The sequence below is a fragment of the Typopeltis vanoorti genome, chromosome 6 (assembly GCF_054136105.1).
Source record: "Typopeltis vanoorti isolate ZY-2024b chromosome 6, IOZ_Tvanoo_1.0, whole genome shotgun sequence".
Taxonomy (NCBI): Eukaryota; Metazoa; Arthropoda; class Arachnida; order Uropygi; family Thelyphonidae; genus Typopeltis; species Typopeltis vanoorti.
Genome location: NC_143554.1, coordinates 143,463,721 through 143,535,809, shown reverse-complemented (window position 1 = coordinate 143,535,809; position 72,089 = coordinate 143,463,721). Strand labels below are relative to the sequence as shown.

Genomic DNA, 72,089 nt, shown 5'->3' with positions numbered 1-72,089 from the left:
AGCCAAACCTCAGTTAGAACTTCTTTGGCTAAAAGCTCTGATGATGGCAGGAGAGTAACAACAATAGCCAAGCCCCATTTAGAAATTCATTGGCTACAGCATTGCCATCCATTACCCTCCAAGGGTATTGGATTGAATGAATCAATCACCGCATCTTACGGTCGATTGATCCTCAAGGGTCGTATTACTTATTCCTTATAAGGACTGGCTTAAATAATGACTATACATAATAAATAACGGAAAAACTCACGTAGAAATATTATTTTTTTGGTATAATTTTCGCATGTGTGTCACAGGCATCTTCAGTACAATTAGGCACAAAAATTAAACACTAACTGACAATTCCAAAAAGCGCCACCTAAGTAGCTGGTGTAAGATAACTAAAAAGGTCAATAACTTTCCTAAAAAAAAAAAAAAAAAAAATTAATACAATAAAACGTTAGGAAAGATTAGCTGATTTGTAAAGTACTATCTCCCATAAAGGGGATAGACGTAAGCCGTCGGATCTGTTTAAGTTAGGAGAATGAAGTAGAGTTTCACATGCTTCTTTATAAAGGCGTTCCATGAGAAACTGACTTTTCTGAAGAACTCTTGTCTTTCTCCAATGAACTCTGTGTCTAGTGAAGATGGCATGTTCTGCAAGTCCAGACTTTTCAGGTTTAAAGTATTCAATATAAGATTGGTGTTCTTCTAGCCGAATGGAGGCAGATCTTCCCGTTTGTCCGAAATAACATAATCCACAAGCGCACAGAATCTGGTAGACACCTGGATGATTAAGATGTGGAAGCTTGTCCTTTGGAGGAGCGAGAAAGGTGAAGATTTTTCTAAACGGTCGAAAGGCAACAAAAATATTCAGTGGTTTTAAAATTTTTGCTATACGTTCACTGATGCCTTGTATATAAGGGATGGTAATGCGCGTTATTTCCTCTGTGTTTGAAGAGGGAGACATATTAAATCTACTCAAAGTTCTTTTTATGAAGCAATTCTTATAGCCATTAGATAGAAAGGAAGAAGTTATATATCGTATTTCTTTCTGTAAAAGATCGTCTGTAGAACAAAAGGAGTGGGCCCAATGAACCAGTCTTTTAATAGTTCCTGCCTTTTGACTGGGATGGTAATGAGATTCCGCATGGATATAATGGCCTGTATGAGTCTTCTTTCTATAAACTGAGAAATGTAGGTTACCATCTGGTTGGCAAAGAATTAGAAGATCTAAAAAGGCTAACTGCTTATTTGATTCTACTTCTAGGGTAAACTTGATCCTAGGATGAAATGCGTTTAACTTATTGAGAAACTGTTGAAACTTTTACTACTGTAATGCGCATATCTTCGAGTTCTTACTTAAAGGTTTTCAATGATTCTCGTGACAAGCTGAAACGCAAATTTGAATCACTAGTCAGCTTACCTAGATCCAGTAATAATACTATTGATATAGATAAAGTAGTCATATATGTTTCCGGACGTCCACTAACAGACTGTGAACGTTTTGTTTTATCAAAAGGATATGATTTTGCTGTTACGCCGAATAAGGTGCCTATTATGGATTTTTTTCATAACATAGACAGGGGTATTCGATCCTTATCCCAAAAAACAGCCAACAGATTACGTTTTGAATGTGCACAAATTCTTTTTCATGCCAAGCCTCCTCGTCCTAATCTTTCTTACTCTGAATTTAAAGCATTGAAATCACTGAAGAATAACAATAATTTAATAATTACGAAAGCTGATAAGGGGAAGGCTGTAGTGATTCAAGATAGGAAGGAATATGAGAGAAAAATGTCTCTTTTACTTCGCGACTATTCAACTTATAGGCCTCTTACATCGGATCCTACCCGGAGTCAATTGAAGAGACTTAATTCTCTTATAGATAATGTATCTACATGGAATGAAGATCAAAAGAAAAAACTTAAAACCTTCTTCGGTCGTCCACCACGATTGTATGGTCTTCCAAAAGTTCATAAACCAGGCATTCCGTTAAGACCAGTCGTAGATTGTATAGGTTGCCCAACTGACAAAATCTGAAAATTTTTATCTAATTTACTCTCCTCTTCAACTAGAAGAACTGATACTTATATAAAAAATACTTTGGATTTCAAAAATAAAATTTCAGATCTTCATTTGGACGTTTCTGATATCATGATCAGTTTAGATGTTGTTTCTTTATTTACAAATAAAAACTACAAAAACTAAAAATCACCACTTTGTAGTGATTTTTATTTTGCTTTCAATGTTCTCACGCCTGAATAAGTCGGTTTTCCGACGAAACATGTTGTGGGTTAAATAAATTAATTGTTTGTCTAATTGTCGGATTTCAGTCAGTATAAAAAAATATGAACATATCGTCATACCGAGTAAATACAACAGATTATCATATAAGGTTTATATATATATATATATATACCCCGAGTGGTGGCTGAGATAAGAATAGCTCCACTTCAGGCCATGCATGTCGTATGAGGCGACAAAATGGGTACCCAGAGAGGGTAATGGATGGCACTGATGTAGCCAATGAAGTTCCAACAGAGACTCCGCTATTGCTGTTACCCTCCTGCCATGATCAGAGCTCATAGCTCAATAACACTCTATCCTTACATTGTCCTCTACAGATAAAGAGGAATATGAAAAGCATTCTTGCTTCGACAATCTAGCCAATATATACATATATATATATATCTTGTCATCTTTTAACTCTCGGTTATTAGTCATTAAAACTTTTTAATAATATTTCCAACCGAGTAAAATATAATTTTGTACTTGTAATTGCGAATCGCTTGCAGTATATATGTTATTTACGCAAGTTATTCAAAAAGGCTGAGTTCCGTTATTGATTTTTGATAATGCTAATTCTTCAAGAGTTTTTCCATTGTTTGGTAATTCTGGATGCACTTTGTTCTCTCTGGCAGAGAACACACTGTCTCCAGTGTGTTCAAGATTAAATTAATTAAATTAGATCTAGTGGAATTTTTTTTTGGCAGAGGGGGGGGGGCTACCTTTATTTTGATAACCTATACTTTGGAATATAAACTTAAAAAGTGAGACAATGTGTTTTTACATGAATTTGATGAAAAATACTATCCATTTATAATAGTTTATCCCATTGTAATCTAAACAGAATATGAAATGAATACCAGACATGTAGAAATGCCTTGGGAACATTCAAAGAAAACACCAAACTTAATAATAATGGTAAGTGTTTTTGCTGGATTTCTGAATCCAACATGAAGATGTTGGCACATAGTGTTAGTAGTGCATAATTCTCACAGATTCACACGGGTAAATACAAATGCGTGAAAATGTGTCTCTGATATAAAAAAATGATATATAACAAAAATAATAAAATACAGAATCCCGCAAGGGTCTGTACTAGGACCCATCCTATTTTCTATATATGTTAATGATTTATACAAATATAAACTTTTTGGCAAAATGATATCCTTCGCCGACGACACGACGTTAATTTACACCGAAACGACCCTTGAAGATCTAAAAAATCGGATTAATATGTTAAAACTAAGTAAAGTTCGCCCACCGTTTGTAGGTCCCTGCTTCGCGTCTTTCCAAGAATAGTCGATTCATGCTGAAGGGGAGAAAGAAATGAAGGACGTCCGAATTGGTCGCCAACACGCGAAATTACGTGTTTTATAGGTCACATTTTCCAACTGTTATACAAGCAACATAGTTAATTTTCCGACCGGTAATAATAAACAACTCATCCCACAATACGGACTGATTACCCTATCATCGGAATGGGTTCTCCTTTTTTCTGAGATGCGCAGAAGTGTCGAGGAACCTCTAATCGGTGGGCGAACTATAAATGGTTTAGCAATAATGAACGTAAACATTAATACCGATAAAACGAGATATATTTACTTCATTTTAACAGATAAGCTAGACCACGATATAATCATAAAATGGCATGAAAGGAAATGTAATGACATCCTAAATTAAAACTGGAGCTTTATCAACAGAAAAAAAAAATCAGTCTAATATTTGCGCCTCCATATCGATAGCAATTTGAAGTGGAACTCCCACACCACTTTCTTAACAAATAAGTTTAGGTTCATAATTAATAGAATATATATTATGTTAAAAAATTTGTAAATGTAGCATTCTTAAGATGCTTGTACTATTCCTTGGTAAATTCCTCACTGCAATTTGGGCATCACCTGTTGGGTTGGAGATTATTACAACAATCTGCTTCCACTAATAAGAATACAAAACAGAATTATTAGAGCCATAACCACTACTGACTTCGCACATTCAACCAAGGATCTGTTTGGTATTCATAAATTCTACCACTACAGAAACTATATCTCTATGATTATCTATTATACGTAAAAAGTAACGCTGAAAGTTTCTTGGTATATAATGTAGACTATGGATTACACTGCGGCGGAATATGCAGGTAGTACCCAAGGTAAATAAAGAAATTTTTCATAAATCCTTCGAATACCTAGCGACAAGCAGCTACAATAAACTCAAAAATGAAATCAAATCTATAACCTCAGCTTACGAATTCAGATAAAGACTGAGAGACTGCCTCATGGGACTAAACAATGTTGACAATTATTTTAAACGTATAGTATAAGAGATCATTATAGCTCACGTATCATATCCAATTATGGTACCAGTATACTAACTAGTTCGTTCACTCAGGAGACTAATATATTAACATGTACATCAAATCAAATCGTGTAAGGTGAGCCCTCATAGATACGGTCACTGGACTCGCAGTGGCTATTTCGAACCAATTTAATTCTCTAGTAACCAGTATGGCTACGGCCCTTGGTTACACATAAATAAACAAACTAACTTACTTTATCACTAAAATCAGTAACTTATTATGAACTACGAAAACTACTCGAAATGTATTTTACTCTATTCGTTATATATAAGGAAGCATTTATTAATAAATAACCAAAAAGAAGTGTAATTACCAACAGAAAATGATAGTAATACTTGAATTGTATTGTATAATAATATTGTACATTGAATTACAAAACTTGAATTGTATAATATAAATATCTTGTATATGTGGTGGGAATGATAATAAACTGTTAAAATATATTATTGCCAACAGCAATATCTTCACCATGGTTCAATACAAAAGATCTCACAGAGTATTTGAAATAAAAAGTTATTACTGTTCTGTTTAAGCAGGATGAAATGAATACTATGAGTACAGTCATCCCTCAACTTACGTCCGGGTTCCGTTCCATCCGGCAGGGCGTAAGTAGGGTCGGACGTAAGTCGATGTACTAAATCAACAGAGTTATAGGGGTTAGGGACTTAATCCTAATTAGTATACTGCCATTTTAATTTTTAAACCTTTTTATAAGACTGTGCTGTGTGTTACTGCCACTACAAAAGAGGAGAATAATCATCTAAATCTTCCTCCATAATCACATCTTCATTACCTTCCCTGTGTGAATGATCTGTGGCTCTTCTAGTGTAACCTTGGTTTTATTTGATGAAAATGTCCAATGTGTTTTGCTTATTTCTCTTCTTCTTTTCATGATAAATTTGTTTATATCAAGCAAACGCATCACGTACTTTTGTTTCTATTATTACGTAGCGTGCAACATTGGGGTGCATGTCTTCAGCCATTTTGAGAACATCGCTAACTGCAAAGAACATTTCTGCAAGACGCTTCAGTGTATATTGTTTAAGTACCTCTTCCTGTCTCTCTTTTCCCTTTCCTTTTCTCGTTTTTCCTCTTCTACAACAGTTGTTCCTCCAATTCGATCAATCCTTCGTTGGTCAACTCTCTTCGGGGGGGGGGGGGGGGCTTTCTATGAGTTGAATAATGTCGTCATCATTCACTTCGAGACTCAGATTGCTTGCTAGCTCACTATTACAAACTTCCAAGATCATGTACAAACATTTTTAACGTCTTTTTCCATATGCCACTCATACATTGAGAGGTCACTTCATCCCAAGCCACAGCAATAGTTTTAATAGCATGAATTTAAATATTGAATGTTTTCCAGAATTACATGAGAGTCTGGTCATTTCCTTCAGTGGTAGAAATGGCTTGTGAAAAAGTTCTCCGTAGATAATAAGTCTTAAACACTGCAAGAACTCCGGATCAATGAAGTAGTGTTTGGAGGGAGAAACATGGTAATTTGGAAAAATTTGGAAGATCCGTGGATTCTCACTGTGCCATATCACAAATGATTTCAGTTTATATCCAGCCACATTACCCACAACATAATCGTAATACGGGTATTAAGAGATTTAAAATACGTATAGATTTTTGTGGATGAATGACCGCTCGGGCATTTTTTTCCTAAACAAGGACGTCTCATCCATATTAAATATTTGCTGGGGCAAATAATTTTCCTCCGTAATAATTTTATCCAATTTTTCTACAAACTCCTTGGCAGCCTTTTAATCACTTGCAGATTCCCATACATTTTCACATTATGAGTGCAAAATGCTGCTTGAATCTCATGAACCAACCGGAAGAAGCGTTGAATTGGTAGTCATAATCGGGCCCTGCTTTCTCCTTCAACAAGAGAAGGAAGAGTCTTAGTGCCTTAGCGGTTATGGTCACAGTGCTAAGGGGCAATCGCTTTCGGTTCAGGTCCTCTATGCATGATGCAAGTAGCTTCTCTATATCCCGGATAGAACGTTGTCTTTGTTTCGTCACTCTCGTCGATTTAATGGAACCAGATCCTTACCCAGCCTCGACGATTTTATCTTCATTTTTCAAAATGGTCGTCACTGTAGAATGAGACCATCCGAAGTCATGTGTGATCATATTGACGGGCTTACCAGCTTCATGTTGTTTTATAACTTACAACTTTGTTTCAAGATCAATTGCTCGCCTATTTTTCTGTGATTCTTCACTAAGCTTTTTAATTGGGTGTGCTGGGGCCATGTTGCACAAAATATCGCGTATATATTTAACGATAAATACACAACTAACCCATTTTTCAAACACAAATTCAACAGAGGAACGGTTGAAGACACGTGCTGACTTCCGAGGGAGGTTGCCGCTGAAATCGCTTTTGCCACTGTGCATGCTTTATCTTACGTACACTTGAGTCTTGTTCGAAAGTATAGCCGAAAATGTTATTTATTCCCATATGGGATCACGGACGTATCTTCGAAAGGACGTAAGTCGAGGGATGACTTATGTTGAAAAGAAAATTATTTAAAAAAAATTTAAAAAGAATCAAAGTCATACAGCTTTGATTAGTGAACTATGAAATATACAAATGTTATTCAAGAAAATAAAATGAAAGTATTTGAAAACAAGGAATTAAGCATGGAGAATGAGTAGCAAACTCTGAAAACCTTGACTGGTCCTTGAAAACTTTGGCATATTATCATAAATGTTTGAAATAGTTACTTTGAAAGACTCTGAAATTGGGACGGTGCTTTATTCCGTAGTCTTCTATTGTTGCCAACATCGCGCGGATGCGAAATATCTTTATATAGGCCTTTCATCTGAAGGTGAGGTAGTTGATCTTAGACGTAAAATAAAAAAGATCAGCTAACGCCTCTTATTCAATTATAGGGAGTAGCCGATGCCATTTTAGCCCTATCTAATGTTTGGAGACTGAGTGGGCAGTTCAGTCTCCACTGGTATCCAATCAGAGATAGCGGGCCCAAGGCTATCACTAATTAAGCGGAACGCAGTGAAGAGAGAGAGAGAGAGAGATGGCTCAACAAGTGTCGCCATGTAGTGGTTCCTAACACAATATATTTATTGTTTCACAATAGTGTCGGTTCTGCGGTCGATTTTCTTGAGTTTACGGGACGAAAAACCCAAGTTAACGGGAGAGAAAAACCGCTTGCCGGAGATCGACTAACTCGGGAACCGGTCGAAAAAAGGCTTAGAAAAATTTCCTAAAGTCGTCGACTAGATTCGAAATAAAGTCATCTTTCGTGCGTTCAAGTGCTGGGGGTGTGTAAACGCCACATCCACTTAATAGGCGCTGTCTTAGACTTAATCTGAAAGAAATCAAATTTCATGCTGAACTCGGATTTTTCATCCCACAAAACAGGCAAACTAGCCTGAAGAAAACACGCTGTTGAAAACACAATACACTCGCCTCAAACGTTAATAGTTTCTGTTGTATTTCAAAACAACCAACCACCACATTCTGTGCGTTTTATTTATTTATTTATTATTATTATTATTATTATTATTATTATTATTATTATTATTATTATTATTATTATTATTATTATTATCTGAGTTGGCCTTCAGTCAGATTTCCATCAGCTGATAAGTTTGACTACAACTGATTCTGAGTGATGCAAATATTTTAAGCATCATAATTAAACAGGCACTAAAATTGCATCCTCTGATAACAACTATTTAAGTCCCGAAGTTTTTCTCCAAGTATCATTGAGAGTATACAGATATACCGCCGCTTCCAGGGTGTATTGATTGACTTATACATTAGTATCATGCCCTATAACAGGAGATATATCATCTGTTGGATTGTATGTGAATACATCTACCTTTGTGTTTTGTTCGTCAGAGAAAAATTGATCGAAATAGTTCAATAACAACAGCTTTCATGATGACAAGTTCTGTCACTACAAAGAGACTACTGTTGTCAGAGCAACACTATGACGTCACCTAGAGAATATGTAATTCGAACACATGATTTTAAACCTGCTCTACACGTTTCGTTGTAAATATTTTCAAAAGTGATCTGACATGCGAATGTAATGATGTAACGACATGCAAACAGAGCGTATGCAAATGACGTAGATTGAATATTAATAACCAACGAATTTTATATAAGATAGACGTAAGTAGATAAGTTCAGTTTTACTGAAGTCGTCAACAACTTTAGTCCCCATCCATATCTCTACTCCCCACGCACAACTGACAGTTAGAGAAAACGATACAAAAAGGCAAAGTCACCCTATTTGCGAGAGCTGGTTTATTTCACCATAATTAGACATAATAAACCCAATGTCCTGTTATCGCCAAGTAAACTCATTATATTTATAGAAAATGAGCCATAGTTAAATAAATTTATCCCCCTAAATTTTAGATGGTTTGCATTTATTCTTTATTTCGTTTCATGTTCACTGTAATTCCGGTCCTTTCACTCAGTAAGCTATACTTTTACAGACTTGCTTTGTAATACTACATCGCATAAAAGAGTCATCTGTTTTCCTTGCATCAGACGACTTTTATCTACCAATCATTTTGCAGTTTTGTGAATGGTTTTCATTGGTCTCTCATACAAGTATATCGTGAACGTTGATTTGAAAAGTAAAACTATATAAATTTAGTTTTTCATCTTCGCAATATGTAGTACTGAAAAAAAAGTTTTTGTATTAATATTAAAATTTGTTGTGAAAGTTTTCTGATCTCCTCAATTAGTGCTAATTTGGTTACGACTGTTTTGAACATGCCTACGGATCGCAAAGAGAACATGAGTTTTAATATAGTGACATTTAAGACATTTAAGAAATGAGAAAAAATACACCTTAATTTTAAAAATAAAATATGTTAAAGATGATTACAGTTTAGAATAATTATAATAAAAAAGGAACGTTTTTTTAAAAAATGTGAAACTTGGAGTTAGTTTAGGACACCATTTTCTTTTATGTATACGAAAGTATGGGTATCTTGAATGAGATAACCATTAATTCTGGAATTTCAAAAAAGATGACTTACGAGAAAAAGTCCATTTCAGGTCTTCCAGGGTAACAAATCGAAATGCTGTAGCCAATGAAGGTTTAACTGAGGTTCGGCTATTCGGCTATTGCCGTTAACCAGCCATGACTAGAGCTTTTAGCTCAATAACACCCCATCCACATAGATTTTCTTCATTCAGATGACGGGATAAAGCGTCAAGGACTCAGTCCATCGCCCAGTTCTTTTAAGAACTTTAAGATTTCATTAATTCTTCTGGTAGATCGATTTGATCTACGGGATATTTACATTGGGCTCTAGGACCCATTTCTCAAACTTTATTCTGGCAGAGTTATTGCCTCCCCTCAGACATGTCAAAACCCCTAAATGAAAGCATATTCGAAGAAGTTTACAGAGAATTTCTAAGTTTAGGAAACCTATTGAGCGAAAACTGGCCAGGTAAAGTAAAGCTCTTAGACACATTCTCCCTACAGCAGTCACAGAGGATAGGATGGATGATTTAAATGATGGAATTATGTTGACTGAACTAGAATTAAGACACTCCACGAATATAGAGGATGCTGCATCACTAGATAATACTCCGCAGTATTTGGAAACCAACACAGAATTCCAAACGGTCAAAAAGAAAAGGAAAATCTCCTCTGCTGCAGATACACCCAAAACAGCGGAGATAGAACTAGATAATGAAATTAAAGAAGAGGTACCCCCAGTCATCCTAAGGGCCAAGGAGCACTGGACGTCCGTTGCATCAGCACTGAAATCTATCTTCAGATATAACCTTCATAAAAGCCACAAAAACAGAAGTAGGTATATGCATACAGCCTAAAACGTCATCAGACTACAGAAAAATAACCAAACTTCTAGACAACAACAACATGCCATACCACACTTTTGCACTCAACAGTGAGAAAAATGTAAAAGTAGTATTAAGGGGAGTTACTGAAACATTACAAATAGAAGACCTCACTGCAGACCTCCAATTTAAGGGATTTAGCCCAATTAAAGTCAGCCGAATGCGGAGAGCTGATAAAACACCGTATTCCCTAATTCTGGTGGAAATAAGCAAAGGCCAAAAAGATATATACAATCTCCAAACCATCTGTGATCTAATCATAAAAGTTGAGGCACTGAAACATAAATCAACTACAACCCAATGTGACAGATGCCAGAAAATGTGGCATGCACAACGATGCTGCAAGGCTCAATTTCGTTGCGTGAAATGTGGTGGCAAACATGCATCAAATGAATGCCATAAACCCCGCAGACTTCCAGCAATGTGTGCAAACTGCGGAGGACCACACCCTGCAAACTATAGGAGCTGTATAGCATTTCTCCAAAAGCAAAAGATACAACTCAAAAACAGTAAACCTCTTCAAGAACGCATGTCCTCCCATCAACCCATAGTCTCCACAACGGATGGAAGATCGTATGCTGAAGTTACAAGATCAACCTTCCAAAAAGACCCAAAACCAAATCAGTCACAGCAAACCAACAAACCTATCCTACTGAACATAACAAGCCACTTAGGTGAAATGCTTGCTGAACTCGTTACAAATTGTTTCATGGAACGCGAATGGTTTATCTATCAAATTACAGGAGCTGCAGGAGTTTGCAGCAGAAACCCATGCAGACATCATCCTCATAAATGAAACACATCTTCGTCCAAGTGACAAAATCAGAATCAACGGTTATAGCACTTACCGTACAGAGAAATGCTTTGCTAGAGGTGGAGGCACTGCCATCTTTGTGAAAAGAAACATAAAACATAATTCAATTGCCGAACCCCAAACAGAACACATGGAAACTACAGGAATAGAAATACATATGGAAAACACAAGAAGCATTACGATGTATGCAGTCTACATCCCCCCAAATAAAAAACTCCTTGAATCTGACTTAGATGTGATACCAGATACAGGCAGAGCAGTGATTATAGCCGGAGATTTTAATGCCAAACATTCAGTCTGGAATACCAGAAACTCAAATATTAACGGAAGAATACTCAACTCTTACACCACTTCAAGAAATATAACAGTAATAGGGCCCACTGAACCCACACATTACGGAGCAAACCGGACGTCCTGATGTACTAGATATAGCTATATTAAAAAACATAGCGCACAGCAATTAGATACAAGCAATCAACGACTTAAGTTCTAAACATAACCCCATCATATTACAACTAGGCACCATACAAGATATAACGTAAAACACCACCACATTTATAAATTGGAAACAACTTCCCTCAGCCTGCCAGAAAACCTTGGTCCAATACAGCATATCACAACTGCCGAAGATGTGGAAAAAACAATGAAAACTCTTGAAAAACAACTACTGACAGCTATAAAACAGGTAACAAATATAACCAAATGTGCACCATCAAATAAACTCCCAGAGGATATAAAACGTCTTACCCAAGAGAAAAACAGTTTAAGAAGACAATATCAGAGAACAATGGACCCAGCGAATAAACAACGGTCAATAGAGCAACAAGCCAGTTCGATACGCCCTAAAGGACCACCGTAACGAACCCACAGAGGATCAATCAATATGGAAAATGATGAAATCACTCCGTTCAAAGCGTTTTACATTTCCTCCAATCCAAGGTGATTCTAATGTTATCTATAACGACGAAGAAAAAGCTGAAGCATTTGCTGACAGCTTAGAAAAACAAGGCAGCCCCAATTATATCAATACAGGTATAAATTTCATCAGTAAAATTCACACCCAAGCGCGTAAAATAACTCAAAATGCCTACTCCAATTCAATAATAAATCCTTGTCACCAACAGAAATATATGAGATTTTAAGAAAACTAAATAACAAAAAGGCTTCGGGTCCAGATGGAATAACAAACAAGGTACTCAAGTACTTCCCCGCAAAGGGGTTATGCATCTGGTAGCCATCATTAATGCCATCCTCCGGCTAAATTATTTCCCAGAGCGATGGAAAATTGCCGACGTGTTCGTACTTCCCAAACCTGGAAAAAATACACAGTTTCCTGAAAATTACAGCCTTCTTTCATGCATAGGTAAAATAGCCGAACGTGCTATTCTCACACGGGTTAAAGAAGCAACAGATATCAACCGTATCATTCAAGATGAACAATTCGGCTTTAGGAAATATCATTCCACAACGCTACAAATTTATAGAGTTATCGAACATATAACCCAAGGGTATGAATGGCAGCAACACTCTAGCGCAGTTTTCCTGGACATCACGCAGGCATTTTATAGAGTGTAGCATCACGGACTAATTTTTAAATTGCACGAAGTTGGTATTCCATTACCACTAGTTCTACTTATCAAATGATATCTAAATAACAGAAAATGTAAAATAAAACTCAACGGTATCAGATCCACAGAGAGGAGAATCACGGTCGGAGTCCCTCAAGGCTCTCTGCTATCTCCCCTACTCTTCTCCATATACATGGCAGATCTCCCCAAACTGTCCCCAGCTATCACCGCTCTATATGCCGATGACACAATCATTATAGCCAGATCCCTCCGTCCACACCTGGCCACAATCAAGCTGCAGAAAGCAATCAATGAATTTGAGGATTGGTACACCAAGTGGCGTATCGCAATTAATCCAAACAAAAGCTCTTCAGTACTTTTCACCAGATGTAAAGCAGAACCGAATACAAGCATACAAATGTCTGGTAAAATCATCCCTTGGCGCAATTCTACCAAATATCTGGAAGTTCATCTTGATAGACGTCTAAACTTCAAGTCATATATGGATAGTGTCGCACACTAAGGCAAGTCAGACCATAGCACAGCTATATCCACTTTTGAATAGTAACCGTTTCCTAAGCATAAGCAACAAAATCCTCCTTTTCAAATCGATAATCAGACCGCAACTAACTTACGCCTCTCCAACCTGAGGTCACAGGACTAAACGCAACATCAACAGCCTTCAGATAATACAGAATAAATGCCTAAGAATGGCATTTAATGCCCCATGGTTCGTCAGAAACACCCAGTTACATCAAGAAGCCAATGTTCCAGATATTAAGCCCTACATGACAGGCATTGCGGAGAAATTCTTCACAATCATGGATGATCACCCAAATCAGCTAGTTCGACAGGCAGCAGAATACAAGCCCTCAGATCGTTTCAAACATAAAAAACCGAAATCCTCCATCTCAAGAGAAAGCTGATACAGCCTCAATTCTCACAATGAGCGGGTAAATTACCCACAATAATCTCATCACCCACAATCTAAAATCCAGATGAAGGGATAAAGAGTCATGGACTCAGTTCATCAAACAATTAAGTTCAAAGTTTTAAGTTAATTAATTATTGAGCATTTGAGATAGATTCTCTGCTGAAATATGAGATTGAGTATTGAGATTGAGAGGTGATTTTTTTTATCTCGAGTTTGAGGTAAGAGTGAGTGGAGATCGTTGATTGTGAAGATTGGCTGGACACCTCCACCAGCAACATTAAAAAACTACACGTTATTCAAAATAAGTGTCTCCGTATGATTTTTGGTGCTCCGTGGTTTGTCAGAAATGCTCTCCTCCATCGAGATGCTAACATACCGGATATACCCAAGTTACTTCGTGGGACTGCCTTTACATACTTCGCTCAGGCGGCTATTCACCCCAATCACCACACTCAGGAGTCATCCAACTACGATGAAAACGACAGATGGAAACACAAGCACCCGAAGGCAGCTCTGCTCATCGGTACAGGCACTCTCACACGACCCTAAATTAGGTGAGCGAACGAACCAGTCGCCGAACTATAAATATAAATATATTTATATTATATAATTATAATTAAATATAATCAAATTATAAAAATTATCATAAAATAACGAAAAAAGTCAGTAAATGTTACAAGAAGATATAAAAAAAGTATTTCTGATATAACCCGCATTTCGTATTCTTTTTTGAGGATTATCTAAGAAAAGTGCTTCTATTGCCACCTAGTTCATAAATTACATCATTAGGTTCTATATTCCTTTAAGAACAGCCAACAAACAAAAATTCTAATAGTTATAGTTCGCCCACCGTTTGCAGGTCCCTGCTTCGCGTCTTTCCAAGAATAATCGATTCATGCTGAAGGGGAGAAAGAAATGAAGGACGTCCGAATTGGTCGCCAACACGCGAAATCACGTGCTTTATAGGTAAAATTTTCCAACTGTTATACAAGCAACATAGTTAACTACAATAATCATAAAAGAGAAGTTAATTTTCTGACCGGTAATAATAAACAACTGATCCCACAATACGGACAGATTACCCTATTATCGAAATGGAATCTCCTTTTTCTGAGATGCGCAGAAGTGTCGAAGGATCTCTATTCGGTGGGCGAACTATACTGCATTACTTTTCTGTAGAACATAAATATAAACATTGCTCGCGGAGTAATAATCAAGCGAAGGATAGTGACAAGGTATTGTGTTTGTTCGCGGTTGTTGGCAGTAAAGAATAACATCTGAAAAAAGTACATGCCAATTTCTTTAAATCTAAAATAATGTACGTTGAAATTTTTCTTTTTTGTTTTCATTTTCACGAAAAAAAAAAACATATTTTAATCTTTTACTTTTGGTCTTAATCGAAGATATTACACAGCTGTGTGACGTGTGCGCTTCGCTTTGTTAACATCCGGTTTACTACTACAATGTCTACTCCAGAGAGATGTGATCAATATACTTTTATGCGATCCCAACTGTATATTGGCCTATTGAGCAGTGACGTCATAATTCTGTCCACACGGTAACGCACACTGGAATATAATTTTTATGAGTTATAATATTGTATAAAATAAATAACAAAATACAAGTTCATTATATTTACATTCCTTGGAAAAATGAACATGCCGGTTATAATTTTTCAAATTAAAAAATCACAAGAGAACTACTTCTCAGAGGTGGAAGAATACATCCAACTACAAACACAAGGTTATTGTATTTCACTCGTGCATGAATACAGTTACAAACACGACATCGGAGATGAAAGCATCTGAAAATACAAAGAATTTCTACATACGTTTCCATATCCCAACGTTGTAATTTTCCAGTCGAATGAACAAGCAGTGCTCTGCAGTTATGAACTTCTACATGTCAGCCATGAACAGCTAATGTTTATTGACATGCACGAATAAATAAAATCCGGAATTTTCTGAATTAAGAATAACTTTGAAAAAAAAAAAATCTTTTTTGCGTCCTTCATGGTCCATCGTATGGTCACTGAAATTATACTTGCTCTATGGTCAATTTTTTTTTTAATCGGGAATTAAAAACCCAAGGTTACCGAAGAAGAAATCGTACACCCCATCTTCCTTTAGTATATATTTCGAAGTTAGTTTTAGGAACACCTCGTAAATTCAGTTAACTGATTTATTTAAAAATGAAGGACTTTATATTTAAATATTTAGAAATGAAGGACGTTACATAATATAATATAATATAATATAATATAATATAATATAATATCACTGATAAATGATATTCAAAATGCATTATCATAACACTAACACTTCTGGCTTGATGGGTGAAGCAAAATTGCTTTTCATATTCCCCTTTGTCTTGTAATGAAAGAACTTTGAATGGAGTGTTTGTGAGCTGTATGCTCGCCCATTGAGGGCAGTGAAGTTAGTTGTGTTCAGCTGAAATTAAGATAGACTTTGATCTTTTATATTTGATAATTTCTGCATTATATTCCGAGGCTTCCTTGATTAACGGGTGTGGATGGTTACTTGTCTTGGTAAAGAACTTCTCAGCTAGATTTAGGAGAAAGGAAGAGATATAAGGGATATTAACTCCTCTATAGATCTGGGTGTTTCTTATAAACCAAGGGGTATCCAGAATCATCCACAGGCACTTATTCTGTAATCTCTGAAGTTTTAGCATTTTTGAATTCGCGGTATTGCTCCACGCTAGGGATGCGTAAGTGATCACCGGTCGAATTACCATCTTGTAAATTGTTAATTTTGTTTGCGTGTCCAGTTTACTTTGTCTGTTGATCATAGGGTAGAGTTGTGCTAAGACTTTGGATGCCTTTGAGGTAATGTAACTAATATGATTGCTGAATAGGAGTTTACTGTCCAGAATCACTCCAAGATATTTAACTTCAGTCTGCCATGGAATCTTTACTCCCAATAAATAAATATCCTCCATGGTGTGGATTTTCTTTCTAGTAAACAATATAGCTGAGCTTTTCTGGGGGTTCACTTGGATCCTCCAGTCTGCCATCCACTTTTCTAAAATGTGTATGCTGGTTTGGAGTCTTTTAGTCGTCAGTTTAGGGCTTAGTGATCTTGCCATCAGTGCAGTATCATCTGCATATAATGCAGTGAAGGTTGTTCTTGGGTTCAGAGGGATGTCCGCTACATAGTTTGAGAACAGGAGAGGTGCCAGAAGAGATCCCTGAGGTACGGCTGCTGAAAATCTGCGTCTGGTCGAAATCGTCTCGCCGGCCCTGACATGCATATATCTGTCTTTCAGGTAAGAATGTATTATTTTTATTAACTTGACTGGCAAGTTAAATATTATCAATTTGTAAAGAAGGCCTTCATGCCATACTTTATCAAACCCCTTCTCTGCGTCGATGAAGATGGCAGCTGTGTTGAGTTTCCAGTTAAAGCCTTTAGTAATGATTTCTACCAGCTGGTGCAATTATTGAGCTGTACTATGGGCCTTACGGAAGCCGAACTGTTCATTACGCAAAATTCCAAACTTATCTGTTTCTGCTTGAAGTCTTGAGAGGATCAATTTCTCTGTCACCTTTCCGAAGCTGGACAATACGCTTATGGGTCTGTAGCTTTCAGGAAGGTGAGGATTTTTTCCTGGCTTCTTCAGTGGCATGATGGTGGCTGTTTTCCATGAAGTAGGGAAATGATGGAATCTAAAGATGACGTTTCTCCCATCTAAACAGAAAAAAACTCCAGGACCGGATGGTCCTGGAGTTTTTTTCTGTTTAGATGGGAGATGATATTTATCATTTCTGCCGGATTTGATATGTTCGGAGTTAACAGTGTTCTGACTTAAGGTTGTCCTAACATGACGATGAATCTTGTACATAAGGTGGATATTTAGATTTGTATGCGATGGATTGCACGGAGATTCTAGGTTATCTACTAGTGCTTCGACTTTCTCTTTATCTTTGTGAACTGTCCCTTTCTTGGTTTGAATAGGGGGTATGAGTTGCTTTTTGGTGGGGTTTGCTCTTAAGAATTTACATACAGAATGATCTTCAGTATCGATGTTAGCCAATTTGGTTTCCCATTGATGGTTTCTGTGTTTTTGAAGAGCTTCCCGGACCTGCCTGTTTAGATTGTTCAATACTGTTTTATCTATCTGGTATCTATCCGGTACCACCAAACGTATCCCTGAATAAATCATGGATTTCTTCAGGGATACGGTTGGTGGTTGGTTGGAAGACAGTGGATTGTCTTACTGATTCTATTGCTTTCTGAATTTGTATGGTAAAGTTATTAATTGCTGTGTCAATCTCTTCCTTTTTACTGATATTTGGCACAGGACCAATATGATCGGGAAGAACCTTGGATAACTTGTCCCATGGTATGAATGTGTGCAGAGGAGAGAATTGATCTGATGAACCTAGATTAAGCGCTATGGGACTGTGGGAAGAAGATAATTCGTTAACTGATTCCAATTTGATTTGGTATCTTAAATTTTTAAAGATGACAATGTCTAGTACATCCGAGTTACCTGAAGGGCTGAAGGGGGTGGGCTCGGCAGGCCGGCCACAATAACAGAATTGAGCATTGCAAAATTGAAAAGTATGTGGCCTTTGGTGTTAGTTGATGAGCTGTACCAAGCTGTGTGTTTTGAGTTGAGATCTCCTGCTATTATTATGGAGTCTTTCGGACTAAGTATGGATTCCAGATCTGTTGTCAGCAGAGGAATGCTTGGAGGGTTATAAGCAGCATAGATCTTGAGACTCGCAGCATAGAAGGTATGTACCTCCACACCGGTCACCTCCAGGTTTACTCTTTTGGACTTGTCTATTGTATTATGATTCAAATAACTCTTAATATATATGGCTGTGCCTCAACCTCTTGTGCCAATTCTGTTGTTTCTGTCCATAGAGTACCCGCGAATTTTTGGGTTATTAGCTGGTCTTGGGTGTGTTTCACCAATTAAGATGATATCAGCACTGAGACGGTTGCAAATTCTGAAGTTCCAAAACCTTGTTCATCAAGCCATTTGCATTCCATGCGATTATCTTAAGAGCTTTTGGTTCGAATTTATTACTCATGACAGATGGCTGTTATAATGTTTTGAGTGCCTTGCAGGAATCGCTTTCTGGAAGACGTTGAGGGGCATGTCTTGCTATATTCCTGCAGCATAGTGACAAGTGAGGCTGTTAATATGAATGTTATGTTGGAGCTTTCTAGCTCGAGAGATGTAGGAGGCTTAGTTCTTGCAGCCTCAGCATATGTTTTGGTCATGGTTGTTCCTCCTGTGAGGTTGAAGGCGAGGTGTTTTGGAGGACGATTCGTTTGGTTGCTTCAAACGTTGTTACGTGGAGTAGCAAGATTGACTTTTGTTGATCCTCGATTTTTGGATTCGAAAGGCATCCCTTGTAGTTGGCGGGGTGAGGTCCCTTGCAGTTTGCACAGCATGCTGGAGTTGTGCGTGGTTAGTGCATGTGATGTTATGGTGTCCCTCGCCGCACTTCAAGCACCTGAAGGTTGCCTTACATAATTTTTGGTCATGAGCAAACCTTTGACATCTATGACACTGACATGCAGATACTCTTTTCCTAAGAGTCTCAGTTGCAATCTTGAGTCCCCATGCTACAGTCATTTCATAGATCTGCTTTTGTGTGTTGCTTATTTCCACCAGCACCCAAAGGCATTGGTCGTTTATCAGATCTGAGCATTCTGCTCACTTTTACTGTGGACAGGCCCTATCTGGAGAGATCAGTGCTCACATCTTCAGGAGTGATACGTTCAGCTATCCCACGTTGAACAACCTTCAGGTTCTTTTCGCTGGGCAAAGTGAAGGTGTGATATGGGACGTTAGCATTGTCCATAAATCTGGTTATCTGTCTGTAATCTGAGACAGTAGTGAGTTGTATTTTAACTCCCTCATCTGAGGTTTTGGCCCATGAGAATGAAATGTTTTGTTCTCTGAGGGCTGATGAGACAAAGATCCATTTTTTCTTATCCCTTAATATGACTGGTGGTATCTTTTCTTTAGGACCATTGAGTGTTTCTATCCCTGTTGTTTTGGGTTCTTCCACATTCGTGGAGATTTTTCTCTTCTTCTTGACATTTGGAACTCTGCATCTGTTTCCAAGGTATGATAACTGCTGTCTTTGGATGTAGCATCTTCCATACTTGGGGATTTTGCAAAATCTGATTGCGTCAGAGTTATGGGCTCTTCGCTTATGTCATCTATTGTCCTCTGTGACTGCTGTGGGTGGGAATGTGCCAAAGAGCTTGACTTTTCCTGGCCAATTATCACTCAGCAGCTTTCCTAGTCTGAGGAATTCAATGTATACTTCCTCGAATTTGGTGTCATTCAGAAGTTTTGCCATTTCAATAATTTAAAATGTGTTAAGACACAGATGGATAAATATTAGAGGTTTCTCTGGTGTCCCGAGCAGGTAAAGATAATCCTGTGGCCTTTTGAGTGTCCACTAGCAAATCCGGTAGACACTCTTAGATGTCTACTTAAATGTGAATAAAATAAAATAGCAATAAAATGTCACTATAAGAAACAATGGCGATACTAGCGGCAGTAGGTCTAGCGTATCACCCTTGTAATTACAAATGACTTACCTGGATAAACCACTATGGAAAATAAAGTGCCTGTTTATGGTAGCAAGCAATTAACTACTATTACTAATGAATAAGCATAAATCGCTAAAAAACACATCAATGAAATTCACAATTCACCATCAATAATACACGAAACGAAATCTAATTTAACTCTTAATAACTCACAATAAGTTAGAACTTATGAGCCATTCAGAATGCAAACCTTGATAAGCACTCTTATTACTATTGATAGGAAACATAAATTAGTGTAATAATAACATGGAAGATTAAAAAATAACTTTTCAAAGAAAATTAAAACAGATTAATGTCTTAAGTTATTATTTAAATTTTCTAATGATTTATTGAAATTATTACTTTAGCTTTAAGAGCAGAGAATGATAGTAGAAAAGGCGACAATTCAGATTATTGTGAAGTTTGTAAGCATATCAAATGGGCCAGTAAAAATAAATTAATAATTGGAGACTTCAATTTGCTCAAATTATTTGGGGATTCTGTAATAGCTGTCATGCTCACAGTATGCATTTTCCTCACGATCTTTTTTTGTTTGTTTGTTTCTTACACTTTTTTTCCTACTTGATAATAATATCTGGAGTTATGATTACGAAATCCCAGGATACTTGGAAGATAATGGGCGCTTAAGTGCCTACTAGAGCCACATGTGATGATACGTTGCTGTAAATTATCAGGGAATAGGATTCCGAACAGTATACTGAATTTATTGGAGTTACGCGTCTATAGGCTACAGTGGCGGCTCATGGCTTGAAATCGTGGGGTACTAACTTTCGAAATATACATACACACTGTAAGTACAGTGTATACGTGTTTGGATAAAATATCAAAATTATGGTAAAAATTTAAAAAAAAAATTAAACATGAAAAAATATTGTTTATTATCGATAAAATCATACAGTTTGGTATAATTCAAAATTACTAAAAATTATTATAACAAATGTTATGTCATTAATTGTAATGTCCAAATATTTAAAGAGAAGGAGTAAATAAACACGATAAGCACTACGAACACTCTACAACTGGCGCAAACTGCATATACACAACAGTGAAACTGAGCGATGGACAGTGCAGCATTACGCTAAAAGCACCCATCTCACTATGACGTGCATATGCTTGCCGGAGTAGCAATATACCACTGTGGTAAACATAGTACCGCTAGCATCCATTTGCCCTCCCAAGTGCTACAAGATGGATTTTTATTATTCTTTTTTTTTTTTTTTTTTTTTTTTTACAAAATAAGATAATTGTATGGAATTGCTGATGGCAAAATTAAATATTACAAGCAAATATAAATAAATTAATAAATATATTTATATATCGAGAAAAACTTGGGGTGCTGCAGTTCCGCAGTATCAATGCATGAGCCACCCCTGATAGGCTAATAGAACTGCGGTGTTTTCAGGGTTGATAGTGATGAGAAGCAGTGTTGTAATTCGAGGACGGCAGATTCAAGCTTAGTGATCTAGTTTCTTGCACTGTGATATCAGCATAGAGAGTGGTGATAGCTGAAGGCATTTAATGGTGGAGAAGATTAGGATCGATAAGAAGTCGCCGTCGTGTGGGATTCCTTCTATGATCCCCTCTCTCTCTCTCTCTTTCTCTCTCTCTCTCTCTCTCTCTCTCTCTCTCTCTCACTCACTCACTCGCTCTGAAGATCTAGTTTGTCGCTCCAAACATAAGATTATCTCCGTATGATCAGTGCTTTCGGAAATTTTAGGCTTTGAATAATTTATAGTCGGTCATAATGCCAAATCTTGTGAGTCTTTAGCAATATCTAAGCAAACTGGACCGGAGTGTTGCTTCCAGTCAAAGCTAATGTGTTCGACAACTCAGTAAATCTGAGTCAATGTGTCGTTGTGTCCCTCTCAGAAACCAAACTGCTTGTCCAGAATATTTCATATATTTATCACTGCCTTTTCTAGACGCGAGATAACTCGCCCAAAGATCTTTCATAGACATGAGAACAGGCTGATGTGGTGATACATTCTGCAATTTCTGTGGAAATTGCCATTTTTCCACCGTTAGGAATTAAAAAAACGCGTTAGGAATTAAAAAAACGACAGCAAGTTTCCAGCGTGAAAAATAACGAAGTTACATTATTTCATTCATGATTACAGCTATGTACATAATGTCTTTGTTAAGAAGACGTAATTAAACCTTTAAAAATTCTTTCTGGTGGTGGCTCTTTCTTGCAATTCAGTTTTTGGAAATTCACATGAATCACATCTGACCAGCCTCATCGGTTTTCTGTTCTTGACGCTGGTCTGATGTGATTTTCATGTCTGCTCACTTGGATGTATATATATATATATTATCAATGCAGTTCAGATCAACATACTATGCAATTAGGACCGCAATGTTTCTAATTAATTGACGAAAGAAAGCCTTAGCTTTTCCACATCATTGAACATGAACAGTTCGCCCTCCGCTGATTGACAAGAAAGTTTGCGATCCCTGAGCCTTCATTTTCCCTGTGGATTGGTTTTTGGTGAGAAACAATTGGAGTTTTCTCTCACATTGTCGGTCCTAAAGTGCTTGAACAAAAAATAATCGGTGTTGAGATGAATTTCTTCCGATCGATACACGCCATAGTTTTCTAATCGTAACGTCTTTTACACATACCAGCCATTTAATTAAAAAACTTTATGCAGACGCACATAAACATCACTTACGCAGGTTATATGTAAATTATATGGTCATGCTTCACCACGTGTTCTAGGCAACCACTTAAAAATGGTCCTGGTCAATCGTCAATAGTGTTTATCACAATTGGAAAAACAAAGGATCATTCGGAGTTCAGTAAATGCTTATTTTGAAAAATAACAGGGAAAAAAATAACTCACATTGCTTGTCTAAGAAGCGTAACTGTGATCCTAAGATGTCTGTCAGGAATGAGATCGCCCTCATTTGAGTAAGCTTTCACGAGGAAACAGAATGTGTCCGGCAATGGACCAATGCATTTAATGAAGGCTGTTCCCGACCCACACCTCACCGAACTATGTACAGAGAATGGTAGAGAATCGGTACTGGCAGTCGAATGCCTGTACAGAAACCACTGCTTCTGCAATGAAAGGGAAAGCTCGACTACACTGGCATCAGGAACACCACGACTGGACATTAGAAGACTAGAGAAATGTAATTCCAACGAGTAACGGCACACGTACTGAATGTAGGCAGAGGGTTTGGCGCGAATCCGATGAAGCAATGAACATAACTTGCGTTGTAAACACAAATCAAGGTTTTGCAGATGGTATGGGACATCGTTTGATGTAAGGTACGGATTCCCTGATATTACGGGAAGTTTGGGTGTCCTGGATATCTGAATATTATTGCCGATCAAGTCCATCCTGCAATGTTCACTTTTTATCCAACAGGTGACGGTTGTTTCTTGGACAACAATACTATCCATTACGGAATAATAGTTTTAGCAGTGGTTCAGCGAGCATGATAGCGACTTCCACCATCTTCCCTTACCAGCATAAAGCCCGGATCTGAACCACATTGATAATGTATGGACATGTTAGAAAAATCAGATCCGGGAGCAAAGTTCTCTTCCGTCAAATTTGAGATAGATAAAGGACTGTCTTCTGTAGTCCTGGTATGTTTTTGACGAAGATGAAATCCAACACCTTGTGGAATCTATGCCAAACTGCATATTTGCTGTAATTCAAGTTAAAGAAGATCCTACAAGATATTCAATAATAGCTCTAATTTAGTGTCCGGTATGTGTTGTTTCTGTTTGTTGAGGTCATGATTGGAATTTCTTTGATGGCCGTCAGAAGTTAGTTCCTCTTAATAATGGATATGTGATCTACAGTAGCGCTGTAGTGCTAGGCTTAACGTGCAGCAGATGTATGACAGGATTGTGATCGGAGCTAATCCTCTTTGTGGAATGTATTTGGTAATTGTATGCTACATTCTGAAGCAAAGCAACATCTGAATCACCTCAGAGACCACTGGCAATTAGAATTAGTTGATGGGACACCCATGTCCACCATATCCATAATCCATAATATCAGTAAATTCCCTTATCGAAACTATAGGTAAGATAGATAGAAATAACTAAATGTTAAAGTCTATAGAAAAATTTCCATTTAAAGAAGATTCCAATCTCAGATCCGAAATATTATATATTTATATAATATTATACTATTTCTAGAGATTGCATCCTCAAATTCAGATGAATCAGCTTGTTTCTGTATATTGACAATTTGGGTAACTGACGATTTCGAGTAGAAAGCAGTTACACATTCAAATTTTCGAATCGTGTGCGTGGGAGCACTCAACAGGATAAAAACCAAGAGGCTGCGCTAAGCAAACTGCGTATTTTTCCGGAAGGAAAAATACTGCTGCTAACGCCGGTTTTTCATCCCACAAAACATGTAATGCAACCAGATAACGCATACCATTAACAGACATAAGAGACTAATCTCATAGCTTTGGTTGCTTCTATTGCAATTTTAAACGAAAATAAATAGAACCTGTATGATGGAGTAGTTAGAACAACCGCTGTTCAACCAATAGGTCGCTGGCTCGAATCCCACTGTGAACATATTCGAGATGATATTCATCGCCCAGTGTGAGACCATGGTCTTGCTTATTGGAGCCTGAAGTGGCTTGAAAAAGTTCCGTCTGGTATCTAGATTAGGGTTTCTAGAGTAGCTAAAAAATAAATTAAAAATACGAAAAATATGTAAAATTAATAGACAAAAAATCCTGTAGCCCACCTCGACTTTGGTATATATATATATATATATATATATATACTCGTTATGAATATATATACTCATAACGTGAGACGGATAAACTATTTATGTTATTATTATTATTATTATTATTATTATTTCAGTTGAATTCTCTTAACCATCCTGAATTAAACAGGTGGTAATTATGTACATGGTTTAGATCTAAAATTCCCTGAAATTTTATTTCGATCTAAATTTTTTATCTGAAACTTAACTTTAAATAAAATCTAATTTGTAATATTTTTAGTATAATAATTTAAAAAGCAAACTGCGTTGAGTTTATTTAAAATATATTAAAGTACCATTTTGCACCTTATGTACAAAGACTAAAAGAAATTATCTTTGAGACGTGTTTGCATTTACCCGTGTGGTGGCCGGGATAAGAATAGCCCCAATGTAGCTCATGTGTGTCGTACGAGGCGACTAAAATGGGTACCTTGGGTGGGTAATCGATGGCAATGCTGTAGCCAATATAGTTCTAACGTAGGCTCGGCTATTGCTGTTACCCTCCTGCCATGATCAGAGCTTTATTTATATAGCTCAATAACACCTTATCCTTCGCCCCTTTAAGAGAAATATCCTTATCCATATCCTTATAAGGATAAGGACGTGTTTGTGTGAAATTATCGTTTCCATCGTGCACATTTTGAAGCAGGTTGTCAATAACCTGAACCTTTCTTGCTATAGAAAGAATACATTGTTAGATATATGCATATACTTTGACAAAATGCTCATCTCGTATTAATTTTGTGCATAAGTTCTGTTCAATATTTAGGCAGTTCTTATGCATAACGTCTTTTTATCCACTCTCTGCTATCATAATCATTTTTAATTTGACCGATGTGACGATTGAAATCTACAGTTTTGATCATATGATAAAATAATACTTTTTTTAGCTTACACGTTTTATTTGATTTATTTTATAATTTCATATATTTCATTTATTATATAAAAATAATAAAATTATATATATTTGTTACTACCCTTGATGTATATGTAATTTGTTAAACTGTCTAAACCCATTATGTTACACTAGATTTAATTATTTTACTAAAATATTTCCCTCATTTTCGTGTGTGTGTGTTTGTGAACATTTCTCATCATTATGTTTTAGAACAACGTTTCCCAGATTTTTTCTGCGACAGAAAACTTCACAAATCCTGAAATTTTCAAGGAACACCTTGGTTATTTTGTAATGTATTAATAATTAATTATAGCATAATCATAAAGAGTATTAGTACACTTACACATTAGTACACTGTATGTATACGGTGTGACATGATGACAAATATAAAATTACATTTAAATCAGTTATCAATCATTGAACCAAATTGAGCCAACATCATTAAATTAATTTGTGCTGGTTTTCATTGACGTATCCCATTCTGATCACCAAAAAGTTTTAATATTATTATAAGTACTTACGAGTGAATGTAGACTTTTTCTCGTGAGTGCTGGTAGTTATCCCCTCCTTTTGTACATCCTGGAGACAGCTTTGTAGGTTGGAGGTGGATGAATCACTGTCTGTTGGGTCACAAACACCTTCAATAAGAGATTTCTTAACACCAAATTTAAACAAAGTCCCTTATTCATATTACAATTTAAATCTGTAGGCCTATTATTCTTATAAAATCACTGCACAACTGCTTCAAAATAAGCACTTTCACCCTACAATCAGTGGCGTAGCTAAAGCTTTTGCCAGGGATGGTCCCTGACTTTGCCCAGCCCCCTCCCCCCTCAATACACTCCAAGTTTATTTTTGAAGTAAAACTTGAATTCCAAAATGTTAATTCTAAATTTTTCTTGCTTTTCTGTTAGCAAAATCGTCGATGACATTGTGAAAGTCTATTTCATCACTCAGTTGCTGTTCTATAGACAGTATGGCAAGATTTCTTAAACACAAACTGCATTTTTTAAACGCCCCCTCTAGCTACGCCCCTGCCTACAGTGCAAACTTGCGAACAAAGTATTCAGTATTACTAGGTTTGAGAACCGGTACCTTGATCTTCAGTTTCAGTGGAAAAATTTTCTTTATACTTACTGCAGATTGGTCACTAACATTTGCAACACAGATGTTAATTCTTTCAGTTTTGAGAACAGAGGATACGCCGCCCATTGTTGTAATCGGCTTGCAGACAATTTTTATGACCGGTCATAAACAGCGGTATTCCGTTTCCCGAATTAATTCCATGTTCAAAAATGCACGGCTTGGTCACTGATATCACGGAACACTTATTCATTTTCCGTCGAACACAATAACCCTGTTTTAGAGTAAAAATAATACTGAGAATCAGTATAAAGTCGATGTGTAGAAGTAACAAAGTGTAAGATAGTAAAAAAGTAGAAGCCTCAGTCTTCCAGATTTAGCAAAGTAGGTCACATTGTCATGGACTGTTGGATTTTATTCTCCTAAAAGTAGCCTTAGGAGTCCTTTCGAACTAAGTTCTGGTGAGATGGATTCTCCCAAATTATTTTTGATGTTCTTGAAGACCTCCTCTTCGTTGATTCCCAAGTTAGGAGTACCATGACCAAGGGGTGGGGGACAGTAAATTTATTTGCAGTTCAACTGTCTTTCATCTGCCTTTCAACACTTGATCGATAGCAGTGGCGGATTACCCATTAAGGCAATGAGGCACGTGCCTAGGGGGCCTCAAGCTTTGGAGGCCCCAAGCCAAGACATTTTCCTATAGTGTTTTAAAATAGATGAATGTTTTCAGTAAACATCATAAAAATCTTGATTATTTTAAGCGAAAATTTTTTTAAAACAATTATTACGTTTTAATAGGTATTTTGAACAGCGCGCACCATCTACGCTTTAAACAATGCCGCAATACCAATGTCGGCGCTAGTTGACAAGCTTCGTATTTTGTATTTTGAACAGCGCGCACTATCTACGTTTTAAATTAAACTGCATTACCAACGTCGGCGCACGGCGCTGTTGACAGCTTCGAGGTCACGAAAACTGATTGCATTGCTGAGATAGGAAGTTTCGCCTGGTTGCTCCTTAACTTCACTTGTTATTGAATCATGTAAGAGTGAGGTGTTTGTTTCAAAAATAACTTTTTAGTGTGACTTTCGTGTTTTCATTATTTGAGTGTAGTGCAAGTAAAAAAAACTTCGTAAAATTGTAAAAAAAAACTGATAAAAAATTAAAAAAAAAAAAAAATAAATAAATAAAAATGTTATTATTTATCATCCTTTAACCCTTTAACAGGCAGAAAAATCCAGAAGTTCAAAAAATTCAAAAGTACAAAATTTCATTTATTTGCAACCTAACTTTAATATTTTTTTTTATTCTTTTTATTATTGTTATTATTTTTTGGGGTCCCCAAATATAATTTGCCTAGAGGCCCCAACTATCCTTAATCCGCCACTGATCGATAGGATTATGGTTAATTTGCAAATTACTCGAATACGATTTATAATAACAACATTTTTTTAAGAAAAAATGTTCTCTGATTAGTGAAAGTAAATTTATATCAATATGCAAATTCTGTATACAGTTTGGAATACTTCCAACAATTCTTTTCTTCACACAGTACTTTAAAATTGAAGTATTGTATTCGGTTACGCTTTAAAAGTGAATAGAAATCATGCAGTACCAACAGCTTTCGTGGTCACGAGTATTGTCACTGCCAAGGACATACGTTGCTAAAGCAACAAAATGACGTCACTTGGAGCAACATAGATCTGACATTATAGCTTTATATGAGCTCTATAAGCTTGTAAAGTTCTTCAGCAGTGATCGGATACTCGAAGACCCATAATCAAAAGTGTTTGATTAGACATAAAATCATCGTAATTTTTGAAGATCGAGGTAAGCTAACATTTTCTCGTGTTTTTCTGTGCATGATAAAGTCTTGTATGATATACATGTAAATTTTATTTTAGTAGTCTTAGTACGCTTTAAGAGGAAAACAATGCGTTACGTATTGCGTTTCCATAACTACGAAACAATAACAAACAAGCCATTGAGACTATCGCTCCTAGTATCTCAAGTTCGTGTCTAGACTCTCCTCATAGATAGAAGCAGTGGCGCACTCAGAATTTAATCTGTGGAGGGGGCCGAGCACTCAACATTTAATCTCGGCTGGAAGAGTTGAGTAGAGGATTTGAGAATACACACTACGCATTGCATACGAGCTATGACTGAGTATCTGTAGTGATCGCCCAATACATGATACCCGTGATCTCCTCTGGCCAGGGCCCATTGGGTGCCAATGGACATAACCATTCCCAATCAAAGAAATGAATCTAAATGCTTAATGTATAAAATTAAAGTAGGCATTGGTTAGCTCTTGTTTAACTTCTTCTAGCGAAGCAGGTGTTTCAGATTTTAGAAATATTATCCACGTTTCATTGTGGACAATTTTAAATCAAGTTGAACAAATTTTAGCACTTAAATTAAATAAACGTATTGTATATGAAATCACACGAAATTTTACACCACAATGTCATCTAACTTATTATTCTCGTGAAATCAACTTTTCAATCTTTCATAATTAGGATGGTACTTCTAAATGATGAAATCATTCAGAACGCTTTGGTTTCTTTTTGCAATTATAAACTTGCCGCCATAAAACTTTGCCAACAATGTAATTATCATTACATTGTTGGATAAAACAATGTAATGGATAAAACAAATTAAAAGAAAACGAGCCAGAGGCTATTTTACTGGGTAAAATAGCCTCTTGGCTCGTTATCGTAGTAATAACAATATATTAGTACACCAGTTTAGCAATTCGTTAGTAGAGGTATATGTAAGTTCGGTTCACTTAAAACCTTGATATTCCAGGTCTACCTACTCACTGATAAGACCTCAATAAGGGAAACCGGTCTTGGTAGTGACCCCTCCTCATAACGTAAAACAATAATACATCTCTTAGGAGCTACGTTTTACATTGTGAGAGAATATTCAGGATAGTGAAGGAGTTTGCTCCACCTTTGCTACGAGTTGCCCTGGTGTTGTACTTACCCAAGTGATTACTTACACTTGGGCTCGCCGATAGTTTTTCGGCAGGAAACTCTAGGACTTCGATGGATTTCGATACGAGATTCGTACCCGGCTGTAGAATAATACGGGATTTACCATCTCCCTTAAACTCAAATTAAAAGAAGTTTAGTTAGAGCACTTTCTATATCGATCAAGCTAGAAAAAGCGCGCTCTGTCATTGGCTATCGGCGGAAACGTCTTACCCAACAAAATAACCGAATTCAACTAGAATTTCTCCATTCCATAACTACCTTCCCCCCACAAGATATATATATATATATATATATATATATATATATATATGAAAGAATGACCATTAACTCAGTTAGCGTACATATTTTTACAAAAGAATTGAATGACTAGAACCAAGATTTAAGTAAAAAGGTTTTAATATAAAAACGCGACTAGTTTAGGCTTGTAATAGCCTTCATCAGGTGACATTATAAAAGAAAGAAAAAACACTAAAACACTGAAGCTTAAATAAACTATGAACATCATAGAGAGTCTCTATACATAACTGACACTAAATCGTTGTGGTTGTATTTAAAGCTGTTCTTTCGTTAGTTGTATTGTTGGAAAAGTGCGTGCTAGTAGCATCTCATGAGCGCCAGTACATGATTACAGCTGAATGACACTCTGGGAGGTTGTAGCTCAAGTTATTATTTAGATGAACAGGACTGAAGATGATTTCTCTAGATTCCACTATTTTTCTCTCTAGTTCATCATTGCAACGGAAGATGTTAGTAGATTTTTCCCAGCAGACTTTGTGACTTTGGTTTTCATCATTAGGATTAGCCGAGAAAAGGATATCACTTGATGATGCACTGGCTCGCTGTCTCTTGTAAGTAATGTCCCTCATGTGTTCTTCCATACGCAATTCGACAGATTTGTCTGTCTGCCCAAAATAAGGAATATCACAATCACACAATATTTTATATACACCAGGGTATTTGAGTGGATGATTACAAGGTTTTGGGTGCCTTATTAAGAAACGGATCTTTGGAAGTGGAGTGAACAAGGTTCTGATATTGTATTTTCTTAGAACTTTTGCTAATTTATGTGAAACTGTACTTATGTAAGGCATAGATATATTGCCTTTGAATCTATTTGTTTCTTCTGAGTGATGTCTAGAAGGATTAAGAAGGAATTTTTCAATGATTCTCTTGGAATATATATATATATATATATATATATATATATATATATATATATCATATATAATATATATCATATATATATATATATCGACTCAAATACCGTAGTATATATAAAATATTGTGTGATTGTGATATTCCTTGTTTTGGGCAGACAGACAGACAAATCTGTCGAATTGCGTATGGAAGAACACATGAGGGACATTACTTACAAGAGACAGCGAGCCAGTGCATTATCAAGTCATATCCTTTTCTCGGCTAATAATAATGATGAAAACCAGTCACAAAGTGGGCTGGGAAAAATCTACTAACATCTTTCGTTGCAATGATGAACTAGAGAGAAAAATCGTGCAATCTATAGAAATCATCTTCAATCCTGTTCATCTAAATAATAACTTGAGCTACAACCTCCCAGATGCGTTTGTTTAAGGTTCATGAAGAAGGCTTTTTCAGAGGAGAGATGTTGACGGATTAAAAGAAGAGAATGAGAAGATATATATAATAAGAAGGGTCAGTGTATATGCAGTTGCTCTGAAAAGAAAAGGATGTTCAGACTGCTGGTCTTATTTTAACGGGTGTTTGGATGCGTGAGGACTATATAGTTTATCAAATTAAACATCCGTAATGGAAAGCTCTGGAAATGTTAAAGTGAAAGTACGTTTCTCCGAACTTTTCCATGGTACATGACAATGGAAATGTCAGAACATTTAGCAAATGTCAATAATTACCTTTGAAATTCATTACCTACACGTTCGTGCCATTCATTTTAAAGAAGTGTTCGTTTCAATTCAGTTGTTTATCATTTACAGTTAGATATTTAATCAACAACAAATTACATAGAAATCATAAATTTATAATAGTCGTTCTATTAGCTTATTTGCATAAAAATATACTGAAAATTTTAACAAGTTCGAAAATTTTAAAGCAGTAAAGAGTCCGCTATAACCATTTTTTTATCCTACCAACTAATCATATGTCATTCAGGAAAGTAAAGCTTGATGTGAGTAACTGAGTTGATAACATATCCGTTTTCCATTAGTAGGGTCTGATTTTTTTTTTTTTTGACTAGATAGGTGAAGCAAGAATGCTCTTCATATTCCCCGTTATCTGTAGAAGAAAATTTATGGATGGGGTAATATAGAGCTTTAGCCTCTGATCATGGCAGAAGAGTAACAGTAATAGCCGAGTCTCAGTTAAAACTTCATTGGCTACAGCATTGCCAACCAATACCATCCCTGGGTACCCATTTTAGTCGCCTAGTACGACATGCATGGGCTACAGTGGGACCATTCCTATCCCGACCACCACAGTAGGCTCTTTTTTTGGGGGGGGCAATAATTGAGTTCTTGACTCTTTATCCTTTCATCTGATTGAAGAAAATCTGTGTGGATGGGGTGTTATTGAGCTAAAAGCTCTAGTCATGGATTGGTAACGGCAATAGCCGAGCCTCAGTTAAAACTTCATTGGCTACAGCATTGCCATCCGTTACCCTGGATGGCAGCTTACAATCTCCCGCCCCTCACAGTAGGCTCTCGCAAATCAGTAAAACGTTACTGTCTATAAGGGTGAAACAAAATGCTTTTATAATCCCTGCTATCTGACAAGTTTACTGTGTAGGGGAAAGTTTATGAGATAAGTCCTCTGCCCGAGTGGGTGCGATTTATAGATCCTTGTTAGGAACCAGGATGACCTTAGGTCTCCTGTATTTGATGAAATCCGATTCATCATAGTTTGCTACTTGTTGAACTAGTTCATTTGGATGTGAACACATGTTGAGAAGAACTTTATACTGCTAAAGATTGCAGAAAAAAGTAGATATAAGGGATATTTGTGTCCCGATGAAATGGAACATCTCTGATGTACAATGGCGTATTTAAATGCATACATAGGCATTTGTTTTGCACTCTCTGCAGGTTGAGGATATTTGTGCTTGAAGTATGGGTCCAGGCTTGGGACGCATAAGTACAGTAGGCTCTGATTTCAAAACGTAATATATTAAGGATGCTTATAATAGTTCTTAGATGGTAGGAAATTTTATAGCCAATATGTAAATACTATCCAAATTATTGGAGGTCTAATGTAGCATTAACAATATAATATTTTTATTATTAGAAGAGTGTTTGCAAATTATATGGCACTTTAATTTACCAAATGAACTGAGAAGTGTTGTAAGTGTCCAACTTTTCTAAAATGTTATTATTCTAAAACAATACTTCACTTATAAATTAAATTTTTTCCAATTATTAATTAATTAATGATTAATTTTTTTTCATATTGATATCAACAACGTTAACAAATTCAAACTAAAGTTTTGAGTACAGTATGTAAACATATTATATAATGCATCATCGTTTTGTGCATATACAGGGGAAGTGTTCAAACACGTGACAATTGACAAAGCACACACACGACACACCCAATCTCAGCTATTGCTTTTACTGGTGACAAATGATGATTGTTCCTTTGATATGACAATGATGACATTTCTGCTTCCTGACCAATCGGTAAATTAGTAAATAAATAAATTATAAATATAAATAAAAGATTAGTAAATAAATGTTTAGGCAATATATCGAAGAAAAATAAAGCAATTAATTTCTTCATCAATAGAAATGCGTTGAGTTTGTTGGCCGGCGAAGAATCTAGGGATGGGAAGTTTATCATAAATCTTTTGTAGAAAGGGATTGGTTAGAAGCTTTTTATTTCAGTAGCTCTTCTTCGTCATAATATACAATGCGTAATTATTCAGATTTCTGGTGTGAAGAAGAATGGAAGTATCTGATAAGGGATTGGTTTCTTATTGTTGGAGATGCTGTGTCTAAAAATTAAAAAAGAAATCGTTCTCATGGTTCTATACTAAGAAAACCTCATCTATATACGTTTTTCATATCTTATATTTAAGAGGATATGTTTGTAAGGTTTTTTGTTTCTCAAATGCTTTCATGAACAAATTTTACTAGAACGGGGGGGAAGGAGAATGTTTTTTTGGAGAGTTTATCTTGTAGTAATATAGGAAGTCTTCATTCGCAACGTTGGTAAATAAACTGAATTTATAGTTAATAAATTAAAGACTTAATTCGGTATGTTAATGAAGTAAATAATTGTTTAATATCCGATATGTTTCACTGACTAATATTTGTCGCATTTTCAGGGATACACTGGTAAGCAATGGAAAGTAACAAGAACTAGGAAACTAACCGACAAGTTTAAAAATTATATAAAGTTATCACTGTGCGTGATACAATACGCGTGTCGTAAGTTTTATTTGTTGAGATATTTGTTGTAATTTTCATGAAAGTTCATTTATTTTTGGTTAAATGATCTAATAAGAGTTTTCCATATATCTGGTAGAATTAGGCCTTGATTCTTATTTAAGTTACCTGTTGAACGGGCGACTGTAGCCGCTTCTTTGAATGTTCTGGAATGGAAAGTTCTGGAAAGTTCTCTTCTATGTAGGGTATATCACTCGTATCCCATTCAATATTATGGTTGGTAGAGGCGAAGTGGGAAGAAAGGCCTGATATATCTTGTCTGTTATTCCTTACATAGCTTATGTGTCCTTTCTTTCTTGTTTCAAAACTTTTAGATGTCTCCGATGTAATTGATGCCGCATGAACAGGGTATGCTGTAAACTCCAGAGTAATTGTAATAAGGATGGCTATCTTTCTGGTATCTTATGAACTTTTGAACGGTCTCCATAGGTTTGAAGGATACTCTGACATTAGATGGTTTAGAAGAAGAGCTAATGTTTTGGATATGGTACTAACAAATGGAATTGTTAAAGAGCTGATGTATTGGGTTTCATCTCGTTGTCTTTGTGGTATGTCATTAAAGAGAATCTTGTTGATGAGTCTTGTAGGGTAGCCATTTAGGGATAGATCTCTGGATATTTTCATTAATTCTACTTATAAGTTGCCAAGGTCTGTGGTACACTGTATAGCTCTTTATTAAGCATATAGATAAAGCTGAGTTTCTGGGATATGTGGTGAGACGAGTCGAAATGGAGGTAGCGTCCAATGTTGGTAGGTTTTCTATATACCGATATAGAAATAAATATATTTAGTATCGGTTTAAATGTATTAAATAAATTTAAATTTATTTCTATAAATAAAAATTAATGAATTTTTAAATTTATAAATTTATAGTTTTTTAAATTTATTTCTATATACCGATATAGAAATAAATTTAAAAAAAAATCCTAAATGCTATATTTGGAAATCACATTATTTTAAACATCGAATTCGATGAATCCAATGCGATATAGTAGCTACCAAAAACGTTTAGTAAGCCACGTTGGTATTATATTCATTACAAACATACATCAAAATAAATGCAGCATCATTATTTTTGTGCCTAACAAGGAAGTGACAAACATAAGTGGTGACATATCATAGTTATGTACACAAAACATGATCTCAGCTGTTGTTAATAATGGTGAAAATTGTTGCATCTTTAATATAGTGTACAGGATGACACTTCTACTCCTCGACATTTGCGCCTTGAACTTGATTAAACATCATGCAGTTAGTAAATGTTATATAAATATTGTTAAATATAATAAATAAACATAACTGTCTATTTAATATTTATGTCGAAAGAAGAATAGATCACACACAGAATATATTTTCAAGGTACATCTTTCAAGTAGCCGAAATATTCATGGGGTATCAAAAGCCTGGAAAATGTATATTTTTTTTTATCAAAAGAAAATACATTATTGATTATAAGAATAGTAAACGAAATAATCTTAAGATTGGAGTTGAATCAGATGTCGATTAAAAATGCATGAAAAATACATTTGTACACTGTTCCAACACTCCCGAGTTTCAGCCGATTGTAGGGGAGTTCAGTTAAAATAATATATACATAGAAATAATTTATTACGCATACTGGTGTGTGTGTGTGTGTGTGTGTGTGTGTGTGTGTGTGTGTGTGTGTGTGTGTGTGTGTGTGTGTGTGTGTGTGTGTGTGTGTGTGTGTGTGTGTGCGCGCGCGCGTGCGAGTTGCACACGCTAACACAAAGAGTTTTGTTTTAAAGTGGATATAAGACAGGTGATTGTCATAAACTACAAAGGCTGCGTGCAGCTATACATATCATACGACAAGCTACATGATAGAGAATTAGTATATGGATATTTGTAAGGGAGCTGTGACTAACTGAGTTCCCAGAGACAGCAGAATTAATTCAGAGACGTGAAATGGATAAATAAAATTGTAAAGCTCAAGCTACATAAGAAAGAAATTATTAAGGAAACTACATCGTATAAAATGTGAGGTGTATTGATATAAGAAGCACAAAGTACAGTCCAGGAGAATTTCAGGCACAAAAGAAGCGCGCTGAACGAATAAATGGATTCCCAGAGAAGTTTTATCACTAGATAAAGGAAATATGGTAAGATAATCTTAGTAATAAACGACTGCAGGAAATCGAATGGTATGGAAATAGCTGCGTTATTTAGTAAACATTTTGGTAAAGTATATATTGCTGACAGACCTAATAGTTCTTAGGACTGAGATAAATCAAGTTGAAAATAACTAGGTGAAAGAGGAAGAGGTCAAAATATGGCAAGAGCTTGATGCATACAGCAGTGGGTTTCGATGGGACATCGGAACCTGTGCTAGAAAATCAGCTATGCTCGTACACTAATGGTGTTAATTGGAACTCAACAGTAACACGATTTTTGATGGGCTAAAGATAAAAGGAAGACCAGTACATAAGTGTTGAACTGAGTGTTGCAGCCAGATATAAACGTATCTGTATTTCTCGAGTAATTATTAACGTATTAGCGAGGCTATTGAGAAATCGTATCCAGACGTGGGTAGACAATTTTATTACTTTATACAGGACAACATTGACTTCATTAGTGGCAGGTCTTGTTTTATCAATCTACTCAGCTTACGTTTAGCAAGTTTAGCAATAGAGTGACGTCGGAATATAATTACTGGATTTAATATAGCTTCTTTTAGATTTTTCAAAACATTTGAACCGAATTCTACACAGGAAGTTATTATGCATACTTAGGATATGCAAACTAGGTTTTTAATCGATTTCAGAGCGACTATCTGACAGATATGGCGATATGGAAGAGTGATGTATGGAGGAGCTGAGTCTTATAAAATGAGGTTGATCAGTTCGGTACCACAGGGTTCTGTATTTGGACTGTCCCATTGTGAATGTACTTGGATAATGCAAATTTGGCTCGTGTCTAAGGGATATATATAATACAGAATCCTTGTAGCCTGAGGTGAACAGATTGATTCCGTTGAGAAAGGTTAACAACAAAGAAAAACTTGAATCATATCTAGCTTGCGGAACTTTGCATATGAACACAGACTGAAGGAGTGTGATCTTCAATGTTTGAGAAATAGAAAGAGATCATCATCATCATAATTTTCCTGATACTAAATTCCTTTAAGATTATTCGTGTTTCAATGAAATATATTTTAAACTTCTCTCAAATTGCGTTTGCTTCAAAGGGGTTCGACGGTCTTACTAAAATTTCAAAACGGTGTGTTGAAAGTTTCGGAAACACTGAAGTAGAGGGAAGAGACAATGAGCTACCAATTATTTCCCTCCATTTGTTTAGATCTTATTTTAGCAAAATTATAGCTCCCATAGCTTAATAAATGTTTTTCTGTGAACATCCTGATATTCTTTCAAGCTGGAAGATTTTGATTTTGGACATCCTTATTCCAGTGCAACATCTTAATTCAATGTTCATACTTCGGACTTTTATCTACAACTCTCAGGAAGTAAAAGATTATATGCAATATTTTATTTATAAAAATGTATATAACAAATGAAGTTTACAGATTGGGATGCATTTATAGATATATGTCTCAATTACAAAGTATAATGTTACTATAATATATTCAATTAGCAACTTCTGTGAACGATTATTTTTCAGTTAGTTTTACTTCATTTTTATAAATAGAAGGAAACATTCTATTAAAATATGGAGTGTTTATTTGCAGCATTTACAGCTGTTGATATAATGGCTTCTGACTTTTCTACGCTACTGGACTGTTTAGAAGTGAATGATAAATCGATATCCCTCATTCAGGAATGTTCCAAGTGCCAAAAGAAACGTATCAGGGTATGGCAGACTGAATGTGGACACGTGCTGTGCAAAACCTGCGTAGAAATAAAAGATGACAATTACGTCTGTCCTTCTTGTCCGATCAACGTTAGTAAAAGCAAAGATCAGGTTAGTGGATAAGGTTGAGCATAATTTATTTTAAAACATTTCTTTTGTGATCATTACATTGTCTTTGTGCATGCTATTTAATTAGATGTAGTAATTCAAAAAGCAATACAGGTGACAATACATAAATCTAATATCATAAATCATGTTTGTTGGCCGCGTGGTTAGCCTACCCATTCTCCAGCTACCCAGCGCCCTGATTATTGCAGGTCTGAAGTGAATGTTTGGTCTCTGGAGCAATGTTTCCGGACTGTGTAAAAAATAAATTTAAAAGTACACAGGTGTATAACTGAACAAATAGAAAAAGAAATCCTTAGCCCACTGACTACAAAATCCATTACAGGTTACCAATTACCCTTTTGTGGGTATAAGCAACAACACACACACACACACACACACAGACACACACACACACACACAGACACACACACACACACACACACACACACACACACACACACACACACACACACACACACACACACACACACACACACACAATGATCAAGAAGCAGATATAAAAAGTCGGAGATACTTAAGTAGACAGTTGTTAAAATATTCTGAAATGTTTGCTAGAATTAAGAATGTTTATTTGTTTATGGTAAAATACACCATAATTAAAAGATTGACACAGTTTCATAAGATGATAATTCTCTGTCTCCTTCTTTCTTGTTTATACATGCATTTGGTTTTATTATAGGCCTTCAAGGCTCTGGAAATCCAGGTGGACTCTGATAAAGTCAATCTACTCAATGTCAAATGCCTCTACAGTGACAGTGGATGCACAGTAGAACTTCCTGTACAGAATATCAAGGCAATTATATCTTGTCATTTTTTTCACAGTTTAGTAGAATTTCATTATAATTATAAAGAATAGGACATAACAACATAAACGAGAAATTTGTTTCATGTGTATATATGCTTATATAAAAATGTTTTTGTTTTTTTAATTATCTATAGCATCACATTGAGTCTTGTACGTGTGCTACAATAGACTGTCCTCAAGATTGTAAGACTAAGATATGTAGAAAGGATTTACTGGATCATTTGATGAATAAATGTCCTGGGATTGTCGGAACATGTGAACACTGTAAGATGGAATTTTCCGCGAAAGAATTTGATGTAAGTAGTTGCTATCGACTTATTTTAGAAGAATAAAATGTAAGGAAGATTGCATGGTGACTGCTTTTTTTTTTAATAAATTTGACCGTATAATTCAGAATACGCCATATTTGCATATGTTTGAGAAGTCTGACTTACATTCTCTTGGCGTTCATTTTGCACTAGACCTACATCACAACAACATCGTTTTCTTTCTTCAGTAAGCTGAGTGTGAACACAAACGCACTTACAGGAATATGCATACATAAAATGTTTCAGTATACAGAATATGCATTATTGAAATGTATCAATTGTTTACAATGAATTTCTGGTATAACTACAATTAATTTGGCTTACTAATTATATGAAATTTCTTGTTAATTGGTTGAAGTATTGTATTTCCTATCCCAATATTCCATCTTTACTTAGATAAACTGTTTCTTCAGCTCATGCAGATTACATATACTTGTGATCATTACCGACGTGTTGTGTGACATCGTTACTATAAAGCGTAATTGCTGTTTTATGGGAAGATATATATGTTTGGTAGTCATTTGAATGAGATAATGCTGTGCATATTGAATGACTTTGTAAGTGGATTTTGGCAAACTTAGCCCTGATGAATTATATCAAGCGCTATTTTATTCAGTATGTGTTGAAGAACAAAGTATTATTTTATTTATTTTCGTTTATATTTAAGAGAACATCACATGCAAAAATAAGTGAGTCAAATACTGAGAAAGTACAAATAAGATGGAGCACATAACAACGTTGTGTGCTCCATCTTGGTAACCGTAGCAATTGCAACTATAGTCTAAGTTTTCCTTTTAACTCCTGGAGTACAATTGCAATTATCATCGACAATAATGTCAAAGAATGAAAACTTTGCAATAGTGATGTATCCGTTATGCAAATGATCCCGCAGAAGAACATCCGCGGGAATTTTGAAATGAAACTACTCAAAAAAGTTAAATTGGATAAAATATTATTTAAAAAAATTTCTTTAAAAAGAGAAGATTTGTGATTAAATACTAATCTAAAAACATTGTAATCACATTACAAGAATAACATGAGATGGTTTTCTGCTTAAAACTAATTAGATCTAAGTGGGTATGTCTTTATACGTGTTGTGCTAACTATTCCAGATTCATAAAGATCAATGCGAGTACAAGAAAGTTATTTGTAAATATTGCAAGAAACCAAATATTCTGCAAAAAGAGGTAAGAAATATTAATCTGGTATTTTACTAGTTTAATTGTTTTACTAGTTAATTGTAGAGAAACTAGTTAATAGTTTCTGAAAGCGCAATTGCGTTTATTAGAATTATTAATTTTATTAATTTTAGCCATTAATTAAATTTTAATCATAACTTATATTTAATTCGATCAAATCATTATTTTTTAAATTAAGAACTAAGAAGTATAAGTTTGAGTGTTGAGTATTAAGTTTGAGCATAACTAAGAAGTACATAAGTTAATCGCAACTCACATTTTATATTTTATGTGAATACTTGCATATTAAGACAGGGAATTGGTTATATACACAATAAAAATATTCCATTAGGATAACATAGGGATGTGTAACACTCAACAAATCTCATTAATCTGAATTTTATTCAGTACGATTCCACTAAACATATTTGAAGGCTGTTCCTTATATGAAAATAATTTGTGTAAGGAAAAAACGATAAAAATAACTATTTAAAAAAATATATATATTTATCTAAATTATAGTTTTAAATTTAAAGAAAAGTTTGAAGAATATTTTAAATAATCCAATAAATTATTTAAAATGCTAATAAACAAATTATTATCCGAAATGAGTACTATAGAAATAAAATCGAGACGTTTATTCAAGTATTGCTGAATGAAAAGAAAATTGTGAATAGTTGCAAATGTGTCTAGAAGATCATGCAATTTTGAATCAGTGCTCTTACCAAAACAGTTCCGAGTCTTGCAGAAGTGCCGGGAAGGCTACAACTGCACAGTAAGCGTTTTTTTTTTTTTTTTTTTTTGAGGTCCACATTGACAGATCAGCAGCCAAACGAAACAACGTTTGAGGAAGTATACCGGGAATTTATCAGACTAGGCGAACTACTCAACAAAAATTGGCCAGGAAAAGTAAAACTTTATGCTACGTTTCCCCCGGCAAGTGTCACAGACGTTGACGCCGAGAATATGGAAGATCAGTCAGAATCGGCAAACCCCACTGTTTCAGATTTTCAAGAAGACCGCGTACGTAAAAAGCGGAGAACAACAGATGAACCACTCAAAGACTACACAATGGAACAAGATGGTCAAATTTTGAACTCCACTGCTTCTCCCAAAGAAAGTGTACATCCGATTATATTAAGAGAAAAGCAGAGATGGACAACTTTAAGATCAACAATGTCCAACCTACACATTGGCTATGTAAAGGCCAAAAATGTGGATGAAGAAATCCTACAACGGTGATAAACTACAGGCGACTAACAAAAGGAATGGACAATAGAGGTATACAATATCATACCTTTTCGCTCAGTTCAGAGAAAAATTTAAAAGTGGTCCTCCTTGGCGTCGTTGAAGACATTGATACAGAAGATATAGCTGCTGATTTTTATTTACAGGATCTACCTCCAGTTAAGGTCAGCAGAATGTACAGATCCAACAAAACCCAGACGCCGTTAGTCCTCGTAGAGATCCATAACATCAATAAAAATATCTACAACTTGAAAACAATCTGCGGGCTCATTGTCACACCAGAGCCACTCCGAAAAAGGGCATCTTCTGGGCAATGCCACAGGTGTCAAAAGTTTGGCCATGCTCAGAAATTATGTAAAGCTGAATTTAAATATTTGAAATGTAGGAACAGCTACCCAACCAATATCTGTACAAAGCCGAAAACAACCCCTGCTAAATGTGCCACTTGTCGTGGTCCTCATCCTGACAACTACAAGGGATGCATTCAGCACCCAAAAAATAGACGGATGGAATCAGCCAAACAGTCCTCTTCCTCCAGTACAAGAACAACAGAGGCCTCTGCACCACAGCCGGAGGCTCAGCGTCCACAGTCGGAGACCTTCAAAGACAGAGGGAACCAAAAGCAAACAAGAAGTTATGCTGACGTGACCCTTACAAACAAATCAGCACCTACAAACCTAACAGCTGATATTACAGCCTCTCTAGCCAACATGCTACAAGACTTCAGCTTGTCAACCCCCTTCAGCAACCTCCACTAAAAGATTTCTACGTGAAACACAGGCCATCCTCACAGCGCTAATTGGCGAGTAGAAACAAACTTATTCCAGTCTCTTTGCAGATCATTGCATGGAATGCAAATGGCCTAAGAAACAAAATTCTGGAGCTTCACTAACAGGTATCAACCAGATGTTATATTAATCAGTGAATCATATCTAAGACCTTCAGATAACCCTAAAATAAGGGGTTACCGCCTATACAGAAATGACAGATTGGTCGACAGAGGCGGCATCACTACCATCTTCATTAAGAATTATACCAAGCACAATTCTGTGAACAACCCTTCAACCAATAATCTTCATATCAAGGGCGTGGAGGTGTTCACCAGCTCGGTTAGACTGAAAATCTACTCTACTTAAAACCCACCCCTAAAAACTCTACTACACTGTGACCTAAATGGCATATTATGCATTAGAGAACCCACCATTATAGCCGGGGGTCTGAACTCCACGCTGCATGGAATTGCAGATCCACCAACAAGAACTATTGCATGCTTTCCAACTTCATAGGAATAAACAATGCTGTTGTGGCAGGCTCCACAGAACCAACTTACCTTAGCACGTTTGGTACTGCGGACATCCTGGATATAGCTATCCTGCTGGATATTAATCTTCAACACTGCCTAAAATCAATAAATGAGTTGTCATCTGATCACAACCCAATGCTACTTCAGATAGGAAGACAAAAATACCTGTCTCCTCCCGTCACTCCTATATATCGTGTCGGAAGTGCTCAGGGATAATATTGGCCCTGTTCCTCACATATGTACAAAAGAAAACGTAAAATCTGCAGTTACAAGCCTCAGGGGAAAAAACAGAGTCAGGAAAAGATTTCGTAACACCCGTGCGCCACAAGATAAAACAAAAGATAAAATAAAAGTTAGCCTGTATCTCAGCTACTGATCACTCTGTATGGAGACTACTAAGAAATATTAAAAACAAAGGCAAATCCTTCCCCCAATACTCTCTGACCAGGGCCTTGTACACACCGATGCAGACAAGGCGGAGGCCATGGCAAAAAATTTGGAAGAGCAGTGCAAACCTTCATATGAAAATCTAGAATTCAATCACATATATAAAACTCACAGACAGGTCAGACACTCAAACAAACTTCCTGATACGGTTACTGACTACATTGCACCCGCATCACCTGGTGAAATATATAATATTGTTAAAAATTTAAAGAACAAAAAAACTCTTAGACTAGACGGCATTTCACACAGGGTGATCAAGCTGTTGCCTCGAAAAGCTGTAGTGCACCTGGCCATTATAATAAATGCAATCTTAAGATTTCACTATTTTCCTTCTACCTGGAAACTGGCTGATGTAATCACTATACATAAGCCAGGCAAGGACCCACACCTAACTCAAAATTATCGTCCAATCAGTTTTATCTCCAACCTGGGTAAGGTTGCCGAGAAGGTCATCCTCTCACGACTCCAAGCCTCAGTAAATGACCTAAACATCCATCTTAAAGAACAGTTCGGTTTTCGGCAACACCATAGTACCACCCAGCAAATCCACAGAATTGTGGAATATATCACCACCAGATACAACTGGCGTCAATACACGGGAGCTGTTTATCTTGATCTATCCAAAGCATTTGACAAAATATGGCACTTCGGACTGCTACACAAACTTATCTCAGCCGGTATCTCATTACCAATGGTACATTTAATCAGATTATATCTTCAAAACAGAACCATGCAGGTTAAATCAATAGTTCTAACCTCATCTCAGCGCCTTATCTTGGCCGGAGTATCACAGGGATCCATACTGGCTCCATTGCTGTTCTCTATCTACATGTCAGGTATCCTGCACAACCCAATGTCATCCATCATGGCCCTATATGCGGATGGCACAGCATTGTTAGCCACATCTCTCCGACCAAACGACCAAACTTACTAGAAAGCTTGAAGGAAACGTTCTAAAATTCAAGAGATGGTTCTTCGAATGGAGTCTAGAAGTGAACCCACAGAAAAGCTCAGCCATTCTCTTCACGAAAAGGTCGATATCACCTGTAGGAGACGTTTTACTATTCAGTACTAAAATCCCTTGACAGACAGAAACAAAATATCTTGGCGTCGTCCTCGACAAAACATTAACGTTTAACCAACACATCAAGTCTGTGTGTGTGCAAAGGCATGTAAACCCATCGTCCAGATCTACCTCTTAATTAACAGGAACAGTAAGTTAAACGTCAGAATCAAATTGCTTTTTTACCATCTGATGATTCGTCCTATACTCACTTACGCCTTTCCAGCCTGGAGCCAAACCTGCACTACAAACTGCAACGTGTGCAAGTGCTTGCGAATGATTCTACACGCCCATGGTTCGCCAGAAACAATCAACTTCATCGAGATACAAATGTTCCTTATATTTGCTCTGTCCTACAGTCTTTAGCAGCAAAGTTCTTCCTAAAGACATCCATACACCCTAACGATCTGGTTCAGCAAGCTGTTGCATACGAGGCAATAGATATATTCAAATACAAAAGACCAAAAGCCATTTTAATTACCTGTAGCGATGCATAATCTCCGTGCCCATTCAGGGCGAGCATATTGCTCATAAAACTTTACCCTCACTGCAGCCGTAACAGATAGAAGGAATACGAAAAGCTTATTGCTTCACCCCTAAAGTCATTAATGCCATTTGTCATTTCAAGTATTCTTATTTTATATTAATTCTGTGTACGCAATTTTTTCTAGCACTGATTTCTCATGTACTTTGTTTTTTTCTACTTTTGGCTCTCATCGAAAGTGTTTAAAGCACTTCTGTATTTTCGGTGTTTAGTATGGAAATGATTGGTTAAATCACGTTCCTCAAAGAAGAAGTCAATATTTGCTTTAAAATGCATTTAAGACTAATGAGCTTTCGTATAATCATTCAGAGAATCCCAACTTTGTGTAGTTGAAAAGCGAATATTTTTCTTTTTCTAATAAAATTAACTCTAAAGTGAACAGATGAATTCAATTCTTAAAACTGTTATTATATCATTTTAAATTCTCTTGAGGTTTTGTGCACATTATGTCATACAATATGATATCGAATGATAAATTTTAAGAACATTTATTTGAAGTATTTATATTACAGGTTAAGAGATTTATCATCTGAATTTGTATTTTTAATAGCTGGAATCTCATTACGAACAATGCAAAGGAATGAAAGTAGAATGCAAATTCCATGACCTTGGATGTTCTTTTAAGGTATATATTATGATTTCCTCTCTACTAATTGCTAATCTTTACATTTAGGAATCCGATGGCTGATCAAGAAAAAAAAATCCGGAATGAAATGTTTTTATTTGCGAGAAATATCATAGGATTATGCTTGGTTAGTGTTGAAAGTGAGTGGGCTATCCTGACCTAATTAAAGAATGGTGCAAAGCCATGTCACCTCAAAATGTGTCACATGAATAAGAGTAGGGTTGAGTACAGCGTTCTATCATCAGAGTAACCTATTTAAGGCCAGCAAATGATATGATGGTCCTTTTGTGTATAGGCACATAGGATGGGGAATTGAACTGAATCCTATGCGCCTATACACAGTGACCACTGGCGAAGAAATCCTAAAAGAAACAAGCATCCACCATAACTCGCAGTGAACGATCAGGGCGAACCCTGCCCACAGAGTCATAGAAAGTCGGTTAGGCTTCAATTGGGGCAGAAGAAACTAAAGCTGTGAAGCGCGAATGTTGTTTCTGTTGATTGCATTTGTTATTTTCACCGACAGTATTGTTTTGTAATACGAAAGGTTCCCAGGAAGGTTGATAGTTTAATGGTAGACTTTTACCACTTTTTTTAAAAGAGATTTTAAAAGTATGTGCAGACAGATATGATATAAAATTGATGCTCGTTCTGGAGCACATCTTTTAAGTGCAGTCCCAAAACATCTCTACTTAGGTGTGTTTGGAATATGTAGTCATATTCAGTTGCCATATCGTCGATGTCTTTGAAGTGTCTCCCATGTTGGAGCTCGCCGATTAGGGGCCATATCTGATGTGTACATCGAATGGAGAAAGCTACACTTGACCGAGGATTTCTGGACACCCAGGCATGTACAGAAACCAAGTGACATAAACTATAGGTATGGTACATGAATCAGGGGCAGAAGGCATATCTCTTGAGAGCCCGTGTAGAAGTATTATGAAGATACCGACATTTTGCCTTGGACTAGTTATTTATGATCAACTACACCCAAAACAAACAAACAAAAAAAGAAGCAATCTGAATTTCCTTGATATTCGACCGGACTTATCTTTCTTAAATATACTTGATTGATTCAATATTATTCTCAAAATACTTGTTGAAAAATTTCATACGCTAATCTGCTCGTCGTATGACATTTTATGCAGAAGCACAAGTTCAGTCAAAACGTACTCAACCTACTAACTTATTTTCAGGCAGAATATGTTGCCAAATATCCTAGATATTCTTCTCTAGATACTGACAATATTGTTCTAAAAAACATTCTGTCCAGGACAGTTTTTTGATCAGCCCATGTACATACTTCTTTAAATTTTACCCAATTTAACAAAACATTCTTATCAATTCAATTGAATAGGGGACGCTAAAAGAGATGAAAGTGCACGAAAAATCCCTCGATCAACATCCAGATGTGTTGCTGTTCCTCATCAAGAAACAAGATGACCTCCAGAAAGTGAGTGACAATCTTAATTTGAATTGATCAAACTTTATATAATTTGAAATAAAAAAATTTAAAAGAAAAAAAAAAAGGTGACACGATTTATTTTCATTTAAACTTTTCTCCAGTGAAGCAAAGAATTAATAATTATACGTTTTTATCTCCTTCTTCTTTTGACACTCTTTTGCTTCCACAAACCTAGTCGCTTATTCTCCACAAACTACTGTATATTTTACGATTTTACCTGTTTTATACAGTACTATTTTCTGGAATCATTGCTTAAGAAATTACCTAGTGGTTGTTAAATAAATCACAGAGACGGATATTTATTAGGAGTGAGGTGCAACAATGGATCAATGCTAAATATTTGATATTTAGTATTAAGGTGATTCTAGTAACGTTCACAGGGTCGGTTGTTGCCTTGGGCTTACTGGGAATATGTTTTGCAGTACTATGATGAGAAATAACTGGAAAATATTTGGATAACAAAATCACTTCAAATATTTAAAGTCAGAAGGTTCTATTTACTGAAATGTAAAGATTTTGATGGAAAAAATAATTTTTTAAAATTCCAAGATGTTAATGCTTCATGAAAAAAATGATGTGCACAGCGAGAAATGCAACATTAGCATATGTTGCAAAAATATCATTTTTTATAACAGTAAGTTTTTCACTGTAGAAAGAATTTCACTTATAACAGGAGGCACCGAAGAAAGAATTTTGTTCTGCCAAAAGAGATGAACAAACGAACAAATATTCCAGGTGTCTAATCAGTGGAAAAATAACTCATTTTGTTTATCTAAAGGCGTAACTGTAGTCCTGAGACAATCTGTAGAACGAGAACGCAGTTATCTGAGAAGGCTTGTACGAACAAACAGAACTTCCTGTGTGCTGCAATTTACCGAAGCCTTAATAAAGGCTATTCCCAACCCATATATCTCACCGAACTATGTACATGGAATTGAAGGGGATCAATATTGGTAGTGTCATCACTAACCGGAAAGTTCGTCTACAGTGGTATCGGAAACACTGGGAAGACTGGGATCACACAACCTTTTCCACTGGGAAGAGTGGAAAAAGTTGTGTGATCTGAAGAGTCACGTACACCTTGTTCTGTACTGTACTAATGGTAAGCAGAGAGTTTGGCGGGAGCAACTACGAAGCAATGAACCCAGCTTGCCTTGTAAACACAACTCAAGGGTCTGGTCAATGGTGTCATGTTGTGGGGTATGCTCTTTGGTACCGAGCGGGTACCCTGATATGTATGGAAGTTTGGTGTCCTCCAAGAAATATCTGAACATTGTTGCTGATAAAGTCCATCCTACAATATTGATTTTTTTTATCCAGCAGGTGATGCACACAGCGTTAAGTTAACGTTAAGTTAAATGATGTCCAACATTGTATATTAAATAAAAGTTTCTACGTCAGTAGCTCATATGTGTATATTATACAAGGTGGTTCAAAATTCCACGTACAAATATTGAGGGGATGTAGCGAACATAAAAATCAACAATATTCACATAGGAAAGCATGACAGGAAACGTCACCTGAAAGTGACAGGTGGCGCTGTTCCCCAGGGTTCCAGGTGAGCAATTGGAGCTTCCTCATTAAAGCTCTCGAAGTCGTACGAAAAACATGCGTCGTTTTACGAACGCTGAGATGGCAGACATTCATCTCATTTACGGGTTAGCTGACGGTAATGGACGAGCCACTGTACGAAAGTATCGTGAAAGGTACCCCAACTGACGTGTATACCGCAACACCAAACGTTTGCACATTTGCATCAGAATTTGTGTGAATATGGATCACTCACGGATCGCAGGCGGTCACGATCGATGCGAAATCCCGCCATGGATGATGAGATGTTGCATGCGATGGACAATAATCCAGAGAGAAGCACACATGCTGGTGCCTCTGCTATAGGAGTATTTCGATCCAGTGTATTGCGCGTTTTGCACTGAGTCCTGACATCTATTTCATCTGCAACAGGTCCAGTTACTGATGGCCGAAGATTATCCTAGACCCGGATTTTCCAACTTGTGTTTTGTTCACGGATGAAGCTTCATTTATCCGGGAAGTGGTCTTCAATCATCACAATGCTCATGTGTGGGCCCATGAGAACTTACACGCTGTGCGATCACATGCTGCACAACAACGCTTCGCCATTAATGTATGGGCAGGTATCTTCGCTGAATGTTTAGTCGACTCATATCCGTTGCCACCACAAATGGACTCCCAGAAGTATCGGACCTTTCTAGAAGAAGTTCTGCCAGATTTACTGAACAATGGTCGAATGACTGTGCTTTGGCAGATGTGGTTCCAAACCGACGAGGATCCATCCCATTTTGGAATTTCGGTGCGTCAGTATTTGGACAGGTCCTTTGGGGCTCGATGGATTGGGCGTGGTAGACCCTTCGCATGGCCCCCACGCTCACTTGATTTATCGAGCATTGATTTCTTTCTGTGGGGACCCTTAAATCCATAGTGTACGAAGCGCTTGTTGCCTCTGACATGGACCTCGTGGCAATAATCGCCATCGCCGCTAATATCCGGGAAACTCCAAGTATTTTCGAAAATGTGCGGCAATCAATGCATCGTCGATTCAGGCATGCATCACTGCTAATGGTTGTAACTCTGAGCACCTGATGTGAAACCATATTATGTATCCAACTACTGTTGAACTGTTAAGTTACGCCTAATAAAATTTTTTACACTACTTACTGCCTTGCGTTATTTCTGTATCTTTGTGTCCCTGTTAGTACCTTCCGGTGGCATTTCCGTGGTCATGCTTTCCTATGTGAATATGGTTGATTTTGATGTTCTCTACCTCCCCTCAAAGTTTGTGCATGGAATTTTGAACTACCCTGTATATTATAGAAGGCAGAACAAAATGGTTTTAAAACAGAAAGATTTTATCGGTTTCAAATTTATTATATAAATATCTAAAATAGTTTTGTTAATATTTAATAATTGGGTAATATTTCTTAATATTATATGACGAAACGCTTTTTCTGAAAGGTATTTTCATTTTGAATTCGTTTTTTTTCAGACAGTACAGAGCAGCAAGCTGGAGATAGACTCATTAAGGCAGGAAATATGTGTAAAGTGCTTTTATTTATTTATTTATTTATATACTAAATTATATTATTGATTGCATTAAAAAGACATATATATATGTGTGTGTATATATATATATATATATATATATGTAGAAAGTATTTTTACCTTGGGTATAAATATGTTAAATGTTAAAGATACCAAGCAATTTTAAACCTGGTTTTACTCCATTTCCCAAGTAAGCAAACAGACTAAAAGTCAAGTTTGCGCCTGCAATTGATGCAAGTCTAACTGATCCCACAGGTAGTGCAGGACCAGGGCAACTCGTGGCAGAGGTGGAACAAGCTCCGATCACTAATCTTAATATTTACCCTTAATGCCAAAACACATCTCCAATAAGGGGATGTATGATGTTTTGTATTAAAGGCAAAGGGGCCACTACCCAGACCGGTTTCGACCTTAATTGAGGTCTCGTCAATGGGAGCTAGGCTTAGAAATACCAAGATTTAGTAATACAGAGCTTGTAAGTATTTCGCCAAAACAAGTTACCATAAGGTGTTTTAACCTTATTAAATAAAAATCTCTGGAGGAGATATAAATGCAGAAAGTATTTTTACCTTGGGTATAAATATGTTAAAGATACCAAGCAATTTTAAACCTGGTTTTACTCCATTTACTCCAAGGTCGAAACCGGTCTGGGTAGTGGCCCCTTGCCTTTAATACAAAACATCATACATCCCCTTATTGGAGATGTGTTTTGGCATTAAGGGTAAATATTAAGATTAGTGATCGGAACTTGTTCCACCTTTGCCACGAGTTGCCCTGGTCCTGCACTACCTGTGGGATCAGTTAGACTTGCATCAATTGCAGGCGCAAACTTGACTTTTAGTCTGTTTGCTTACTATTGAAATGGAGTAAAACCAGGTTTAAAATTGCTTGGTATCTTTAACATATATATATATATATATATATATATATATATATATATATATATATATATATATATATATTATGGCGTTTGAAGGATAGGAGAAAAAGTCCAATGTCCATAACAAATCTTAGAAAAATGATTTTTTAATTTGAAAATAGCGGATCTATAGCAGTGGGGTCAGGGCGCAAATGGATCATTCCTTCACAAGTTGACGAAGATCACCTGCCTTTGAGGAACACGGAATGAATAATGCACAAGTGTCCAGCGGTTTCCGGGCAATATGAAGGCAACTGGACATGCCATATTCAACTGTGTGGAAAATACTGCATTATATGCTTAAGTTTTACTCTTTAAGATCTCCCATGCTCAAGCTTTGCTTCATGATGATGCGGAAACTGAACTGCCGTTTGCCTAGAACTTATCTCGAAATGAGGTAGATGATGCATGGCCGTGAAAACTCTTGTGGAGCGATGAGGCACTTTTTATCTGAACAGTAGTGTTAATTCACATAATTGCCCTATTTGGACTGCGGATAACCCTCATGTATTCTATCATACCCCTATACACTCACCGAAAGTCATAGGGTGGTGTGGCTTCACTGCATCATTTTTATCAGTCCGTAATTTTTGGAAGAACTTCGCTGCACACGACCAGTGACTTGTACCGTCTCTGCTGTTAAGTATCGAGAGATGCTGCGCAACTTTGTTGTTCTGCAACTGCAGCAGCAAAGATGCCTTGACTCTACGATATTCTTGCAGGATGGAGTACCAACTCACATTGGATTGCCGGTGCAGCGACTGTTACGAAAACACTTCACAGAACACAAAGTGATCAATCATGCATTTCTCTCAGCGTGACTACCTCGTTCGCCTGATGGCAGTCTCTGTGACTTTTGGTTGTGGGGACAACTGAAACGTGTGGTATGAAGAACATGCATAAAACAGGACCACCTGGCAATGATCGGTACGGTACGTCACCGAGGAACGCAGTGACCATTCGACATCTGATAATGCATAAAAAATTAGCTGATGGATCTCTAACTCACGCAAGAAAAGCTCAATTAAATTAAGGGAGGTGCAAGACTGATGCCTATACCCCTAGGATGAAAGATCACTTATAGTTACATTTATGGAGAAGGATTAACCAGCTACTTACTTTAGTATGAGAAGTAAGTAGCTGGTTAGGTAATTAGATTGTTTATGCCACAAAAACTAAAACCTTGGTAATTGGTCGGTAAATTCTTACCAGTACGAAATGCTCTTGAACACTGAAGATATTTTAGTAAATATGAAATCTGCTACGCAACTGAATAATCAATCTCAACAATATATGAAACAGTATTATAATATATCATAAATATAAGTATAAAATAAAGTATTATTCTTTATTTAAAGCTTAAAAATGTGAAATATTTGGATAATATAGCGTTTTTATGATTATAAGAAAAAATTTATTAGTAGACCATACCGATAAATATATGACTAAAAATCAAGAAGCAATGAACCAACTTGGTTCAGTGCATGGAAGGGGTGGGAGAGGAAGCAATCGACCGTGAGATGCGGTGATTGATACCCTTGAAGGGTAATGAATGGCAATGCTGTAGCAAACGAAGTTCTAACTGAGGCTCGGCTATTGCTGTTACCCTTGCCATGATCAGAGATTTAATAGCTCAATAACACCTTATCCATACACTGTCCTCTACAGATAACGGGGAAGATGAAAAGCATTCTTCCTTCGCCCCTTTAAGCCAGCCCTTATAAGGATAAGGTTCAGTGCATACCTTGCGGAACAATTAATGATGCTTTTTTAGACCTGTTTGGAGATTCTGGATTGGAAACGTTCTTTGAAAAGTACAAACTTCAGAATTATATTATTGTTCCTACAATTTTTTAGAAACATAATGTGATTCAGAAGTTTGGCTTTCTTGCATTTTATTTGTTCTAGTTCACGCACCTTTCGTATGGCTTCCCGAACAAATCTGTTCATGATAAATATGTTGGTGTTCTTTTGGACCAAAAAACTAACATAATAAAAAATAACTAACATTGGGTTAATGAAACGTAATGATTTAATAAACCTACTGGTTTCTCCACTTAAGCTAGTGGCTTCATCTGGGTTAGGATAAACACAAAAATAAATATACAATAAGAGTTGCATATTTAATCAATACATCACTAAAAACCCCGAATGTGTAGGAACTGTTACACAAGAATACAAGTACAACAGAAGCATGTGGATGCTGGCACATGGTCAGTCACTGTTCAGCAGGTGAAACCGATAGTTTGCAGAAAAAGTAAAGTCTGACATGTTTAATGATCTAATAGGTTACTTTCAAATGTCACACAAGATCATCCCTTGGTTTCTCTTTAAAGGTGAGTTAATTACCATTGTAGTCTCTTTGATGTTGCCGAAGTTATCTTCTGTGTACGGCATGGAGCGCTTATCCCATTCCATTCAGTGTTGTTGGGAATGTGGGAAAAATGGAATGCCAACCTTGAGCGGTATTCTCTGTTATTATTAACGTCTCCAATATGCTCCTTTTGTCTTATTTCAAAAATTTTAGAAGTTTGTCCTATGTAATAAAACCCACAAGAACATGGAATGTTGTAAACTCCAGGTTGTTTGTTGAAAGGGTTGTGGTCCTTGGGCGAACGTAACAGATTTCGTCATAATGGGTTTGAAGGCCACTCTGTTATCATCAGATTCCAGGATATTTGCAATTTAGCGAAAGTTCGCCAATAAATGCGATGGAAATTGAAGCTCTGTAATGAATGTCATGGATCTGTTGTGGAGAGGGATTACAGGGTAGTATTCTTTGTGCTATTTTTTTAGGATATCCACTGCTGATGAATAGTTGGAGAATAGAATGTAATTCTTCTGTTAATGTTCTTTCATCTCTTATAATAGAGATGACCCTCCTTCTCAGCGTATGTACAACACCTAATTTTTTGTGAAATCTGGTGTAACGAGGAGAAATGCCTCCGTCTGCTTTTTTTCCTAATTAAAACATCTAGAAAAGGTAATTTTCCTTAATTTTCAAGTTTTAAAGTGAATTTGATTTTATGGAAGGAGCTAACAGATGCCAGAAAATCGTGTAACTCAGCCACACTGTGTTTCCATATTGTGAATGTCTTCTACATATCTCCACCAAAGTGATGGTTTAGGATATGTAGATAAGAAGACATATTTTACGAACTTTTCCATGAATCGGATGATGCCTAATAAAATAGTGGTTGGATCTACAACTTATGCAAGAAAAGCTCACTTTTATGCCACAAAAACTGATAGATAGACAGCCCAGAGATGTTACACGCAGTTGATAGCTATAAATAGTGGCCTGCAACCATGGCAGTTGGTCCGTAAATTAACCAGGACGAAATACTGTTGAATACTAAAGGTATTTTAGTAAATATGAAATCTGCTACGCAAAGGAAGCATCAGTCTCAACAATATATGAAATAGTATGATAATATATCGTAAATATAATTATAAAATAAATTTAAAGTTAAACATTTGAAATTTTTGGATAACATATCGTTTTTATTATGATAAAATAAAATTGATTAATAAGCCACACAGATAAATATATGAATATATTTTAAATAAACTGCATTATTAAGAGAACGTGAAACTCTCCCGTGTGGTGGCCGGAATAGGAATAGCCCCGATGTATCTCATGCATGTCGTACGAGGCGACTAAAATGGGTACCCAGGAAGGGTGATGGATGGCACTACCGTAGCCAATGAAGTCCTATCTGAGGCTCGGCTATTGCTGTTACCCTCCTGCCATGATTACAGCTTTATAGCTCAATAACACCTTATCCTTACACTGTCCTCTACAGACAACGGGGAATATGAAAATCATTCTTGCTTCACCCCTTTAAGCCAGTCCTTATAAGGACTTATAAGAACGTTAAACCCCTGTGTGATTGCCGGGATAAGAATAGCCCCACTGTAGCCCATGCATGTTGTACGAGGCGAATAAAATGGGTACCCAGGGAGGTTTAAACTGAGGTTTAAACCTCCCTGGAATGAAGTTTATGTTGTTTTTATGCCAATGAAGTTTAAACTGAGGCTCGACTGTTGCTGTTACTCTCCTACCATGATCAGAGCTTATAGCTCTATATATGAAAAGAATTCTTGCTTCATCCATCTAACAAAAAAAAAAAAGAACACGTGAAAATCGATATCTTTCCATATCGCATATATTAAGTTTGAGAAATCATCTAGTTCGTTTATATCTTCGCGTACATCAAATGTGAGAATTGATCTAGTTCGTTTATTTTATCATGATATAATATGATTTTAATTTTCATTTTTTTTTTAAATTTTATCAATTAAAGTAACAGCAATAACGTAACATTTATGACACTATGTTCATTTACTTATCTAAAATGTATCATTTCACATGTACATCGACAAGTTATCTGGCTTAAATTTACACCCAAAAAAGAAACTGTTAATAAATATATTAAAGAACGTAACTTGACGAATAAACTTGGATGGGGGAGGCATGAGATGCAGTGATTGATTCATTCAATCCAATATCCTTGGAGGGTAATGGATGGCAATGCTGTAGCCAATGAAGTTCTAACTGAGGCTCGGCTATTGCTGTTACCCTCCTGCCATGATCAGAGCTTTAATAGCTCAATAACACCTTATCCCTACACTGTCTTCTACAGATAACGGGGAAGATGAAAAGCATTCTTGCTTCGCCCCTTTAAGCCAGTCCTTATAAGGACTGTAAGGATAGACTTGATGATCTGCTTGCACAATTTGACTTCATGCCATTTTCGAAGAGTGCATCCCTTTTTCTTTATATACTGGCATATATATATATTGGCATATATACTTTCGACTTACACGAAATAGAAATTTGTTTCCAGAAATAAAGTAATATTATTTCATTTTTAGGAACTCAAAAAAGAGAATTCGTCATTTTTAAGAGATTTTGAGGTAAGATTCTTTAACATTGTCCTAACTAAAACTTTATTAATCTATATAGGCAATCATCTTATTTACAATCTACAACTTGTGTAGAGGTCCCAAGTGGACGTTTCATTGGATATTTATCTAAAAGGATTGGCTAAAATTTAACCGAAATGTAAAAAAAAAAAAAAAATTGAAATCAACCTGTGACTCATGGACACGTAGGCACAAACTTTAAATGTGCTGTGAATTACCTCCGGCAGAGAGTATCTGCTTTCCAGTGTGTGTGCGTGTGTGTGTGTGTGTGTGTGTGTGTGTGTGTGTGTGTGTGTGTGTGTGTGTGTGTGTGTGTGTGTGTGTGTGTGTGTGTGTGTGTGTGTGTGTGTGATATTAAAATAAGCCGCGCTTCCTGAGTATTTCCAAGTGAGAATGATTGTGTAAGCCAGACGAACCAGTAAGAGCATCATTAAAAATAAAATTTTATATTAATTTTCAATAAATTATAATATTTAAAATATTTAAATATTTAACAAAATACTAACGCACCTTTTTATTATTTGAAATTATACTTTATAAAAGTCAATCTCGTACATAAGAATTGTTTACGGCCCCGTGTGATGGCCAGGATAAGAATAGCCCCACTGTAGTCAATGCATGTCGTACGAGGAGACTGAAATCGATACCCAGGGAGGGTAATAGATGGCAATGAAGTTTAAACTGAGGTTCGGCTATTGCTATTAGCCTCCTGCCATGATCACAGCTTATAGCGCTATATATATATCTACAGTATATTACCCTATCCATACATTTTCTTTACAGATAACGGGGAATATGAAAAACATTTTTGCTTCACCCATCTAGCCAAAAAAAAAAAAAAAAGCTTTGTTTACGAACGATTAAGGATTCCAGAGGGTAAAGGATGGCAATGCTGTAACCAATGAACTTTTAACTGAGACTCGGTTATTGCCTTTACCTCGCCATGACCAGAGCTTATAGCTCAATAACACCCTATCCATACATTATCTTCTACAGGTAACGAGGAATATGAAAAGCATTCTTGCTTCACCCCTCTAGCCGAAAAAAAGCATTGCTTATCTTGAGTTGGTTAAACGTTAGTTCCAGCCATATAGCGAATACTGATCGCACAATAGGTGATGTGAAATTCATGCACCACCTATATATAACCAGAGGTGTGCTGGAGATGGCTTGTGCGACTCTGCTCTTACCGGCAATGGCGGTAAACTGTAGAGGGGTACGACTTCATTCCACAATGGCTAGCGACACTGGTCTCGCAAAGAGGTTAAGCTGACATTAATTTTTTTTTGCAAGACCTTGCTTTAATCTTAGACATTCTTAACGAATTTTCATTACTTTCAACTGCATTTCAGTCTCGATCTACTAGCATTCAGAAAGTGCAAAAATTAATCAAACGCACAATCATCTCTGGAAATTCATAAAATTAATATATTAAAACATTCAATATCTGGCAGTATTCTTAGTTTATTGAAGACAATTTGTACGAGGGTGGAAAATCTTTAACACTAGATCACATTTCGGATTTATTGGCGACAGATCTTACTGATTCTGTCTATTCTTTTTTTTTTTTAGACTTTGGAAAAGAATTGGAAACAAATGGACGAGGAACAGAAAAAGAAAGCAAAGGAAATAACAGTGAGTAAATTTAAAAGTACAAATTAAGTTAGTGTACATGTAAAATAATATACGATCCGAGAATCACCATTTAAATCTTGATTCTCAAATAGATTAAATTTCGTTAGCAATTAATGTTAGTCTTGCAGATGAATAATTGTTTGTCCAGTTGAAGGATGTTCTAAAAAAGGTACACAAAACTGATTGCAAAACTAACAACATGCCACCAATATGATGGATATAACGCATGAGCATCAGAACCTTGTTACAATTGGGCAGTCAAAATAACATAATCGTTCACATAGTATTTCACAATCTTTCTGAGGACGGAAGAGTACTTAAATATAATTCATATAAAATGGTTTCATTTTTCAGATGATTTATAATTTTCATTAGTATTTCTTCTCTAAAAGTTATACATTTTAAATTAGAGAATTTATCTTTTTTATTTTCATATAAATTCATTACTATGCGTTCTGTATATGTTATTATGCCTTGTTTTATTTTTCATTTCTATAATAGTGAACTGCGAAATATAAATCCCAGCCACTTTAATTTAGAATCAATAAGAACATTTGATAGTGAATATTATGGATCCATCCATATTTTATAGCCAAGTACATAAAAAACTTGAAGGTTTCCAATTAACCTGAGAGATTTTGAGAATGTGATATTCGGTATCGGAATTGTCTTTGTTTGCACTTCTTTAAAATCAACATTTGCTGAATAACGTGTACATATAGAAGCGGGCAAAAACAGGGCGCTTACTTTAAATTTATTAATTTTTTTAGAAAAAAGTCCATTTAAAAAGATTAAATAAAATACTTCAAAATAAAAGAGCGTCCGTCGCTCAGTTGGGTTCGATGATGCCGTTTGTTTGAGGAATCCTAGTTTCGAACCCCATCTAGAAATCGAAGGATCTTTATCAGAGCTTTTCAACTAAAGGCAGATAACGAAGGAGAATTGATGTTCATCCTTAATGTATAGATTCGACTATTATATAATTTCATCTGTCTCTATAAAAATAAAAAAAATATTAATCATTTTATATAAACTCAACTCACTTCACAGTTAAGAATGTGAACTTACGACCAGATGGTACAATTTAAAATTATGAATATCTCTATCACGATTTTAACACACACACACACACACACACAAATGAGATCTATAATCTTACGGCACATGGCGAGATTGTATTCGTTAAAGATTTTATGTAAGAACTGCAGTTTACAAGCCCTTAAAAATAAATCTAAGTAAGAGACTTAAAAAGACATTCTGTGAAGAAATATTTCTGTGAACTCTTCTGATAGTCTTACTAGTGAGAGTAATGAAAAGTTGCCTAATTATAAATCTAAAAGTAAAATAGTTAATTCTTCATTTTATAATCTGTAAAATTTTATCAAAGAAATAATATATTATTATTTTTTTTCTCTTAGAAAATTCAAGGTATTAACAGGCGCTTAGACAATGATATGAAGAAAAAAACCAGAGAGATTACTGTGAGTATCATTTTAGCCCTACAAATATGAGCTATTACGGTATTTCAAGAAGGATATTTGTATTCACCCAAGATAATTATTCTTCTTTTAATATTAGGAAGTACGAATGATATTGTTTTTGTTTCGTATTAAATAGTAAAGGTCATTAACATTAACTCTTCATTTTACCCAATCATGATTCTTTGAAAGGTGGTATTCACAGCAGCGATATTAATCCAAAAATTCTCCCCTGATTATACTTCAACTCATTGGTCCATCCATGCGCGCGCTTTCGCACTACCAATTTATTGGTTTTTGCTATGACAAACTTTTTTCACTTTTGTAGGAGTTGTTCGCAGATAATTGCCACAGTAGATTTGTTTTGTTAAAAGTCAGTGTAGTGTCGCCACCTATCAGAAAAAAAAATGAAACCTCATCGACGCTTTACTTTATATTTGTATATTCTGAATTACTGTATTTTTTAATTGTTATTTTAATTTTATTTTATTACTTTAATTTCTTTATCTATTTTTACGTAAAATAAAAATTTTGTTTTTAGAAATTAGATATAAAATATTTTTTTTTAATACGAATAGCCTCTTAATAATTCTTTTTGCACACCAATCAATGCGGTGATTAATACCCTTGGAAGGTAATGGATGGCAATGCTGTAGCCATTGAAGTTCTAACTGAGGCTCGGCTATTTCTGTTACCGTCCTGCCATGATCAGAGCTTTAATAGCTCAATAACACCTTATCCCTACACTGTCCTCTACAGATAACGGGGAAGATGAAAAGCATTCTTGCTTCGCTTCCTTTAAGCCAGTCCTTATAATGAATAAGGATTCAAAATGGCGGAAGATGAATACCGGCATGATGGTTGTTGTTGCGAAATGAAGAATGTTTTTGATTTCAGTGGTGATTAGTCAGTTTTAGATTTTGTGAATCTTCTTTGATAGCGGAATACAAGGTAAGACTTTGACTTTTGATGCAATTTTCCGGCCCTTACCCGGCTCTTTGCCATTGTAAATATTTCTCAGGTAAGCATATTTGAATACTTTTAAACATGAACAGTGTAAGTCCCGACGAATTTGTCCAATCTCTGGATAAGATGCTGGCGCTCGACCTCCTCAAAAAACTGTTGATGAAATTTGAGGTAGAGTGGCTAGGGTTTCTAAAACATATATTCAGATGACTCCACAGAAGGGGACAAATCAACACCAGGGGAAGAAGGGAAGATGAACCTGATAATCTCTGCTCACACACCAAAAGACGATACTGAAACTCACGCTCGAAAAAAGCCAAAAACAGCGGAGACGCAGGTAAACGAGGGGATGGAAGAAGGTGCCCCAACACTGACCTCCCCACACCCAACAATGAAAAAGTTCCTCCAATTGTACTACGGGAAAAAGAACGATGGATGGCCCTCAGGCCTATTATGCAAAACCATCAAATTGCCTATTCATGGGCAAAACATGGAGACGACGGAATTAAAATCCAGCCTGGCACCGTAGGCGACTACAGACACCTCACAAAACCTTGCATGAGTTAGATATTAAATATCATACTTACTCACTGAAGTCAGAGAAAAATCTAAACGTTGTGCTCAGGGGAGTAACAGAAAACATCTGCACAGATGAAATAACAGAAGACCTCCGCCTCCACTATCTCCCACCTGTCAAAGTCAGCAGAGTGCTACTGGCCGACAAGAATTCAATGCCCCTAGTACTCGTAGAGATAGCCAATACACACACAAGAACATATACAACATAACAACGACCTGTGGTCTGAAAACACAACTGTACCACTAAGGAAAAGAGCCTCCTCGGGCCTGTGAAACAGATGTCAGAAGTACGGACACGCACAGAAACTTCGCAGAGCAGACTACAAATGCCTCAAATATGAGCAAAACCACTCCGCAGCAACCTGCTCAAGACTCAGGACCTCACTAGCCCAAATGCGCGAACTGCGGGTGCCCCCACCCGGCAAACTACAGAGGCTGCTGCAGTCACTACCCTAAGAATAAAACAGACAACAAAAGGAAACAGATCTCTCAACCCTGCCCATAGGCACTACAGTCGACGGCTCCCCAGTTGCCTGATAACCAACAAAAGACAACAAAATGCCAGCTCTCACAAATGGAAAATACTAACAGTCTGGGAAGCCACCGTCGAAGCAGGACATACGCCGAAGTAGCCCGCTCATCCAAAGATATCCAGCAGGACCGAATTCTTCCAAACATGACAACAGTCAACACAACCTCATTGGCAAACATGCTTCAAGACTTCAGTAAGTAAAACCCTTCACCAAACTCCACAAAAAGATTTCTAAAAAAAACTCTCAAACCATCTTATCAATGCTTGTTAATGAACAAAAGCAGATTACTCCCAGAATCACTACAGATCGCCGATTGTAACGCCAATGGTCTAAAAAACAATACACTGCAGCTTCAAGAATTCTCTCACAGATACAACCCTGACATCATCCTAATTAACGAAATTCATCTAAGATCTGCAGACAATCCGAAACTGAGAGGCTACACACTGTATAGAAATGACCGACTGGACTACAGAGGCGGTGGTACAGCCATATTTATCAGGAACTGCATCAGGCACAATGGAATACTCACCCCCCAACTTCCAACCTAGAACTCACCGGTGTCGAAATACACACAAACTCATCTGAAAGACTTAAAATTTATGCCGCCTACAACTCCCCAGCTAAGACCCTTCTATTTTCTGACTTGGATGCTGTACTAGGCATAAATGAATCCATCATCGTCGCTGCGGACTTATACTCCCAACATCCCTCCTGGAACAGCAGAACCACAAATAAAAATGGCCGTATCCTCTTCAGCTACACGGGATTAAACAACGCTATCGTAATAGGATCGACCGAACCAACCCACAACAGCCCAACTGGCACAGCCGACATCCTAGACATCACTCTCCTACACAACATCAAATACCAGCACAGTATTCAAGCACTGAACGAATTATCATCAGAACACAACCCAATCCTACTTCACTTAGAGAACAAAGACCAGTCAACTCCCCACCCAAACTTCCATTGTATGGGAGAAACTTAGGAAAGTGCTATAAGAACACATTGGTCCGGTTCCCCATATAAAAGCCAAGGAAGAAATAGACACGGCAATAAAGAACCTCAAAAATCAAATTAATAAAGCCATAGCATCAGCCAGAGTATCCACTGTTACCCACAAACAAAACCATCTCCCGAAAGAAATAATGGATTTAATAAGGGGAAAGCAGACAAAGAAAAAGATATCACAACTCTTGTGCTCCCCAGGACAAAACAGCCCTCAACAGATTAAACAAATCTGTCCGAGAAGTTCTCCAGAACCACAGGAATCAACAATGGGACAACAAGCTCACCTCCATCTCCACAACAGATCATTCCATATGGAAATTCCTAAATAACCTCAGGGACAAGCGCAAATCCCCCCCTCTGCAAGCAGAACAGCACCTTGCATACAGAGATGCTGACAAAGCCGAAGCCATAGCAAGAAACCTAGAGAAACAATGCAGTCCTACATATGAGAACCTAAACATCAGCCATGTATACAAGATTCATCGTAAAGTCAGGTTCACAGTAAATCGTCCCGATGACAATCCAATCCCTATAATGCCTACCTCATCTACTGAAATAATCGGCATCATCAACCATCTCAAGATCAAAAAAGCCCCAGGTCTTGACGTCACCACTAACTAAGTCATCAAGGCACTACCACGCAAAGCGATAGCACAACTGGCAAACATCATAAACTCCATTCTCAAATGGCAGTACTTCCCCAAGTCATGGAAAATAGCTGACATCATCCCAATTCACAAACTAGGCAAAGACCCACAGACCTACCTGAAAATTACCGTCCCTTTTTTATTATCAGCCTGCTATCCAACTTAGGGAAAATAGCAGAGAATATCATTCCACAAGAACAATTTGGCTTCCGTCAAAATCACAGCACCACCCAACAGATCCATAGACTGGTAGAATACATCACCACAGGATTTAATTGGAATCAGCACACTAGAGCCGTCTTCCTAGACATCTCAAAGGCCTTCGGTAAGATCTGGCACCCAGGCCTCATCTACAAACTTATCATCGCTAACCTTCCACTAAACATGATACACCTGTTCAATTCACACCTCTTCAACAGGAGGATGCAAGTCAAAATCAATGAAACAGTTTCAACCCAACGGAAAAGCCTCGCTGGAGTTCCTCAAGAATCACTGCTAGCCACGATCCTGTTCAACATCTATATGGCAGAGATGCCTCAAAATCCTCGCATATCCACCATCGCCCTTTATGCAGCTGACAGTGGATATAATAGCCAGATCCCGCCAACCATATCTCGTAACCAAAAAACTACAAGTCACCATCCTGAATCTTGAAAAATTGTTTACATACTGGCGACTACAATTAAACCCCCAGAAAAGCACAACGATACTCTTCAAAGAAGAGTATCGTTGTGCTTTTCTGGGGTTTCCCACAAAGGAGACATCACCCTGTTCAACTCTAAAATTCCCTGGAAAACTGAAGCCAAATACCTCGGAATACTTCTCGATAAACGATTATGCTTCAACTGTCACATCAAGAGAATATGCACCAAAGCTTCAAAAGTTATTGCCCAGCTATACCCCTTGATCAACAGATACAGCAAACTAATCTCAAGAAACAAAATTCTACTGTACAAGACAGTGATCCGTCCCACAATTATATACGCCTCCCGAGCCTGGAGCCATACCTCCAAGACAAACATCCTCAAGCTACAAAGACTACAGAACAAGTGCCTGCGAATGATACTGGACGCCCCGTGGTTCATCAGGAACGCCCAGATCCTCCGGACATAAATATCCCCTACATCTCTCCACTACTACCCTCGCTAGCAGAAAAATTCTTTATGAAGACATCTACGCATCCAAATCAACTAATACAGCAAGCCGGAAACTATGACGGTAATGACCACTGGAAACATAAAAGACCGAAAACCATCCTAACACTCAACGACGAATAACCACTTCTGCCCATTCAACGCGAGATAAAATTGCTCAAAAATCTCTCCCATCACTGCTCCCGAAACAGACAACAGGGAATATGAAAAGCGTCAAGCTTCCCCCCTCTGCGCCATATGTCCTGCGTCTTGCGAGGCGACTTAATAAAATGAAATTGCTCCTGTACCAGTTCATGATTCGTCCCATTATCACTTATGCGTCCCCCGCCTGGAGCCATACTTCAAGCTCAAATATCCTTAAACTGCAAAGACTGCAAAATAAATGCTTACGCATGATCTTAAATGCACCATGGTACATCAGAAATGTTCAACTTCATCGAGACACAAATGTCCCTTATATCTACTCTTTCCTGCAATCTCTCGCAGAAAAGTACTTCTCAAAATCGTCCTCACATCCAAATGAATTAGTCCAACAAGCAGCAAATTATGATGAATCGGAATTATGCAAATATAGACGACCTAAGGCCATTCTAGTTCCCTTTCAAGACCTATAACTTTCCCAACTCGGGCTGAGCACGCAGCTCACAAATGTTTCCCTACACAGTAACCTTATCGATAGCAGGGATTAAAAGCATTATGCTTCACCCTTATAGACAGTAACGTTCTGCTAGGCGACTTAATTGGGAAAATAATTTTGAATTTGCTATGTACAATTCAATCTTCACATTTAATCTATTTCTCTCAAAACTATTGATTGCAATAGAAAATGCAATTTCTCGTTCATTAAAAACAAAAATATTTATATTTTGACTACGTGATAATTTTATTGACACAGTGAACTCAGAAAGTTTTGAATCACAGTGAGATTTAAACTGTTCTAGATATGTCAGCACATCCACTGAATGAGGATCGAGTAATATTTTAGAGCTTTCCTGTTCCGGGTGGTGACAATTTGTAATTTATAGAGAAGAGAAGCATTTCCATGTAACAAAATTCGAGAGGTTAAATTGGAACCATTAATATTTATAACCCTATTGCATTTTTATTGGATTTCAATAAAGATTATACATTTACTAATTACTTTTAATTAAACTCAAAAATCAATGGCATCTTTACATTTCTTGAATGTATGTATATATATAATTAGAAAAATAATATATAGAGGGTGTTTCAGGAGAGATAGTAATTATTTTAGTAGGTGGTAGTATCGATTATTCTGAGTAAAAAGTTCATATAAACATGTTTCCAATTGCCAATGGATGTGGAAATACAGCTGTTCGAAACTGGCACGTAAAAAGCTATTATGAGATATATTAAAGAACGGTAAATGTTCTATTGGTTGTACTTATTGACTGTTTGAATTATACGAAACAGAGATAACTGACTAGCAGTGTAATTTTCAGTTCATAATAAATGTTCGAAAATTCCATCGCCAATCTGAATGCACTTTGCAACCCTTGTGGAAAGAGCACGTGTTGTTCTTCTGAAGACATCTTGACGTTCTTTTATGAGGATTATCCATAATGCAAGCGAATAATTCGTCTCTTGTATTTACCTTTTCTTTGAATATTTCGCTTTTCATCCATTCCCACAAACTGAAATCTAATGGAGTGAGGTCTTGAGACCTTGGTGGTCAATAAACGGGACCACCATGGCCGATCCATCCTTCAGGGAATGCTCCATTTCGTTACTGTGTCACCTGACCGCTATAATATGTAGGAGCTCCATTGTGCTGAAAGACATACCAATCCTTGTAGCCAAAGGGAACATCCTCCAGTAGTAGTGGAAGATCTTGGTGCAAAATTTCTAGATAAATGGGCCCTGCAAGACGATTTGGTAACACAACTGCCCAGATAAGTGATTGTCGATCATATCGCACCACTCGTTTACAAAGAAGCGATGTTGAAAATCTTTCTGCATAGTTATGTGGATTTTCGTCGTACCACTGATGCTAGTTATGGGTGTTGTTGATACCCAAAACGGGTGAAAGTAGCTTCATCGATGAATAGTATTAAATCAAATAATCAGAGATTAGCATTTACCCACCAACAAAATTACAATCGACTGCCTTCATCTCCTGGGAGAAGGCGCTGCACCCACTGTATGTGAAATGGATACAAACCTCGCTCACGTAATGTTCGCCATACTCTTGTAAGTGGAACACCGATACGTGCAGAAATTGTTCGCGTGCTTGTAGTACGACTGTGTTCTACCGATTGAAGAATGTGTTCTAATTCATCCACATTTAGTTCATTTCCACGGTCAGAAGAAATATGACTGCTGGGAACAGTATCAGCAATCAGATGCACATGCGCTGCATGTGCATCTGATTCAGAAAGCTGCGTGCTGGTCACCTGATCTAGAGAGAGAGAATTGCATGTGCATCGCATACGTGTCCATTGCCAATTGGACACATGTTCATGTTCATAATATAATAGAACAGAGTAAGTAGTGTGCATATGTATGGTTTTTTATTTGTTTCTTCACAGGAACTAAATTTGAGATGGGTGAGCACCTGTTCTAGAGTATTTATTTGGAAAGTTAACTCATATTGGGAAAAGAAAAGAACGGATCGTAGTAAAAAGAAGTGCATTTGTAGGGATTCTATTCCTTTCTATGTGTCAGAGACTGGACCGTGCGGATACAAAGTGGGTCTAAAAATCTGCCTGAATGGATATCTCGAATATGCCGGCAGTTACTTAGCAGTTTTCTTTGTAATAAAGCAGGGAGATTTCGATGCAGCCTTACAGTGGCCTTTCAGATACATGGTAAGACACGTTTTTAATTTAGAAGAGTTTAGAGAAGATCAAATTTTTAAAGATAAAAAAATATATTTATTAGCCCTTTAAAAATTTAAATTAAGCAGGCTAAGAAAAGATTAAAATGTAGATATTTTTAAAACTAAAAGTTCTATCTTGTACTACAGCACTTCCGTGACACAGTTATATGGATGCCGTAGCTTTCGATATGTGCTCTTGATAGACTGAAGGATACTGGGTTTGAATCTCATCTTGGAAGAGAAGATTGGGATACTCCTGGACACTTGGGTTTTTCACCCCGTAATAATAGAAACGGCCAGTTAAAATACACAGGTTGTACTCTAACAGAGTGAAGTCGTAATGTCCCTAGACAGGACCACTGATTGACGTCATACACGTTTGTAGCACAATCATGAAAATGGTATTGCCCACAGTTCAAGAGAACTAGGAAATATGAAGGAAATTTTGTCTTACATGAAGATATTTACATAGCGTCACTAAAAATTCGTTAAGAAAAGAAAAAGCTTTGTGTTTCGCGAACATTTTGTTATGTTCTTATAAAATACTTATCTTCATTTTGGGTCCTCACAATTTATCAATACGTAATTGTTTAGTTTTATAATTACAGGGCATGTTGCTGCTCAAAGAAATGAGCAAATTGGAAGAATTGTGATCTATAACGATCTGGATTGCTTTCTTATTTTAAAAGTACACATGGGCCATGTAGAGAGAGGAAGTGGTTGATCATTCAAACACACTGGTTCCAACCAGTTTTAAAAAAGTTACATATTTACATAAAACAAAAAAAAATTAAATCACCTTTACTTGAATGCGATCGTTGAGCTTGAAGCTTAGAAACTAAATGTTGGATTTCTGGTTCTATTTTCGTAAGGACCAAGCGAAAGTCTCCTCTTTCTGTGATTTTCAGCCAGTTTCTATGTTTGGGTACGACATAAATGTCAGCCCTAAAGCCTGGTTCCACTAGATATGAGATAACGAAAGGCAGCAGTAAATTAAATATCTTTTCTACATATTTGGAAAGAGTTTTTGGTATCCACCACTATTGAAATTCGATTTGCTCTCTTCGTCATATTTGCGTTCTAATTGGTATATCAGCCTCATCAGCATTTGCAATAAAAAGGATTCATCATTCAGTCAAACATTAAAGTTCAAAATATCACGAAGTTGCAGTTAATCCATCTTCGTTTTTGCATTTTGTTTCCTGAATGATGCAGCTATTGTAGAACGATTTTGAAATCTTTCATACAGTTATTGAAAATATTCAATGGGCTTATTTGTATCTTTTGGATGCTTTGTAGCAAGATCTTGCAGTCGACATGGTTTTATTGCTTCGTTAGAAAATGTTTTGTGGCGCAGTAAACACATTAGAAGCTGTTTGTTTGTAATAGATTCGAGGAAACCCATCTTCAGCTATTTTGGTGAATAGCCACGAGCATATTTCTTTTTTTGAGACATGGTTTCAATATTTGTTGCACAAATTATTCCACAGAATAATAATAATAATAATAATACAAAAAAAAGAATAAAAAATCTCATCAATGGCAATACCACGCACTAGAAATACACATTTCGACGCAGAGACTGTGTGCACCGGTGAACCAATAAGGTGACGCGTTGAACGAAACCGTGCTGGCACAATCTTGTTTCAGGTTTCCGAGCATTCAACCAATAGCCAGTCACGATCATTTTGGAACAATCTTGTATTATATTATTTGTTGTATCTAACAAATATTTTTTGCGCCTTACAATGAAACAATGGATTTACGTTTTTCTCTTATATTAAGGCCTTTTGTACACACTAATGTTATCAGTTACATTCTAAAAATATATATATACAGTATAACAAACCAGTTTTAGTATAACGTCGGACGTATGTCAATCCATTGTTCTGTTTCCTTGTATTATACAGAATATATTCATTTCAGGTAAAAGTGATTCTTCTGGACCAGATAAACCACACCAGTGACAGAGAAGCTATAATTGACCCTCTTAAAATTGGTCTCCACACACCTTTTTTCCAAAAGCCCATCGAAGCAGAAAATGCCAATTGGGGAATTCGCAACTTCATTCCTTTTGGAGAGTTAGAATCAAGAAGTAGTCCTTACCTCGTAGACGAAACTCTTTATCTAAAATTGGTTGTTTTTTTGACATAATCACAATCTTGTCTGCATATAAAATATTATTCAGCATTTCTAGAGAAAAATATCAACAATCATTGCCACTATCGTTTTTTTTAATTATAATTGCACACATGAGATCGAATTTTATGCACACTGTTGATCACAACAGCAGTAACAAAAACCAAGTCGGCCTTAGATGATGCTCCAAGATACCTGCAACTGTTTTTTGATTTGGTGTTCTACATTCGTGTCCAGGTACGGTTTTTTCAACCATAAAATGCAAACCATATCCAATATACACATGTTTCGGGGCTAGTTGAAGCACCCAGACTCCATATCCTAAACGTATACTATATGTAAAATAGTACAACTGTGTGTGTGTGTGTGTGTGTGTGTGTTATTCTGGTTCTGCCGGTTTTGCAGGTTAGGAACGGTAGCTACTGTCATGTTCTTTTGGAGTTTTAATTTTAATGATTATTGTAATCCTATCGTCAAAAATTCTGTATCATTCAATGTCTAAGTAACACAAAGTGCAAGAGACCTCCACGAATTCCAATCAAAGGAAGTACAAAAATTCAGTAATTTATTATTTATGCGAGCTTACAATAATAATGTAATTCTTACAACTATAATGTATCCATATCTTGCAGTTTTGTATGATAATGTTAACTCTTTGTAACTATTTATGAAATAAATGATATATAATTATAATCATAGACACAATATTTATCTTAAATGATAAAACACTATGAATTCCTCATGATTACTTCATGATATCATTTTTTTTTCATTTTTTTGCTTTGGAAAACTTCATTTTCCAAGGGAAAATGAAGTTTTCTGAACTAATAGTACTACACAACAAATGCAGAAAACAACACAGAAATCAATTTTAGCTATTCGTCGACATAAAAGGCAACACACTTCGGGCGGATATTCCTGTGGAGAGGCAGTAAGAAGTTGCTATTGGTTATTGTTTTTGATTAAATTCCATTGGTGTGAAAATTAAAAAAATCATTAGACCACCCACAGTACTAGTATACTGTAGGCGTATAACCTCTCGGAAGTTACATAACAAAAAATAAATAATTAGACACTGTGGAAACTGTATAACGTAACAAAACTAAGTGATAATAAACTGCTGACTAACTACTGCGGTATCTTCGAAAACAAAAAAAAAATTCCCAACCAGTAGATTCGAGAGTACCAGTTAGTAATCAATGATTATAATAATATTGACTTTCAAATTATCATTCTTCAGTGTCACATGTTAAGATTTCTTTGATTAAATTTACCGAATTACCACTTGAATTAAATAAAATAAAAAAATTAAAATACTATTATTATCATACTTAATATTTTAGAAAGATCTAAAGAAAGATAAATTTTCTCGGAATAGTATTTTCTATTTCTTCCTGTGCTTCATACAGCTAGAAATAGAGGTTAAAAATAGCAAAGAAATTTTAGAGTTTGTAGAATTGAAGAAGATTTATCCAGTTCATTTCTGATTGTTATTGTTCTTGTGAAAGACATTAGTAAAGTTTTTGAATAGATAGCGTTACATTTCTTGGTGAAAAAACGTAAAAAAATATTGTGGAAAAAATATATATAGTATTTGATGTCAGGGATTGGTCATTTACATATCGAGACAGAGAAATTCTTCTGCTGTTAGAAATCTCAAGCCATCCACCATTACATAGATTGAATGACCAGATGAACAGAGAGAAAGCCCAAACTACCTTACACATAGGATGAATGGTAGCTCATAGTATGGTAATGTGCCTAAAAAAGGCAGTTGATAATTCTACAGCAATGAACTATGTCAGATGCCTTCGTTCTGTCGAGTTGGTGTCTTAACATATGCCTCTATGCTTTGTTCATTGCCAAATGCAACGGAAATGTTTTTATACATAAACAACTCTATTTCCAAGTATTTAGTTACTGTGTTACTAGGAAATGCCGCTTCTTTCTGTGGTTAAAGCACTGAACTATCTAGAATGTCACTGTAGGACTCAGCGTCACTTGGACTAGAACACGATGGCGAATGAAAATCAGCAACAACACATTCGGGCAGGTAGCGTTTACCTGATAATCAGCAAATCCAGACTAGTCCGTTGGACTGCCAGAGGGTGAAACAGAATTCATCAATCTCATGGAAACCCATGTTCGTTAGGTCATGGCAATCAGCTGCGGGCCTCACGTTGCTTCCATGGACATTTCAACGCAGTACAGGCGATCTTTTCTCGTAACACACTTCAGCAATGTGGAAACGTATAAATCTAACAATCAAATGACAAATGACATTAATGACTTTAGTGCTTAAGCAATAAGCTTTTCGTATTCCCAGCTATCTGTTACAGCTTCAGTGAGCGTAAAGTTTTATGAGCAGTTTGCTCGCCCTGGATGGGCATGGAGATTATGCATCGTTACAGGAAATTAAAATGGCTTTTGGTCTTTTGTATTTGAATATATCTGTTGCCTCGTATGCCACATCTTGCAGAACCAGATTGTTAGGGTGTATGGATGTCTTTAGGAAGAACTTTGCTGCTAAAGACTGTAGGAAAGAGAAAATATAAGGAACATTTGTATCTCGATGAAGTTGATTGTTTCTGGCGAACCATGGGGCGTGTAGAATCATTCGCAAGCACTTGTTTTGCGCACGTTGCAGTTTGATAATGTTTGTAG

The 72,089-nt window shown here is 36.5% G+C and overlaps 1 protein-coding gene across 1 annotated transcript; it reads left to right on the top strand.

Annotated features, from left to right (window-relative positions):
• Nucleotides 1–47,451: 47,451 nt before the first annotated feature.
• Nucleotides 47,452–69,756, top strand: LOC150106006 (TNF receptor-associated factor 5-like). Its single transcript, XM_090393741.1, has 7 exons — nt 47,452–47,503; nt 50,538–50,588; nt 56,391–56,432; nt 58,014–58,076; nt 59,495–59,557; nt 66,997–67,275; nt 69,213–69,756. Exons 4-7 carry the CDS (start codon nt 58,038–58,040, stop codon nt 69,438–69,440), a joined length of 609 nt encoding a protein of 202 aa, XP_090249867.1. The 5' UTR covers nt 47,452–47,503; nt 50,538–50,588; nt 56,391–56,432; nt 58,014–58,037; the 3' UTR covers nt 69,441–69,756.
• Nucleotides 69,757–72,089: the final 2,333 nt, after the last annotated feature.

What these genes read in the sequence shown, in the direction of transcription:
- LOC150106006 (XM_090393741.1), top strand. Translation starts at nt 58,038, where the DNA reads ATGGACGAGGAACAGAAAAAGAAAGCAAAGGAAATAACA. An exon ending in AAAAAACCAGAGAGATTACT is followed by an intron (nt 59,558 to 66,996) that starts GTGAGTATCATT and finishes GTTTCTTCACAG; the next exon opens with GAACTAAATTTGAGATGGGT. An exon ending in AGTGGCCTTTCAGATACATG is followed by an intron (nt 67,276 to 69,212) that starts GTAAGACACGTT and finishes TATTCATTTCAG; the next exon opens with GTAAAAGTGATTCTTCTGGA.